This window comes from Pungitius pungitius, chromosome 2, assembly GCF_949316345.1.
Source record: "Pungitius pungitius chromosome 2, fPunPun2.1, whole genome shotgun sequence".
Taxonomy (NCBI): Eukaryota; Metazoa; Chordata; class Actinopteri; order Perciformes; family Gasterosteidae; genus Pungitius; species Pungitius pungitius.
Window position 1 is genome coordinate 31,823,773 of NC_084901.1, and position 57,704 is coordinate 31,881,476.

The following is a 57,704-nucleotide window of genomic DNA, read 5'->3' on the forward strand; positions in this document are numbered from 1 at the left end:
AGGAAAGAATTCAATCCAAGCATTAACTAGTGCTTCCCTCCCATCAAATCCCCAAATATGTGAGTTAAGGAGAAGCGAAAAGGGGGAGGAAATAAGAGAGACATCCATGCGCTGGTTGTCAACATGCTGACATTGAGTGCGTTGTTATTGTGGCCTTCAGGCCGCTGTGTGTCAGGGTGCATCATCTTGTCCCCAGAACAGATATCAATGGAATCTATTAATGTGGTTGATTCCCATGGGTCTGCTGAACCGGTTGATCCCTTTGTCCACTGAGAACAAATTGGGCTTCAAAGAATGTAGGTTTTGTGTTATCTGGTCAACGGGCCGTCTTCATAATACTCCCATGTCTCAGCTCCAAGCCCAAGCTGCTTTTCAGTTACAATGTTATGCCCCTCTGCTGGTTGTCTGCCAGATGGGCAAAACTCAGCTTAGCTAAATCCATAACAGTTGCCCCATGGGGGTCTTGTACTTATCTCTAGGTTTAGCACTCAGATTATCCCAGCAGGTAGAAATCCCATTCACTGCACATGACTTCACTGGTTTCGTTTCACTGGGTCTTGGGAAAGTTATGGCGTCATTTAGAGATAGCTGTCCATTTTCAGAAGACTTCTACGGCGTGAAAATACAATCTTCCGTAACGATCTCTGACAGTTTGTCCACTCCATCAGTTCTGATAAGCAGAGAGGCATAGAGCAGTCAAGGCCACAGCTCTGTCTGTAGTCCATTAAGGTTCTGTTTGGGTCACGTTGAAGTCGTGAGTAGCATATGGTTCAAAGCTGCTTATCGCAGATGTGTTTTGAAAAATAGGACAAAGTCAAAAGGATAACAGCTAAGCAAAGAACAAGTGAGATGCAGGAAGTGAGGGGATTTTCTATTATAATCCTTTATGTTAAAACGGTAACATTTAACAAGCCAAACATAATCAAATTTCTATTGTGTGCAGGGAGCAAATAGAAGTCAGTGTGTGATGAACGAGCAGAGAGCATCCTGGTTTCCACTGTGCAGCAGGACAGACTTTAACGTGCCCAGCAGAGGGGGGGGACATATTGAAATCACTGCGATTAGCCCGGCTTGTCTACGTTGGCTCGTGGTCTATTGTTGCATCTCAGGATCTCTCTCTGGTTAATCAGATGTATTAGTTGGCTAATCAGCTTTGTATGCCTTAGTGTGTTGGGAGGGGATATTACTGTCGGCTCACGCTGGGAGGACCAATGTTCAGTGTCCTCTCAGAACTCTGCTCAATGCCAGTCGCAGCTCAGTGGTCATGTAAACACTGACAGCATTGTAACTGTCAAAGATAGAGTTCATTATCTACGTCTCTCCGCTAGCACATTCTTGAAAAGCTTTGGACTTTTGGAGGCTTTGGTTCTGTTTCAGTTGGGTGTTCACGATTGCTTTACATTTGAAACAATCCATTGCCCGTGTCTATTCAACATTCAATCTCTAATAACCCAGACAAAACCAAGCATGGATCAAGTGCTGCACCAGTAACATTGTCCTCAGCCTCTGTATCAAAAGATATAAGACATGTTATCATAACTGATATGTGAACTGCAAAAGAAAACAGAACTCATAATCTGTAGTTTTCCATTGATTTAGCACAACTTTAGAACTGTACTGTTCATCTAAACACCTGAACAACTGCATACCTTCTTCTCCAGGACTGGTACATGTGTAGGAACAGCCAAGCCTTTATATTTCATCCTTCCCAAAAAGTGTAACGAAGCCACTGAAGCTTTTCCTCAGTTCTTTTCCATCAGCTATTACTGTAAATGACACATAACTGCTCAAATTGCTCTTTTATAAAACTGAGAAACCAGACTGGACTGAAAACATTCCTTAACACCACAGATCAGTGAATGAGACGATGAGAATATGGGAGTGGAGGAACAATTACTCTTTGAACTCACTACACTTTTCACTATGCCCTTGTGAGCTAAGGCTCTTTTCCAGGTGTGTGTGTGTGTGTGTGTGTGTGTGTGTGTGTGTGTGTGTGTGTGTGTGTGAGTGTACATGAGCCTGCACACACACACACACACACCTTTCCCAGACCTGTTAAAGCCCTACCGGCAGCAGACATCGCCTCAACCGGATGTCTGGAGAAGACGCAGCAGCCCAGAAATCACCGTCTCCTCTCATGAATTCCAAACCCTCCATCATGTCTGCTCCTGCACCTGACCCCCGATAGGTACTCAGCAAGGCAGGACAATCTGGAATCATTATCCAAATTATTCACACAGCGTGCAGCGGAAGTGTCCCTTTCAATTTAGAGTGAACAAATTTGTTTTTGTAAAGAGGAAGTTACACCTCAGGCCATCCAAGTTGTTTATATATAACTCCCCATTAATGCCAGGGAGGTTTAATCCCATCTGCTCAGCATATGGTTTAGTGGAGAAAGGGTCTCTGTGCTCTTTACAATGACCAATTAGGTAAACATGTTTTTTTTATCAGATTCAATTTTAACGGAAAAAAAACTACCTACGCCTCAAGCAGATCCCTCAGCCACCCATCTGGATGAAGACACTGCTGTGGCCCCTCCGCGCAGCGCTAAAGAAAAATAGACATCAGACGCTCTTTTTTTTTAGGCAACCCACATAAGCACGTTTTCAAGCTTTTGTCTCACTGGCACGACAGAGGCAGATATATAGTTAATGCAGACCGCTAGATACCCAATAAGCTCCCTTGTGCGGTTACCGCAGCCTGCAGCCCTCTTGATTACTGCCCCTCCAGGCAAATGCAGGCATTCCAGACTGCAGCAATGACTGTGTTGTAAATAGACAAAACATGCTCCGACAAGCTTCCGGCATCGTCTGTCTATTTTTTGCGACGGCCTCTGTCTTTTACATCTTTTTATATTTTGGTCTTCCCTACTCCCGCTTTAGCAGCACTCTTGAAACCACAGATCTCCGCGAAGCAAGCCCCGCTTGCTTCAGAAAATGGAATGCAGTGAAACGTCCTTTTATAATCAAGCCAATGCCGGAGCGCTAAGAGGGGGGCTAAAGACCCAGTGCTGCTTTCCCATGAGCTCTTTGTGCATGACCTAAGGTTATTTTATGTGAGTCAGAGGCCCAGCCGTCACAGCTCTGCGGTCCGTCTGTCTGTGAGAGTCAGATGGATGCAAATGAAGCTTCAGAAACAGTTAAAGTTACCACACAAGAGAGGAACCCCAGATCACTGACAAATTACACATTCACTACATGCAAGTGGAAGTTTGGCACGTTAATGAGATTTTGTCAGTTTCATGTTGCATAAGTCTTATAATGTGTTTTTTTTTTTTTTTTTTATGTCTGTGTATGTGCCGGATCTTGATTGTGTGTGAGCGAGCATGGCCACAGTGCGTGTGTGTGTTTAGTCTACAGGCAGAGGAAAGGACCTTGTGGTCTGACAAAGACGAATCGCCGTGTTTGCTAATCTGCCACTAAGGTGTATCAGCACATGACATCATCTGACTGGTGGTCAGTTCGCCCTGGGCATGCTCAGGCACTAAATGATATAATGGGCGCGGTGCATGGTTGGAAAACAGAGGGGGGGAGGGGGGATGGGGGGGCGGAGGAAGGCAGAGCGAGGGTTGGGAGCAGTGGGTGATTAGATAGGCGGTATGCCATTGTCGCAGGATAGAGCAGTATTACCAGAGTGTTAACCATATGTGCAGCATCAGCGCAAAAAAAAAATTGCTGAGCAATGGTTACTGTTTCTTTTGCGGAAGAAAAGACATTATATTTAATATACTATAAAGTCTCATGGTGAAGAAGAAGGCTGAAGAGAAGCGGCTATGGATGAAGTTGATCAGTGTCCATCTAAACTCGACTCAAACGACGTTTGGCTACAACTCCGACGTGTCACCGTTTAATGAATTGAAGTCGCAAATTTTGTTAGCAAGCACTTCATCCAGCAGACGTGGAGAGAGACATTTGCACTCATTTGGGAAATGTGTATCTGGCCATCTAACGGATTTAGGTGTAATGTTCACACTATGTTTAGCTCTGTTTTCTGTCTCCACCAACTCTTGAGAGAGGTATATCTTGCTCTGAGGCTGCCAAATGCTCTGCTATATATTCATCAGCCAGTTGCCAGCATGGTCCGTCTGCAGTTTGGTGCTGGACAGGTAACGTGCAAGTGGTTCTTTGGAGCTTTTCTGATGAAAACAGATGTCTGCTGAAGCCAAGAAATACATCGAAGGGGGCAATGAGAGTGACCAAAAAATGATAAAACAGAAACAATCAGCAGAAAGAAAATATGAAAATATTCTGCAGAGTATGTGGGAGGAGTCAGGTGACGATTCTCTGTCGCTTCTTCTCTACAAGTGACCACATTAAATGACACATGGTCTTTTGCTCCACTGCGGATGTGAAAATATGTGCTATAGTTACATTAAATACCAAGTGATATTAGCATTAATACAATCTTCTCTAATAGTAGCCACTAACAAAGATTATCACTGTTTTACAAGCTGATTTTCCCCTATGATATACAGAACCTCATGATATGCCATTTAACACCATCATACAAGCACGTTCCCAAAAACAGCTCCAGAACAACAGAGAATTTGTTTGCTGGCTCTGAAGTCAATGAGTACAATTTTTCACTGTTGTTCGAGTCTTAGCACAGTTCCTGTCCCATTTCTCCCTGCCTGGGTTCACTAACCTACAATATTCTTTTAATTAGAAGAACATCTGACTCCCATTAAAACCTCCACATACAGATCCAAGGACAGGATGGAAACTCTTTCTTTCTTTCTTTTTCATCCAACCAGTGGCCAACCCAGGCCTTGAGGAAAGAAAGCACTATCTGCCTCACAGAAAGTGTTTAAGTTTAGGGAGTAAAGTGTTGAATTGACTGTTTTGCTCATTAACACTTCCTTTTTTAACCCAAACACCCTTGACTGTTAGCAATCAAAGTTTAACTTAAAGCATTATATGAGCAACTAAATTCATCTCTAATGGAATGGAACTGCTGCCTGCCTTTGGCCACACAATAAAGTCCACTGCCAAATGCTATTCAAAGCCTGGGAATTATATTGAACAGGATGAAAGTTGCACTCGTGAATTTTTCCAACAGTTAAACGGGAAAGGAAAAAGAAACGACATAATGTTTTTGACACCATGAGGACGTGAGCTGACAGTGGCACGACCATGAGTCCAAAAACGCTGCCGTGAACAAAGAGCAGCTGCAGCCAAGTGGGCCACTGCCTGGCAAGGACAACGTTGGGATGTGATATTGCCACACCACAGATTCCAGAGAGGAAATGACACACTGTGGAAAGCCTCAGAGGCCTCATCCCACAGAATATAATGTGCGATGTGGAGTCCGCCCCTGAAGGAGAGGATGTCATTTCAACAAACTGGGCACATATTGTGATTTGTGTGTCACTGTCCCTCTAGTCGGTGTGTCACTGTGACAGCATCGCAATGTGTGTCACAGGAGAGGCTCACTGTGTGGAACATGAAGGCTGTATAGTGTTGGTCTCTTGTCAGTTGTCCCTTTTGGCCTCAAATGGACATTTTCCAATATTGGATGTATTGGCTTTCAATTTTACCCGACAATCATGGTTCACTGATGATGTGGTACAAACGTTAATGTTCCCCTGTAGAAGGAGATGGTAACATCTTTAGTGAGTAATTTAGTGCTATCACACAATACTATTTTATAAACCCAAACAGGAGACTTGAAACATTTTAAACTCTCACTGCATTGATCAAAGCATGAAACCCCATCTGGGATATATTACCATTCATGCTCTGTTTCACATTGACTACCAACCCCTCTATATCATAGGAGATTCACTGCACTGACACACCAGCTATTTCAGGTCAGACAGCCCTGCCACAACATACCAGGCATGTTGTAATTTGAGTCCATTGCCAAGGAATTAATTGTCAACTTTTTCGCCAGAAAAGATAAATCAGTTGTCTCGCATCCTTTCAGTGTCAGCACTTCTTTCCACGGCGGGAGAAAGCCAGGCCTTTGCGCTTCCGACGATTGTAACACTGGGGGGGGGGCCACGACCAACTGTGAAATCAGACATTCAGGATGCCCAAACTCACAAAATAAAAAGATCGGAAAACGCCGGCAATTCAACATTATTCGACATTATTTTCCCAGTCATAAATCCTTGTGATTACATGTCATACACAAGGTGTCTGATTACATCTGGACACATAATCAACAGTAACATACCTCTAATGAATGACTTTGACATAATAATAATGGCGGACGTGTTGCTTGTTTTCATTCGTCCCTACTTCCTGCATGTCTGGCTCTTTCTAGGGTTAGCTAAGTGTTTGCGAGGTCCAACTAAAACAAAGATGACGTTGGTAGCTCGAGCACTGCCCTGAACCAGCGTTCAGTCTATCTGCTGATCTCAGCCTAGATCCTGTCCAGACAATAACCGGCTTCCCCGTGCTGCACCAATCAAAACACATACCATTATGTGGCAGCTGGGTGAGAGGTCTGGAGATGAATAAACAAGGAGCGAAGGTGGGAGAGGGAAGGTGACAGAAAGAGAAAAAAGAGGAGCAGGAGGCTTTTAGCCAAGGTGGTCAAATGAAGAGGGGCATGTCTATGGTCCATTTAGACCACCCTCTATGCCTTTGTTTACTCTTTGTTAGTGTTCTCATACCCATGACTTTGCAGGCTGCAGTATTTCTACTCTCTGGTGCTCTCAAAGAAAACCCCTCGGGCGATGCAGAGCAGTCCCCAAGTCCTGGAACTGTGCAGACCAGAGCTCTGATGAACTAAAGGGGCTGGGGCTGCTGGTCCAGGGCAGTAAACTATATCCTCCCGTGGTGCTCTCTGACAGAGACTGGTCCATTCAGATTGAGTCCTTGCAGAGAATTTAGGGTGTAACAAAGCCAGACTCTGTCTCTGTGATTCAGCCCACTGACTTCTAAGCTTTTACAGATGTGAAGAAAGTGGGCATGGACCAGGCCCTTGATGGGTTGGCTAACTGGGCACGGGTGCTAAATCTGCCTGTCAACAGCAGCCTGATGAAAATTTTGCATGTGCTCTCCCGTCTTCTTGCATTTCTCATTGTTTGGTTTCTGCCCCAATGCTCTCCAGAAAAAGAGGAGCTCTGATGGGGAGAATGTAACTTTTAACTCCCATTTCCCTTAAGATCACTCATGAGCTATTGTCAGATTGTTGGCATCCAGAAAACCACTGAACACCACATGTGAAAGAAATGCAACACGAGACAGCATTACTGAAGGCCAGAAGTGATATGGAGGACATCAAAGCAGACGGGCAAAGTTGACTTTGATGAAGAGTAGCACATCTAGATTACGTCATTGCAGATGAATACAAAAAACGATTTATTCAACATGTTGCTGAAACAGATGTCAGCAGTGTGCCCTGACATGTGAAGGCATTTCTCTTTTTTTACCCCAAAGTTTTTGATATGTGACATCCTATGAGAATGAATTTGGACAGGATAGACAAAGGGTGTGCATGTCAAACCAGGATGATAGCTAGTGTGTGTGTGTGCGTGTGTGTGTGTGTGTGTGTGTGTGTGTGTTAAGAGAAAATGAGTGCATGAGGATGTGGTGGCTGGCCAAAATAAATGTTGGGTGAGCAAGCAGCACTTGGCATGTGTCATTTCCCAACCACCTGCAAGCATGACTACAAAGGTACTGTGCTTCTTTAAGTTACCATGCCCGGCAACACCCTTTCCTCCTCCTCATCTTCGTCCTCCTCCTCCTCCTCCTCTCAGACTCTGCTTTCGTGAGCCACATTTATTTATTCCAGACTTTTAGCCGTGTTTGTGTGCTTACTGTTTATTGTTGTGGTATTGTTAGCCTTTGTTTTTTATTTAACAGGATTAAACAGTGCATAAAGTGTACTACATAAAGTGTTAATTAGTGATATCACAAGGTGCTTTTAGGAACACTTTGTTTGAACGGAGCCAAACTAGCTGTTTACCCCAATTTACAATGTTGATGCTACGCTAATTGGCAGCTGTCTTGCAATACGCCTAATGATGAGGAAAGTGGTATTGATCTTCTCATTTAACTCTGAACAGGAAAACAAAACAGAACAGAAGCTTAAACGAAAACCAACCGTTCTAAATGAAGGGCAATGTGCGCAATCAAGGCAACACCAACCCACACTGTCGCATTAGAGTTTTATCCTCAGAATAAAAGAAGTAACCCTTTCTTCTTGGATTCACTCCAAACCATCATGTGTGCCCGCTAAATCCCAGTCAATTGTCAAACCATTGTGTGCGCTTGAAGCCTAACTTCTGGGTTAACTGACAGTTTGGGTTTTCCCAAACCTTTCGTAATGTAAGACATCACCACACAGCCCGTTAAAACAAGTATGTATTTGTGCAGAAACTGCACACTCACAGAAAAGATGAATCAGTTGTCTGCATCCTTTCCTTTTGTGGGCCACAACCAACCAGTTAATCAGCCATTCAAGATCCAACATCAAATGGGAAACTGTAGTAGCCAGAGGTTGAAGAACACATGCCAAAACAAATGGGATCAACTCAAGTTATTTGACTTCAAATCTGAAACCATACTGTCACAACACAAGCCATCGCAGCTGAACACGATACTGTTTGCATTCTCACTAGTGACGGAGTGATGCCAGGGTACAATGTTTATCAGAGCAACCAGGAAGGAAACAAATATCTTCTAAACAGAAAACCCAAGAGCTGAAAAACAGAATGACCTCAATTAACCACATTTCGCAATGCTGTTTTATTTGCAATCTCATAAGGTATTGATATAACCACCATCTGAGTTATGAGAATATCCCTGGAGACGCATCCAAATATAAACAGCCTGAAATACACGCCTGACAACCCAGCCGCCATCTGGGCCGATCCAGTTGCAGTGCTGACTAAGAGAATCAGAAGATAAATAGCTTGCAGTACAAAGTTCCTGTTCATGCTGACTCAAGAAAAGCACCTTCTCCTGTTCCAGCCCACAGGTGTTGGAGCCTGTGCAAAAGCTCACTAATAGATTCAGCACCACGGACCCCGAGGTGTCGACGATTTGGGGAGTCGCGATTGAGGGGATGTTTGACCTTGGGTTGGACCTCTCTGCCTCCAGAGGGCTGTTGTAAGCACTAAAAAGCCCTTTTCCCGGGGTTTCAGTTTTGTGACCTTTCTTAACGGCAGTGCGCCCGCGAGGTCCCTCGTCTGGCAGCAGACCTCGTCTGCTTGACTACAGTCCGCCAAAGCTTAGCAACGCCACTGTTATTTTTACTCCCCTCTAATTAGAGGCTGGGTGGACCGAGAGGGGAGGAGGAAGGAGGCATGGCCAAATGGAAAGATGGCCTGGGAAATAAAGAAAGGAACGGAAAGTAAAGACGTCAATGGGAGCCGTGAATAAGAGCGAGAAAATGAAAAATTCATTGGGAGTGATTTTTATTCTGGAAGAAAAGAGGAATGCTTTGTTTAGTTTTTTTTTTTTTATGAGGTCATGTTATTATAACCCTTCACATGAAAATATGTATGAACTCAGTGAAGTGAAGGGAAAGGAAGGCCCTTAATAATAGATCATGTTGGACAACAGTTCCTGCTAACGGAGTTGTGCAAGATACAATAGAAACACAAAGTCATTGGACTGCTCATGCTAACACCCACATGCTGCTTTACTCAAAAATGATTCATGTGTCTCTAATACGTGTGAAGGTACACCTCAGAGGTGGTCCCTCGTTCAACATGCAGCCGCCGAAAGTTTTTAACAAAGCGATGTTGATACAGTGTAGAATATGTTGCTTTACCCCCGGGGGTGAAAAAGGCCAAGTACTTTGAGGTCAAGCTCATCCATCCTCTAGCAAAAGGAAAGACGTGTACGACTACAGCGCGGCTAGGTCAGTCCCATACCTGCACATGTGACGGGTCTGCTGTGTAAACTGACTTTTCATTGGGTAGCCCTACCAATGCTCAAAGTATTGCAGAAGGGACGTAGCCCAACAACTGCCATTGGCATCTTGCTCTCAACGCAAATGATACAGTTTACAGCTGAAGACATAGAAGTAGCCAACTTGTGTCAATTTAAAACTAGCTGCTGAAGAAAGTGAGATCCTGCTAAGTCCCAGCAATTATTTGAGGATGTAACACCGGAAAGGAGTGGCAGATGCTTCAGATTTGGCCCAGACTGAAACATTGATGATATATTACTCATATATTACTTAGCCTTTTTTTTTTTTACCTCTCCTTCCCCTAATCATCGATCGTTATTATTATTCCTCCTCTATTTCTATGAACTTCTTCCAACTTGCTACCTGGTCATGCTAGTACTTCATTAGAATTTCAATACACTAGTTGAAGTCAGATATGTTTCATGAATCCAGGTTAGTTTCTAGTTTTTGCTACCGAAGGTAGCTTGATCATCTTATTATCTCAATTATAATATATATACTGCCTGTCTATCTCATTTTCTTTGTCTCCTTTAGTCACTCGCCAAAAGTAAATAATGAAAATCCACACCACAGGGAAGGTGGTGCAGGGAGTTTTTGAGGATCTCTGAGAAAGTCGTCCCGGTTCAGTGAGGTGAAATTCTCCCCCTGATGAAGTAGATTGACAGCAAGATTTTAGTTTTCTGCGTAGGCAGGAAATCAGATCTGTGAGCGTGATAAACAGGAAATGAAAGAAAACAACATGCTTTTAGACAGGAGCCAACAAAGCCCAGTCCTCCCAGCTTTTACCGGTGACTAAGCCTGGCAACGATTCAGGACTTCCCGACAGTGAAACACTCCTCAATCCAAGCTGTAGATAAACAGCAGCCAGAGTGCTCAGACAACGAATAAATGTTTGGAAATGTCTACCAAACGCCAGCGATTGTGTTCTCCATCCTATTGTCGGGCTCCTCTGAGCTCATTTCATTTACATCTTTCTGTTTGTTTTAATAAGCTCGGTTAATGTGGCCTCTTAGATCACTCTTTTCTACTTCACAAACACCCTCACTGACTAAAATGACATTTCCTTGATCACACAAACTGTGTCCTGATGATCTCATTGTGCGTTCCTTGTTTTAATTGTTTCAGCGGCATGGCAAAGTATAATCTCTTTTAAATTCCTGAGGCATGACTAAAATTTGTAACTCGGCCCTCTGTTCTTTGCCGACAGTCCCTGTGGGATCTTTATATTCTCAATTGATCGTTTCAATTATTCTTCGTAACATCATGATGTGTGTTTAATAAATGAAGAAAGAAACAACAAAGCACCATCAGATGTAGCTTCTATGTGATTGACAGGTCTCTAATGCCTATTGATGTCTTATTCGGTGTTGGTTGTACATAGCTACACCTTCTCATATTACTTTTGGTTGCAGAAAGAAAATATGGTAACTGCCAAAAATAAAGATTGTGACTTCCAAAATACCAGACTTACAGTCCACGTACAAATGGATTATGTCACAGTGAGTGTATCCACTTGTAATATACAGTCTGTGCACTGGTAGGTGTACTAATGGGATGTGAGTAACCTTTTTTATCATTTTATGGTTGAAACGCCTGAAAAGATGAAAGGCTTAAATCTTCCACAAAAAGGAGTCCTTTCGGGGTGCCTTGGAGGGGTCAGAGCCCCGGGTGGGATCTCATATATAATAAATATCTCCCATGGGTAAAATGTGAGTATAATCATAAAGGAAGCCATGCGCATAATAGTAAACTTGCTGGATGGAAAAGTCGTGTTGCCGTCTGCTCATCAGGTCCATCTACAATGGAGGACCTCGTAAGTCCTCGAAATGAGCCACTGATGGAGTCCACAAAAAATATAGTTTGACAATTCATACTCCTGCATGTTAAATCCAACGAAGCTCTCATAGATTTAACTTAGCCTCTCCGGACAGTGTGTACTGTTTCCGTATTTTTGTGTCTTGGTGGGTTATGTTATGCACAGTGAGAACCAGGCGCCTCTGTCTTCAGCACCCTGAAGCTCTCATGTGGCACCACAGTTTCAGCAAGACCTAATGGGGCTCAGCAGGCCGAAGATGCCCCCGCCTGCGGCTGTACACCGTCCCCAGTGAGACAACAATAGCGCTTCCATTACAAGTGTTGCCCTGATTGCAATCCTCTATTTATTGAACTTGCATTGTTGCCGGCTTGTGGCTGAATTTCTTTGGGGCCATGCAATTCATTGGAACGGTTAATGAACTTAGTCTGTGTGTACACTTGTAAACACCAGAGGATGATCTTCTGCTCAGCGTCAATGAATTAAGATCTTTGTGTGGCCGGTTCAGAGATTCATGACTCTTTTCGCCGCAGGACATCAAGCTCGTCTGTTGGCTGAGAATAAAGTGTGTTCCAGGGGGGGAAATATCTTGTGGCTGGAATGACACGTCTCTGCGAAAAAAGAGACCCAAAGCCCCCGTTTGGAAAATTCGGGCCTTGGTGTGATTCTGACAGCAGGCTCAAGTTGATCTTCAAGGTGTCCACACACCTCGGAAGAAATGAACCATGCCATTTGAAAATGTACTTATTCAATTTTATATATGCATATATATATATACACTCACCGGCCACTTTATTAGGTACCCCCTGCTAGTAACGGGTTGGACCCCCTTTTGCCTTCAGAACTGCCTCAATTCTTCGTGGCATAGATTCAACAAGGTGCTGGAAGCATTCCTCAGGGAGTTTGGTCCATATTGACATGATGGCATCACACAGTTGCCGCAGATTTGTCGGCTGCACATCCATGATGCGAATCTCCCGTTCCACCACATCCCAAAGATGCTCTATTGGATTGAGATCTGGTGATTGTGGAGGCCATTTGAGTACAGCGAACTCATTGTCATGTTCAAGAAACCAGTCTGAGATGATTCCAGCTTTATGACATGGCGCTTTATCCTGCTGAAAGTAGCCATCAGAAGTTGGGTACATTGTGGTCATAAAGGGATGGACATGGTCAGCAACAATACTCAGGTAGGCTGTGGCGTTGCAACGATGCTCAATTGGTACCAAGGGGCCCAAAGAGTGCCAAGAAAATATTCCCCACACCATGACACCACCACCACCAGCCTGAACCGTTGATACAAGGCAGGATGGATCCATGCTTTCATGTTGTAGACGCCAAATTCTGACCCTACCATCCGAATGTCGCAGCAGAAATCGAGACTCATCAGACCAGGCAACGTTTTTCCAATCTTCTATTGTCCAATTTCGATGAGCTTGTGCAAATTGTAGCCTCAGTTTCCTGTTCTTAGCTGAAAGGAGTGGCACCCGGTGTGGTCTTCTGCTGCTGTAGCCCATCTGCCTCAAAGTTCGACGTACTGTGCGTTCAGAGATGCTCTTATGCCCACCTTGGTTGTAACGGGTGGTTATTTGAGTCACTGTTGCCCTTCTATCAGCTCGAACCAGTCTGGCCATTCTCCTCTGACCTCTGGCATCAACAAGGCATTTCCGCCCACAGAACTGCCGCTCACTGGATGTTTTTTCTTTTTCGGACCATTCTCTGTAAACCCTAGAGATGGTTGTGCGTGAAAATCCCAGTAGATTAGCAGTTTCTGAAATACTCAGACCAGCCCTTCTGGCACCAACAATCATGCCACGTTCAAAGTCACTCAAATCACCTTTCTTCCCCATACTGATGCTCGGTTTGAACTGCAGGAGATTGTCTTGACAATGTCTACATGCCTAAATGCACTGAGTTGCCGCCATGTGATTGGCTGCTTAGAAATTAAATGTTAACGAGCAGTTGGACAGGTGTACCTAATAAAGTGGCCGGTGAGTGTATATATATATATATATATATGCTTTCATATCAACCTATGTTTAGCAGCTAACAGCTAGCATAATGACAGGAAACAAGGCCCTAATGTAAAAAGAGGAAATTTAACTACCAGCACACTAAAACATTATGTCTCATTTAAGTGAAGGCGTTTTGATTTTTTGGGGTCTTAGTGTTGAGCCCGCTGCGCCTCCACACTCTTCACTGGAACAGACCTCCTCCAAAAATCATGTTTTCCTAGAAACAGGTGAAATATTTTATCTCTTTGGGCAGACAGAATATTTTACATGACAAGGTTTGAACAAAGAACCCTCTGTTGTAAATAGTTTGATTATTTGTTTGATTCCATAAGAAATGCGGCTCTGTAACACAGTTTATTTTGAAAAGCTTACTTAACAGGAACTGCTTTTACTTTTGTTAAAGACAGGAAGTAGCATGATATGTTTTTTTAGACTTCATGTAAAAATTTTGAACCTGTATTCGAGAGCGCGTTGTGTTGCGTTAAGACAGTAAATGGTTACCGGGTCTAGACAGGCATGTATGAGGGGGCAGCCACAAATCTTGAGGGGGCATTGTGCTCCAGCACCTTTTACCATATCCAATTGATTGATTTAGTTTGAGGGGGAACAACATTTATTTGAGGGGGCCAGGCCCCCTCTTGCCCCTGCCTAGACCCGGCCCTGGTTCTGGTCCTTAATTACACAGTACCACTATCCAATGTCCTTCCCTAAACTAACCCAATCCTGATTAAGTCTGATTTCATATCTACTCTGGTCTCACCAACGAGCGGAGAAATGGCAGAACTCCAGCCCTCCCGTGGCTCCAGTGTTTGCCCCCCCCCCCCCAGGAAACCAATCTGTGGCCCTGGCCTCGGCCTCGGGGTGCTGACACACTGGAGCCCTGACACACGTAATGCACCCGGGGAGCAATTGAGCAAATAATAAAAGAAAGCAATGAGCGGGGGCCCGCAGCCTTGCGCGTCTGACGGGGGGGGGGGGGCTCAGAGGGGGTGTCGAGGGTCAGCTGTTTTCTCGGAACGATCTTTTTCAACCAAGGCGTCCAAAGCCAACATTCCAGCCAACCTACAGCCGTCTGAAAGTGGACCGAATGAAAGCGAGAGGAAATGGAGAAAATTGCAAAAGGAGCATCGCAGAGAGGTTTTCTTTCTTCCCCAGAAGCTCATGTTTCTCAGGTTTGGCTTTCCCAGCTTGTGGAAGCCCCCACTCCCACAGTTTTTCATCAGGGTGGACATCAAGCATTACCTGCGATTAAGCACATGATGGTCTGCTGAGCATAAAATGAAGCAATTAATCAGCACCTCCAAGCCTATTGCTCAACCTAAAAAAAGGGAAGTGAGAAAAAAAAGAGCTCCCAAAGACAGGAGATGTCAAAACTATGATCCCTCTTAAGGATTGCAGGTCCAGCACAAAAAGTATGTATTTTTTTTAAATTAGACTGGAGAGGAGTTTGCATTTAATTAAATATTTGTGCCCTGGACACATCTCATGCAGCACTATTATGCTCATATGTAATGTAGCATTGCACAGCTGATCCGAGAGAGGAGAACTACCACATTAAGGAATGATAGTGGTCCATGCTTCTAGATGCCATGTTGTTATGAGATGAAGGGAATCGACTGCCTACGTTGAGGTGCAAAGTTTTTCTCCTCTTTTATTCGTTTTTGTGTCACGTCTCTTCTTCGGCGGAGGTATATGCGGTTTTTGGGCGATGATGTAATTGTGGAAACGACCTGGGCGCAGTCAAACTTGTAATTCGGTGAGGAATTTGTCTTCTGGTCAAGGCTGGCTGGGCCTGTCTTTATAAATAAAGATGTTGGTCTTCAAAAGAGGGAAAACCGAGGAGGGGGAAGGACCGAAAATCGCTCTCTTAACCCACTTAGTTACTTACTAAACTGCTGGACACCCATGATATTAATTTCTAATCCTCGTAATACGGTCGCAGGTCGGACGCATGCTCTGTTTACGGGATCAGCTTCTACAAATTAGAACACGATGTTGCTGAGCATGAAATAATTGGAGCCTTGATCCATGAAAATATTATCCTGACCAGAGGATTGCAGAATTTGTCCTCCAGGCGGTGATTTCTGGGGAACATTTCAAGGCCATATGCAACCCAGGCATTTTCAATGAGCCTTACATGTTTGTCTGAACCAAATGACGGCAAAGGCTATACGTACAAGTATTGATTTCATCTATTTTTTAACTACGAATTCTTATATCTGAGGCTCGGAGCAACCAACGAGTAACTGCTGTTCACTCTCAGTCTGCTGCTGCTGCCATCCTCGGCTGTGCTTGAAGTGGGAGTCTGGGAGGCTTCAGTGGTACGGACTCGCCCCATGTGTGCTTTATTACCTCATATACCGCGGTGATGTATTGCTCTTACACCAGCCACTCTTCTGAGCTGTTTATATCTGCCAAAGATAAAAGAAAATCACGGCTTTATTACCAGACGGAGTGGGTCTGTTTACACAGCAGACAGGACTGGATGGCGGATCTGGTCGGGCCTTTTCCAGAGGCAATAAACTGTCCCACGTGTGCAGAGCATCGCCGAGCGGGGCCCGAACGTGTGGCGTACAAAGCGGTATCTGTTGGAACACACATTCGGGTAGTAGCTACTCCCAATGTCGACAGGTAAGACATTTTACCCTCACGACTCACGCCCTGATAAAAACGAGCTTTGCTTGGATTGTTATTTGAATGGTTCTGTCTGGATCAAAGTGTCTTGTGCCTAACTCTGTCAAATCCTTACCATAATCAGACATAGTATTTCAGCTTCGTAGATCATACTGAAAAATACATTAAGTTCATTTCTAAACAATTTCCTAAACACTGTTTGCCTGCAGCGCCCTCCTGGGGTGAGAGTGAAAAGTGCACAAGGCCGAGGGACAGTTTTGACAGACATTGCGGGTTCCTTTTTATGATTAGTGCTCCCAAAACCCTTTAACGTTATGTTAGTCGTCCAGATTAAAGAGTCACGAGTGCTGTTACAGTATCACATGATTTTATTAGCCTGTACTGAAGTTTAAATGTGCTGTAAGGCTGTTTTACAAACACAATATATACTGGTGGCGAGGTCAGTGAGCTCCATCAACCAGGAAGATACATTTCTAAATCTGAAAAAAAAAAAAAAAATGATAGTGTTGCCAAACATTGAAATAGTGAACACTTTGTACTGTGATGCCATCTAAAGAGCTGGTTACGGTTTAACTTGAGACTAAAGTAAAATGAACCGAGGATCACGTGTGCCATATCTGCTGTAGCTGAAGCATGCGAGTTAATAAGAGATTACTGTCTGCAGGAAAGGATGCGGACGAGGAAACAGAAGCTGAAAACACAGAAGCGTTTTCTGCCTGGTGGGGGGGACTTATTGGGACTAAATCTCATATGATTTCTGATTCTGACCATCGCTCATTTATTCTCTGCCGATTTATACCCGTTAACACGCTCAACTTCAACTTCAAATGATATTTTCAACATATAAGAACAATATTGTACACAAAAAATAATCCACAGCTGACAAAAAAAAAACATAGCAGGGTGAGAAAACATTTTTAAATCAAATCTCATAATTCTTTTAATCAGTAATTGTATGCCGTTTGGGTAATTCTCAACACAACAGTACCCTCTCCTGGCATGTAACACCGTGTCAAGTATTCTAACACCTAGCACATCTTTAAAAGGTCAAACATATTTCCAAAGTACATAATATAATAGTTGATGACAACATTACACTATAATAAAGATGGAAAGAGGAAACACATCAACACAAGAGCTGAATCCAAACGTTGGAATGGCAAAGTGAATGCATAAGGTTCCACATGAGGTTCTGTTACATGTTAGAACTGCTTTTTAATGTCAGAAGGTGTAGTGCTTGGGCCAAGGAGAATACAGTGTAGTCCCTCCGATGAACAACAAAAAAAAGAAATTCAAACTTCATGGTTTCATGTAGTTTTACAAATCGTGCAATGGCTGCAGTCTCCCCGACAGCTCGAAGGGGGGGAAGAGCTGTGTGCCGAGCAGACCCCACGCATCGATGAGCAGAATCAGAAATCACCTTTAAATTAAATTCACCCCACAGAAATCGGCTCAAAGGAACCCAACACTAGGACTGTTTGATGGCCCACGGAGCTGGTGTTCAGGGAGCGAGCGGGCCCAGCCTCAGCTCCACGTGGTGCGTCAGCCAAATGGCCTCGGCGGCGGGGTCGGATCCCTCCTCGCTCGGCCTGACGGGGGCCGCCAGGTTGCGGAAGTCGTGTCGGATCTTAAACGAAACGGTGACGTCCGCGTCCCCTTCTTTCTGAGGGATCACTTTGATGAAGAACCCGATCTTGTTGGATTTCCTGAAGGCAACAACACTGTGGAAAGAACAGCGGGATCAGAGAGGAGTTCACGCCTCACACCATCCATCCACTCTGTGTGGGCGTGTGCTTGCTTACTCGGGGTCATCCTGAAAGTCCTGGGGTTCAGCCAGTTCGTCGTACTCCGCAGCGGCGTCCTTTCCTGCCAAGACCAGTTCTTTGCTGGGAACCACCACCTAAAAAAAAAGAAGGAAAGGAAAACAGTTCGAAAAGGGCAACATTACAAAGTTTTGGGTGGGTCAAGTTGGCTTTGAAATGTCACAGCTTCACTGTTTGTTAAGTTTGTGTGCAAACATTTGTATTGGTTAATGTAGCTTCACTTGTGATGTTCCACCCTCACTGTGCAGAAGGATCAACGTGCAGTTTGTCACCAGGGGGCGGTTTTAAAAATGACTTTGATAAACCAGTGCCGTATGAGTTTTTTAGTGAACAATATTTGCATATTCACATATGCTTATCTAAGATGGAAAAGAGACTAATTTAACAGGGTAGTACATGTTTTGTATTATAGTATTCTCTAATGTCATCACACATATCTGGACTAAGGTTTTCACATTTTTCTATCCATGTGGCTTTAGTTTTACAGAACACACTGCAAAGAGAAATGTATTATTATCAATGTATTGATTTAATAATCCGATTGCTACAATCAGTCCAATATCGCAGAGAGTGAGATATATTTTATGGTTATATTTGACGTTAAACAGCGCAAAAATAAAATTAAAATAAATCCCATTGGTAAGGACCAATTTGCTGCAAGTTTCCCCTTTTTCCCCCCATTGTTCCAAAATCCAAATTGTACACATCTAATTTATAGTTTGCAACGATACACGGAAGGAGCTGCTACGGTTCACGGCACCCTACAGGTGATGGAGCATCAGCTGGAGAAGGACGACCGGGTCACGAAGACGCTGCGCGGAGACCGGGAGCTCTTTCCTTACCAAGTCCGGCCCATGACGTCATCGCAAGAGGGGCTCAAGACAAACAGCCCCGTGGTCGCCGAAAGCAGCGTTCACCGCGGGCAACGAGGCGCTCTGAGCGTCTAACAACCGACAGATGGAAGTAGAGACGGGGCCAAACTGCTGCTCTGCATTCCAGACGACGCTACGGCTCCACGCCACATAAAGCAACAGACGGCGTGGATGATACCGCCTGATCTAATATGCAATATTTATGAGCAGGCAGGTGGCGACGAGTGACACAATCTGTGACTTTGCACATTTCATACACTTTGTTTTTGGGCCACGATGCTCTCTTCAAAGCTTCTCTGACAGGTGGAGAAACACATACATTTCGTACATATCATTGCCTTCATATTAAACTGACTGCAGCCGGCAAAATGATGTTCCCACCGAAACGTATCTGACCAGCTGACACATTTAGGTTCAATGGGGTTTCAGCTCAGCCTAAAAATATCTGGGCTGCAGAGTTGTGGGATAATTCTCAGCAAAGTTTGTCCAGAGAGATTCGATGCAGCTACAATCCACACCGTCACGTTTTAAATCATAGAGTCGATGTCGGAAAGTATCGAGGATGCAACCCAACTGCAACTCAACGCTTTTTATTTTGCTGTTAAATACCTTAGCTGTGCTGTTGATGTCATCGGGATCTTCGTCCTCACAAGGAGCCAATGTGACGTGGGTGATGTTCTCCACGGGGTTGGTCAGAGTCAGCAGCACCTGGCTCTCCTAGAAAGACAGGATAGAGATAATTAAGTTCACTTATAAAAGCACTGGTCTTGTTAATATCTCTAAAACAGCACAATGAAATGCATCATTTAACTCAAAGAACGTATGAGAAGCAAGTGTTGTCCTGTTTAGGGTTACTTCTTATGGAAGGCAAATGGATTTCAGCTTTTTAGATAAACGGTCCCAACTCCGCCTTGAAACAATATTCCTAACTAGTTTCAGTTTAATAGCCGGGACAGCAGAGCAATTCATTCTAGGACAATGAAAATAAGGGAATTGATCTCCTTAACATTAGTTAGTGGGGAGTTAGCTGGGTTTCAGGGCAGACCCAGTGCTACAGACCCAACAGGATAAATAAAACACGCCAAAGACAATACGCAACATATTCAAACCAGTGCACACACTGACCTTCATGTTCCGGAGATTTGGAATGGACATAATTCTCACTTCAGGGATATAACTCCTGTGGGAGGAAGAATCAGTACAGTTACACTCAGACCTACCAAGTACATTTAACCACCACCACCACCACCACTTAAAACACAAGAGACCATGATGAGCCCATGAGAAGCACATGCTATTTGTGCCATTTTAGATGTGTGTATTTTGCGGTTACAGTCATTTAGATGTGTTTACCATTAAGCTACTTTTGCATGGATAATTTCGTTTGTTGCATCAACTAAAAAGGATCAGCGTCACCATGAAGGCACACGTTTAGACGGAATGACCAATACTCACACAGCCACTAGCTGTATTTTAAACTTGATCGAAGTAGGATTAAACTCCGGCTTGCTCAAGTTGTGCTCGCATTTCTGCAGGAGGAAACAAAACAAGGAAATTGATGATGTAAAATACGACCGGCCGTTCATAAAAAAGGAGGATACGGGAGCATGAAAGCGTGGAGCGGGGCTGACCCTGCAGCGCAGTGAGCGCTTCATCAGGAGGTGCTTGTGTCTGGGGTGGAGCTGAGACGCGCCCGCGGGCTGGAAGTCAGGCTGCAGCAGCCGCTGGCGCAGCGTGGTCACTGAAAGGACACGAGGAGGCTTACATCCAACGGCACATCGTTGCTACCGTTTAGCGAGCTCCGAACCAAAGTCTTACCCTCTGGTAGGCTGATGGGCCGGGTATAACAATCCTCGGGCAGGGGTTCCACTTCATCGAGGGCCAGGGCAGGCTCAATGGTGATCTCCTTCTGCTCCTCGCCCTCTTTCAGGCTGGGGAAGTGACACAAACACTGGCGTCAGCCACCTGCTGCGTCTCTCATGACGACGCAGTTTAATGAACCCCCGAAAGCAGTAAAGCACAGGGAGAGTTTCCATCAGATACACCTACCAACAGATTTGTTAACATTAAAAGGGAGACTTTGGACGTTGACACATTAACTAGAAATAACGTATATTGCCACAGAACGTAAAGTAAGGCTTTAGACTTGCTTAGTGCTTCCAGTAGTTTATTCAACTTGCTAGGACTTGACACTTAAATTAAATTAAATTAAATTGGAACAGTAATCTCTATATCATCCGAGCAGCTATATCCCATTTTTTGCATCCTTACTCAGGTGAGAAGAGATATTTTGTCAGAGGAACTTCTGGGCTACTGAAGGGCAACCTTCTGAGCAGGAGACCAGATCTGCATAATCAGGTCCATCGCGTCCTGGCTTGTTCTACGTGCGTCTCTTAGATCAGACAGCATACTTTGTCAATACAGTGCCTTTTGTCAGCTAATTTGTTTTCAGACATAAAAGCAGGGTCCTTGAATGCATCCGGGTGGTTTAATATAATAAATAGAGATCGCTCATATCTGCATTACTACAAAGTGAGAATAAAGAAGGTTGACGAGCCGTTCAATGTGACGGATTGCCATGTATCTCAGGTTGGGTTTTAAGGCTCTTTCACACAGCACACTAAAATGAACAAAGCATTTGCTGATGGATGGTGAGAAGTCCATTTTCAGTCACCAATAATATTTTAGAAACAAAGAAAAAGCAATAATTCTCTGTTTATGATAGAAAGTCCACTCACGAAAGCCCAGACAGGCTTGATATGGGAGCTCCAGACCTCTGCCTCTGCAGTCTGGTTCCAAGGCCATATTTTTCCTGAGGGAATATAGGAGAGCAATTGGGGGGGGGGGGGGCACGAGATCAGATATTTCACTTGGTGAAAAAAATACTGGACAATTTAGGAAATTACACACTCTCCAGTAATTTTCTACAGAACTACTTTTAACACAAGCTATTAATCCAAAAACAGTGTAATGTCAATTTGAAAGAACAAATATGGAAAGAAATTGTTGTTATTTTAAATAAACAACAAACAAGCCAACAACAATTCTATAGTTCTTGTGGTAAGAGACAATAACAGGAGCCTTTTTTGCCCAAAATAGTGTGAGAGAATCCACACGGACAGATTTGAGGGTTCACAACTTAATTAAAATGACAATATTTTGATCTTGTTCCACAGACTCAAACTAAACCTTCCGTTCCTTCTCTCACTCTTGTCAACACAAAGGCTCCCGTTGTCTGGCTCTCCGCCTCAGTTACCCAAGGAGACATTCATGTGATCAGTTACAGATCAGACACGAAAGGAGATGAAGACAGTGCTACTGTAAAGATGAGACTATCCAAGTTGTGAAAAGTACAACTCACCACCACATGAATAGTGTGTTGCTGGGGGGGGGGGCAAAAACCAAAATATCAGAGTGCATAAGCAAAGAAAAAGGAGAGAATAAAGAACCAGGTGAAACAAAAGCAATTCAGCAAACATTAGTGGCATTTGGTGACATGCAACAGCAACGGAAATGCATCAGTGATGGAAAACAACAGCGAGACAGATGTTTCTGCTACACAACAAGAAAGACTGGTTTGCACTGTTGGATGTTAACATTATAAAAGCAGAACGCAGAAGATGTAAAACCATGTGCCAACAAGCTAAGAAGCACAAGAACCATGTCCACATGGGGGAAACTAACGTACACATCTGCTATTTTTGACCTTTCACACAGACTAGGCAGGGTTTTCTTCTCTGGTTTTGCAATTTCAACAGGCTTGGTAAACGTTTTGAAAAGGAATCAAAAAAAACGTTTGTGGTGTGAAAAGGAACAGCAACGCTATGGAAATGTGTTCGAAAGGCGCAAATTGGCTCATAGGAAGTAAGGTACCGAGAACGCCAGAGGCATGCACTGTCTCCTCCTGGCCATCTTCTTCCTATCCCTATCCTGCTTCTCTCTGTGGGCCAGCTGCTGGTAATACTCGATCAGCTTGTTGATCTGTGGGGAAAAACCAAACATTGCCTTCAGATACTGTTCATCAATGCGTCCTGTATATATATATATTTTTTAAACAAACAAGAGTGATGAAGAAGTGAGCAGAGATAAATATACAGCTTTTTTTCGAGAATGTGTCGTACTAAATAACAAAATAAAATTTGAATTTTGAAGAAGACAACCATAAAAAAAAGCTTTTCTTCAATAATTGAAGGTTATATAATGGAAGCTGCACAAAAAAAGTTCCTTTTTCTTTTCCCCTCTAACCATCACAATGGAAAAAAAAAAAATAGGGGACTGTCAGTTGTTTGTAAAGCAAACTTTTGCCTCTGGCCAGCAAGACTTTGGTGACATTCACATCTATTCAAAAAGAAGTAGTTCATAGTCAGGAAGCATGTGAGAAACTTGTGAGATTAAATGACCAGAGGGGGAAACTCACCCGCTGAGTATGAGGGTTCTCTGGCTCCTGCCATCCGCCACTGGCTGCAGGGAGCAAAATTCACCAAAATCATAAGCTATGAGAATCAAATAACAGCCTTGTACATGTGCTGAAATAACGAGCAATGCTAGACTTAAGCAGGACTAAGTATGGTCAATGTTTCTTACTTTGTTCTTAAGTTTCGTAATTATTTCAAATCTGGCCACATTGATGCGTCTAAATTGTTAATGTGTGCACCCACCAACGGATTTGTCAGCCATTCCCACATCCCTGGAGGTCCAGCGACAGAAGCCACAGGCCAAGTAGTAAGCCTTCTTCATGGCCGTCTTAGTGGGATCATCAGGCAGAGGGGCTGGGATGTTGGTGGCTCGTGTAGACAGTGTGTGCATGCAACATGGGCAGTCAAAGCAATTTGCACACCTGCAAAACAGTAGAGCACAGGTAATCAGGAATGAACTAATGTATATTAATGACTTTCATTAACGTCATTTGATGACGTGGGGGGACCAGAAAGGTACAACGTCAGCAGTGACCTGCCATATTGAGTATGAGAGCACTTCGGTCTCACCTGTTCTTTTTAAGCTTAGCCTCCGCTGATGGCATGTTCTCCAGACAGCTTGGGCAATAGTGAGAGTCCACCTGATTACCACAAACAGGGGGTCAAGACAGGAGTCCGTCACACGGCGCGTTCTCATCTTAAACGGAATAGCTTCATTTCAGGAGACAATCTTCGTGTCTCACTGTACGAGCAGCAGTGAAAAGCGATCACGTCAACAATAACAAATCACGGACTAGTGATCTTACATCGCAGAATGTGAAAGAGCTAACAGCGCTCTGGGTGTGGTGTCCATAACTGTGAGCCACGTTAACAGGATGGATTTTGAAACTGAGGGACGTACATCGGGTAAACAGATGTTGTGATAAATAGGTTTGTACATGTTGGCCATATTCTTTATTTGTGAGCAATGTAAATACGTAAAACGTAGCACTCAAAGAATAGCAGGCGCCAGCTAGCTAGCTAGCTAGTCCAATCATTTATGCTGCGCTGGAAAAAACGCTAACTCCGGCGGAAGTTAAACTGACGCTCGTGGCCAATGAGAAGAGGATGATTTTGGGAAATCACTTGATTGACAAGCGGCTCAGCCATTCAAAGCGTGACGTCGTCTGTCAAAGCTACTAGCGAACCGGCTAACAACACAGTAGCTGCTGTCTAAATGAAGCTAACAGTTAGCTTGATGACAGTAAGGGAAAACGTTCACGTACCTCGTGAGACACACATTCCAGAGACCTTAGCTCACTACAATAGCGACAGAAATAAAGTTGAGATAAAGGGGCTCTGATCTTTTTCTCCCCACGAACCAGATAGACAACTCTATCCGGCTGCAGAAGAGACGCCATCTCCGCACAGCTCTGCTGAGACGATGGGCTCACTTGCTGCACCTCTGCTGTGTGGATGTCACCGGTAGTTGTCTGGAACACAATGAGCTCAATGTCGACCCCGTGTGGTCAATACTGGACTTGCCAGCCTACACCCAGAGATGTAATACTAACGTTATTCGGGAGAACAATGTTTGGTGTTTCTGTATGCGTTCTGTGTCGTTCTGAATTGGCACACGGATGGACAGCTTCTCTCCCTATCCAGGGTTAGGGTTACAGCTTTCTATAAATATGTCACCAAGTATGACACCAAGGAGAAGATACATTATTTAACCTGCTACAGGGGATGAATTGTTTGATTTAGGTCAAATATCTCAAAATCCATGTCCTACCAACTATTTTTGCATGAAAGACATTCAACATTGTGTCATTTTCATGTGTTTTCAAAACATATTAAACAATGAAAATTATGTTTTAAAATGTACCTATTTATCTGAGAAGTCCATATCCCTGCTGTGATTTCGTCCTGGAAGTTTACAGCTTCAGGGTGGGTCGCTGAACTTGGGATCATGACATATGTTGAACTAATAAGAAAATGACATATGGATGTGGCCTTGTGAAATATTACAGATCCTAACTGAACACTGCATGGACTATGACGTGCTCTAGCAGAAGTGGAATTGGGCCACTCAGAGGGCATTTGGCCAAGTACTTCCTCACCATGGCAACAGCTGAACCGTGAGAAGAGAAATGGTCCATGAAAATAATTCAGACAGTATTTCTCCTCCTGTCAGGGACGTGGCGCTTATGGTCACGTGTTTATTAGTCCAACTGCCGTCGTCTTGTCAATTCATCTAAATCTCCGGCTGTCCTATACTTTAGTCTCAATGAGATTTTTTTTTCAAAGTAGGTTAAGTTCTTGATCGGGGAAAGTGACTTTTAAAGAGAAGAAAACCAACGCCAACTCATCAGTAAATATATAGACGCATTAATCAACGCTCAAATGCTTCCCGTCGTGTATTATGTCGTCACGCCAGCAGAGGGCGTCATCTCAGCCAGCTGTGCACCCCCCCCCCCCCCCCCCCCCCACCTCCCCCCTCCTCCCTCAGGAGTCAAAGCATCCATCGGGAGAGGCGAACGCTCAGACCGAGTCGCCACCGTGTCGGGGAAGGACGGCGGGATGCGGCCCTTCTTTCCACTGCTGCTGCTCGGTCTGCTGCGACCCTGCGCAGGCGAAACTCCACTCAAACAGGTAGGCCACCTGTTGATACACACACAACACACAGCCACACACACACACAAACAGACACACACGCACGGCGTGTATCCAGTATGCGCAGACAGACGTGACGCATACAACAGAAGCGGTCACTAAATGACTAAATGTTCTTATAAGGCAGCGTTCACACCTGCGCTGTATCAACCTGCAATGAGCTGATAACTCATTTAGATCTATGACGCAACCCAAAATGTAAACTAGTTGTGCTCTGCATGCACCTAAGTTGACTTTTATTTTGGAAACATGTGGTATGAAATAGTGTAATAGACTTGTATTTAGCAGCAGCTGTCATATCTCTGATCATGGCAAGTATTCTTCCAACAATACAAGACGGGATTTGAGTTCTATATAGACTTTCTATATTTTGATGCATTGACTTCTAATCTAATGCTTTGAATAATGGCAAATGATGGTCATCAATGCAAAGTGACTTGCGTGCAAGAGCAAACATTACAATCAGTAGGACGTCCCAGACAGCCTTCAACCGCTCATTCACACATAGTGAAGTATCCTCACACACACGGGTTGAATAATAGCAGAAGGATAAGGAGAACTAATAATAACCACATGCAGTAGAACAGCAATGTTCAACTTTATCAGTAGCAGCAAGTCCGGTTCCAGACATAACCACCATCAAAAAGACAACTGTGAGGCGAGTAAGCACAAAGAAACAAAGTTAGTAATGTTCATTAATGGGACATCGACTACTGAAGGAGAGAGAAATAGCGGAGGAGAGAGGAACGACCGGTCTAAGGCAAACCTGACCTAACTAAGCATTATTCAAGAAGGACGTCTTAAGCCTACACGTAAGCCGCCCACGGGCCGTGGTGGGCAGGAGGGGCAGATGTGCTGCTCTGTTGACCCAAAGTCTAAGTGGGCCAGATGTCAGTGGCCCTGCTCATGTCACAAAACACGTGTAATCTATGGGGTGGGAGAAAGGTAGCAGCTGCCCTATTTGGTTACATTGCCTTGTAAACAGCAGCGGCAGACCGACAGTAAAACGCTTGGTTAGTAATCGGGCCTTTTCAACGTTTCTCAGTGCATTCAAAATAGCATTCGGGTATACAGAAATATATTTGGGACTCATGAAGGGCAACTAACACCTTGTCACGTACTCATACCGTATTTTTGAAAATGACTCATGAAGCTATGAAAATAGTGTCTGACTGACTTGTTAGAAAAAAAAAAACACCACCGATAATCAAACAAGTGCAGAAACTGAGACAAGGCCCGACCTTTGGCTATGGGGTGTGTAAGTGGGGCGCAGTGTGGTTGTCGCCGATGTTGTTGTTCCAGTTACAACTTACATAACCTGTTGCAACCGGTGCCTCTCCTCCCCAGCGCTGTGAATTCACAGATGGCACCATTTACAACTACCGTGCAAAGACCCTAAACCAGAGTCACACTGTGAACTTCAGTGACCTCAAGGGCAAGAGTGTCCTCTTCATCAACGTGGCCACGTACTGAGGTTACACCTTCCAGTACCTGGGTAAGAATCCCATCCACCGGCTGCACTTTTTGTTGTGTGGAAGTCAAACGTCTTTATTACAATACATTTTCCCTTTTCTCTTTTCCTTTATCAGAACTGAATGCACTACACGAGCAGATGAATCCTCTCGGGCTAACTATTCTGGGCTTTCCCTGCGACCAGTTTGGGAAACAGGAACCAGGGGCAAACCATGAAATTCTTCCCGGTCTAAAGTGAGCAACGTTTTTTTTCTTAAATGCAAATCCAATATGCCGGATGTGCCCGAAAACAGTACGAACCCAACCAATGGAGCAACAGGGCTTCATTTCACTGCAGTGTAAAGCTTCTACATCTTGTAGAGAAGATGTTGAAATTTGAGAAACCCCTACGCTTGAGTGACAAGCTGCCCACAACAGTTTACATTGTAACGCGGCGTAACATTAGAGCCTTTCGAAGCGGGACGTGGAGAGGAATTTGCCATGTGCTTAAATCCTCTCAGTCAACGAAGCTTCATTAAAACAGGAAAACCTCATTTTCCAATACAGCTGGTTTAAGTTCGAGGCCTCCCTACCACTCATTGAATCAATGTCTTATATACAACATACTCTTGTCCACTGATAAGCTGCCCTCTTTTGGATTCCAGGCATGTCCGACCGGGCAACGGATTTGTTCCAAACTTCCTGCTGTTTGAGAAAGGAGATGTGAACGGAAAAGACGAGCAGGAGGTTTTCACTTTCCTTAAGGTACGCCGTCGTCTTTGTGTGCGACACGGATGACGCCGGAGGTGGCCTCTGTCTCCCTAAATCTGTATTCCAGCTGTGCACACACAGATGAATCATTTACTGTAAAATGCTGTTAATGGAATTTGGGACCCACTGCATAACATTCTCACTGAGTTTACTGTAATAGAGGAAATGCGAGGGATTACTTTTACAATTTTTACAGCATCCCTCTTTAATAACAATGCTCTCTGCCACGCAGAGTTCCTGCCCTCCAGTCGGAGACCTCTTCGGCGACACCGCCAGTATGTTCTGGGGGCCCATTAAACTCAGCGACATCAAGTGGAACTTTGAAAAGTTCCTAGTGGGTCCGGACGGGAAGCCGGTGATGAGATGGCACCCGAGCGTCAGCGTCGCCGAGGTCAAAGCGGACATCCACAGTCATCTGCTCCGGCTGTACACGCAGCAGATTTTCAGCTAGCTCGGATTCATCGCACCGTATTTTTCAGTAACGAGTCAGTAACGAGATTCTAATGTAAAACCGTTGGGAGTAATGTTAACGGGCCGTGACACGCGAAGATGGCATGTTGAATGAAGAAGAGGCTTGAAAACAGGAAGTCTGTGGTGCCTCTTCGGAGTCTGGGGGTTCGGGACAGCTCTTCAGTGCATTCGAGCCGTCCCGAGAGCCCACAGCTTCATGTCATCTTCTCACCACAGGACATGTTAGCCATTGCATCCTAAATGTTAACTGCCTATAATAAATCTTAGAGAACATACAAAATGTGAGTGGACATGATTTAGTTCATTTGTGGCACTGACATTTCTATAAATGTTTCGGCAATGAAAATGGACACCAATAAGCAAGGTAAGATGCTAGAAGACATTTAGAATAGATTTATTAAGCCAGTCAAATACAAAAAGTCTCACATGTGCTTTTGCCTATAGCAAAAAAGAAAACGGGCTTTAAACCAAGAAAATACAACTGCCAGTAATTACAGCATACCTTTCAAAGTGCAATTTGGCTAATTTCTCACTTCTGCTCTCAACCGTCAGGACTCTGTTCCCTGAAAGTCAACTTGTTAGATACAATGGTTTCTAATTCTTTAGCACACATTTTAAAGCCCTTTACTATCTTAGTGGGTGAACACCGATTGGATCTTCCCTTTTGAAATGGTGACACGCGTCCAGCTGAGGGATGGATCCTGTGTCATCGGGGGCACTTGACTTTGTGTCACAACACAGCTCACCGGTCGTTGGAGTGAACCGAGAGCCGAGTCAGACATCCGGGCAGAGGGTTTCTCCCGAGGAGCACCTGTATTGCTTTAACATAGGATCCAGTCCCCCCCCCCCCTCACCCCTCCCCCAGAGTACTGGTGAAACTCTTCCTCAAGCAACAGAGTAGACTATCGTTGCTTGAGGAACATTTCAATGTTTTCAGTACCAGATGCACGGATTGCAACCCAAGGAACGACCTCACCATCGCTATTGCCCAAAGGTCTTGTAGATATCCAAGTATTGGATGTTGGGGCCAAACTGTGGTACAGGATGCAGTAAGATGAGAATGAGACTCGGAATTAGTGGTCAAATCAATTGTGGTCAAGTCGTAGTAAGTGTTGTGTTTAATGAGATTAGGTCCATCATCATGGGGGAAAAAAGGCTGTGTATGTACTCTGCATTGTGTATTGTGTCTGATACAAACATACAATGTCAATAGCTACAATATATTTGGATTACACGAACATAGAAAGAACAGCATTACTCAAAGACAATGATTTACACTTAGTCAATGCAACTATCAAGGTTATAAATAAATTATCAATCACAATTATGTTTTGGTATGATGGCATCGAAATGCATTTCCCCCAAATTTTTGTATTTCAAAAACCACTTTTGAACAGTTACACATGGGATCTCTCTAATATCAATGGTACTGAAGAAATCCTCATAAATCAATCAAACATTCACATTGTAAATTCTATGACTCAATGTACCTAAATAATCATTCATTGTTGGAATGAGTATATGTTGCCTAATTCATATTGGGAAATGGCTTCCTGTAACCCTACAAGTAACAAGCCAGGTGTCGGGTTGTTATCGATTTGCAGAGATGCAAGCACATAGGTATATTTTCTGGAAAAAATGAACAATGGAAATTATTCCAACCTATTTAATAAATGACTTCAGTTCCTAATAAGAAGAAAGTAAACCCAACTAAATATTTAAATGTATATATTTAGAATAACGAAGTGTTTCACAAATAGCCTTATAAAACGCAAGTATAAACAACATTACAATAGGATATCTACAGTTCAGTAGGAAAATTATAGATCAAATCACACCTTGTCAACTCAAAAACATACTGATTTCATGCTACTACCCAGACTCCATTTGGTGGGTGCGGTGATGCTTTAGTGCTTTCCAGGGTCAATGTTCTGTCGCTCCCTTTTCCCAAATCCCGCTGCTGCGGCCGCGGCAGCTGCTGCGGCTGCGGCAGCGGTTGCTGCGGCTGTTGTTGCGGTCTGATCTACACACGCATTTAAGAAAAAAGAATGCGTTATCTTCACAGTCAGACTTTCCTGCTATAGACTTTCCGTTTGTAATGAAATTGTGAACATTCAACGTTGATTTGTCGAAAAGGTTAAAAAAAAAAAAAAAAAAGGTAGGCAATGCTCTTTTTTTGTCAATTCAATGGCATTTGGTTGACAATAAAGAGACAGAGTACCACCGGATAAATCCTTTCTGCAACGGTATTGTACATACCTGCATTCTCTGGGGGTGGTCTCGAGCTCTCTCCTACTGCTCTGGTGCCTCTCGGCTGCGGGAATGACGACTGCCAAGGAAAACCCTGAGCAAAGAGGAAGCAACACCGTAGTTACCTTCAGAGACCCATTGATCACATCCAGCAGCCCTCACGTCTTTGCCGTAGCCTAACAAAAGGTTGTTGAGTGCAAGCGTGGCTTGGTGGAGCTACAGTCAAGACCTAATTACAACTGCTTGTTTCCCCTCCATGAAAGATAAGGGAAGCGGAAGCGAGAGAGAGAGAAGAGGGCCCCCGTTTGCTCACAGAACCAGAGTCACCCCAGAGACAGGAGGGGCCTTAGAGGACCCTTACCGCGGCAACGGGCTGGAAGTCTCGTACTGGGGGCGGCGCTGCGGCGGCTGCGGCTGTGGCGCCTGCTGCATTGGGCATCCGGGGAGGGAAGTGTATGGGCCAGCCCTCGGGGCCCTGCGGTCCCACCTGCACAAAGGGACCACAGTAGGGGGGGCTCAGCGGGCCGTTCACTGAGCCTGACGTGGGGTCTGAGGTACGTCTTTTCTGCTGCTGCCCCTACGAGGGATCACAAGTACACACGTGATCCCCAATCAGTGCCCGGCCACTACCCTCCGGCGAGCGCAGTGGGCCCGTCATGGCACGGGCCGGCGCTGACCTTTAACCCTACGGCCCCTGCCTCCCACTGAGCCGGGTGAATGGTCCCCCTGCTGATCCTCCCCCATTGCACCAAAAAAAGACAACCCGGCTTGAGTGAGGCTCTTGTCCTGGCGTCATTTGGGCCGTGTGAACCTACTACACTCAGCATCTACATGACAGTATTCTGTCACAAGAGGGCGCTCGTCAGCAAGGTCTGCTCCAAGTCACATCCGACTGCGTGATGCGTCCCGCAGCTTTGTAGAGCCACTTTCAATGAAGGTCTGGCCCAGTGAACTTGAGAGCACACCCAAAAAACCTCTCCAGGCTGACGGCAAGGCTTCATTTAAAAAATGTCAGCTAGTCTGCGACACTACCAGGCTCAGACCTGAGCAGCAGCCAGTACCTGTTTGTGATGCTGCATCTGCAGTCTCTCCAGCTTACATCGCTCCGTACGTTCTCTCTGACACTCATTCTGTGCCTGGTGAAGCTGAACCACAAACCAAATTGCACGTTAGAGAGTAGTTACCATTTTACCATTTTGCTTAAGCATTCCTCATCATACCACATATGGGAGGAGAAAAGGCACAGCTTACCTGATTGGTCAAATTAGTAATCTGACCCTGAAGTCTCTCAACCTGCCGCCTCAAGTCCTCCTTTTCCTCATTCATTCGCTCTCTGTCACTCCTCTCTTTTCTGAAGTCTTCTTCAAAGATCTTCACCTGTAGTAGAAAACAACCACTCAATTCAGCTGAGGAAATGCATGGGCAATTGCAAACAAACTGAACGTCTTTTTTTTTACTCCCAGATACAGATTCATCGCACCGTTTAAAAATATTCCTCAGTTTCTCGCCAAAAAGGTATAACAAGATTGCATTTGAAAACATTATAATAAATTACCCCCCCCCCCACAAGCACCAATTGCCATAGCCTGGGGGAAATCATAATCTATTTCAGTGTTGTTTCCCGTTAGCGGCTAGTCAGCTCTGTTATTTAGCCGAGCAGGACTGTGGTGCCTCCCCTCTGCTTGCAACTTATGCTAACTAGCTTTCCTCCGGATGAATTCAACATTGACTTGTTGTTCACAGCGCATCATTATCAAGAGAAAACTAGGGTAGTATCCTTTGCAAATGGGTTGTTGTTATTGGTCCGGTGTAGCAAAAATCAGCTCAATTGAACTCAGAACTAAATGCAAGATGAATCCATAGACTTTGAGGTTGCATCACAGCCCTTGTGTGCCTGTATGTACGTTTGGTTGCATGTCTGACCTGTTCCTTTAGTACAGCAATTTGAGTGAGCAGTTCCTGTTTCTTCAGGTGATTGGCTGCATCGGCAAAATTACTCTGACCAGGTGGTTGTTGCGATGATGAAGGGGTGTGCAGGTTTAAGGCCTCCTCTAAAGCCTGAAATCAGACAAACAAGTTTGACTCAGAAGCAGCGCTTTGTGTGGAAGAGTCGCTCGCAGAAGCAGAAGAGAGGCCGAGTACACTCACCCTGTTGAGGCGTTGGATCTCCTTCTCCTGGTACTCCCTCTGTTTGCTGAGGGGCAGCAGCTGATCCTGCAGGTAGCGAATCTTCTGCTTCAACTCTGTGGTTTCAGAGTTCAGGCACTCCTTCTCTCCCTGAAATACACACACACCGAAAAAAGAACCAATGTTGTCATTCATCCTAACTTCTCCTGTGGCCTGGTTTGGACAGTCTCACGTGAGCTTTGTGACGTTGTGCCCTCACCTGTACATTTTCAATCTTGGACTTAGCCAGCAGCAGCTTCTTGTCATAGTCGCGCTGCCTCTGCTCTCGCTCTGCCTCCAGCTCAAGCACAGTTTTCTGGGACTCAGCCAGCCGTTGTCTGAGGTCTGTGATCTGAGTGACAACGTCAACCAATTTTTTTTATCCACCAATCAAAAGCTATCAAATGTCATTCAGTTGTTACAGCTCTGTGGTAAAGCTAAACATCTGTTGTTGCACAAGTTGGGGTGCGTCGTCAGAAATGTATGTTTTGAAATAATGAGCTAAACCACAGTGACGAGGACACATCTGCAAGCACATGCTGTTCTGTTTTTTTAATTAAAATAAACAGATCTTGTGACGCAAATGAATATATATCTAGGGTTGTGCGGTCTAAACCCAAGGCTGCATGGTGTCGCAGTGTGAACAAAGTTTCAACGTAGGTTTGTTCCTGATTGTGGGTGAGCATATGCGTAGGTGTGTGAGTACGAGTGTGAGAGTGTGTACATTTGTGTGTCTCTGCTGCCCTCTGACTGCACCACGAGAGGAAGTCAGCGGGTACCAGAGAGGTGAGGGGAATTCTGACTGAAGTGTGACAGGCCGTGCGGTAAGCATGCTCAGATAGCGAGCTGCTGCAAGATTGCACCTTTCCACTGGACAAGCATAAAAACACACACTGCTGCTTCACTACCAACTGATGCGCGCAAAACGTCAGAGTCCTCTTGTTCCTTTAAGATATTTCCGGATTACAAGATCCCTGCCATCTGTCATTTCAAAAGCGTATCAACTTTAATGGTCATGGAAAAACTGTTATTATTATTCCAGTGGCGTAATGCAAAACGTGCTGAGAAGGGTTCATTTTGAATCTTAAGGAACATACATATGGCTCCAAACGCCATTCAAAGGACCAACATTTATTTTCAATGACGAGTTTTATGAGAAAATGCTGGAAATATACGTAAGTTACGAAATAAACATCTCTGTGCATTCTTAACCCATTTTTAAATGTTTCGCATTGAATCGAAAAAACAGCTGAGGTGGTCTTTAGAATACCCTTAAATTATGACAAAAAACAGTCTAGAATAATTTTGGACTGTATTGAAGAGGTATTGTTATTTTTAAATGTACAAAATGTGTCTAAAGTAGATTTGAAATAACAAAAATTGAAATGTTTGTAATTGGAATTCAGAGAGAATGAGATATTTAGTCTCCTTCCTCAGCTCTATATCAGTCGAGGACACAGCGATGTCTTCCCACACCAATTTACAACAGCTGTTAAGTCATTACCGTACTTTCTGTTCAAACTGTGACTTCATGGAGTTCCACTGAATGTCCCACTGCTTGTTCACCTCCAGTACCTGCAAGCAGCACAAGAAAGTGAAACAAATGACACTGAACACATAGGAAACAAATTACACTTAGACTTTCCCCAATGGCAAAAGTGGACAAGCAGTTCAAGCAAAAAAAAAAAAAAAAAAAAAAGACTCACATCCTTTCTTTGCTTCTCCAAAAGCTTGATCTTCTTTTCATACACCTCAACATCACATGGTTTAGTTGGGGTTTTCTCTGCGGCTTTTCCACTCTGGGGTGCACACAAAAGTTTTCTTAATCCACAACATTCCTCCATAACTCGAGGCCAAACGCATTGGGTATATAAGTGGAGGATAATAAGGGGAGAATTTTGATGTCACAAGTAAATTGAAAAAACCTTTAATGGCACACAATTCATGGATTTTTGTTATATGAGGATACTTTAATCTGATCTACCTTCTGCGGTGTGGTGGCCTCCATCTTGGGTCTGACAGCAGCAGATTCCTCCTTCGTCGGCTCCTCTTTGGCCTCTGGAGCTTCGGTGTCAGATGACGCGGTTGCTGCTGCTGCTGCTGCTGCTGCTGCTCCCGTAACAAGCTCCTTGAGTTTTTGATTCTCATGCCTGGAACGGCAAGAAAATGAAAATGATAGTCCGTGTGAGCAAGGTCCTTTCCCAGAGTTTAGTTTTTGCACAGCTTGACGATGTCCTTTGGGAAGAACCTACGATACTATCTGAGAGCGATGTTGCCAACAAAAAGCAGTGAAATGATCCCAAAGTGAAAGTATGGAAAAAAATTCAACATCCAAAACATAGTGAAAACTCTTGGTTGTGGTCATTCAAACTTTATCAGGGGACTTAGTCACACTACATTCAAAAAAACATGTCTCACAGTAAAAAAAGAAGAAAGACCAAAAGGGAAGCAAATTGTGCAAATAATTTGACGGGAATATACTGCAGATCTCACAATTTGTTCTTTCACCTAACTAACAATACAGTTTGTGGTCCAGCAGAAGCATCACAAAGACCAGTGAAATCTAAAAGAGGAAGAAAAAAAATTACCTCAGGAGTTCCAAGTCCTGATTCCTGATATGATGATCCTCTTCCATTTTCTTTCTAAGCTCATTGTTCTCCTGTCGGAGCTGCTCACAGAGAGTCTAGAAAACCAAGAATGACAGCATCTGGCACTGGTCTGAATGATGAAATCAACATTTGCCTTTAAGATCTTCAGGAAGACACTGAGCAGGAAGCAGCCTCCTTTGATACAAAAGGTACAAAGGGCACTGCAAATTCTGCATTAATTTTGTACTTTTTGTAAAAAGAAAAATGAATTGTGTATTGTGGTTCATAAGTAGTGATGCACTTCTACTGCCTACTCTTTGTGTTATAATTTATGTTGTATAGGCCACATTGAACATTCCCTTCATTGCAAAGCCCTTTTGTCACATTGTTTAGAAATGTGTAACACCAATCAAGTTAGAACAGTTAGAACAACAATGTGTTCATGTAAGAAAAGTGTTTTGCTATGTAGTAGTAGCAGCATTTGAAGTTGTTCAAGTAAATGTAATGCACAGCAATTTCAAACCCACGCGATACGACTCCAAAACCACCGTTGAGTGGGGAAATAAATGATGTATAGCACTACATAAAAATATATATATATATATATATATATTTGTCCTACGTTCTGCAAATACAATTTTAATAAATTCTTCAAATAAAAGAAAAAAAAGAACAGCTCTTAGATCTCAGGTCATTTTGCAAAATGCAGAGAAAAGCACATTATTTAAATCTTCGTATAATCAGATCCATAAATCTGGCATGTCATTACAGTGATTGTGTAGCATTTATGTGAATCAGGCAGTCAACATGTTACATACCTGTAGGAGGGAAGTCCGCTGTTCATTTTTTTGGACCTTAGAGGAAAGGTGGTGAAACTCTACAGCCATTCGACCAAGGTGAGCCAACAGCTGGTTCGGGTTGGACTCCTCTGCAAAAATGCTGAAGGAGCTCTCTAGTCTCTTCAGCTGGCTGGCTAGCTCGAGGTTCTCCTGAGGCAGGACGGTGATTGCCACCGACCGGGCCTGGAGATGTCAAGAAAGGTGAACAGTCAGTCAGGCCTCCCTCTCGGGCTGACTCATCGCACAATGTATTCCAACCAGCACAAGGCTGTGCTACTATCTATGAAAAGTATAAGCTAAGCTAATTCATCTGAGAAGACAAACCAGTTTTTCCTGTTTGATTTAAGCATAATTCTCCCAGAATAGAGTTGCCTGCGGTAATACTTTTGTAATAGGCTAGCCATAACACTAAATATAGATATATTTTATGGCATAGGGTAGAGGATGCAGTGTGGGAATGAATCAGGGGTGTAATTCTATTCAGTAATAATCCTGGACTTTCCCCCGACTGACTCAGGCTGGAGCTACCAGTATTGAGTTGGCTGGTGAGTCACCTCAACAAGGATATGTTCCCAATATGAGGCAATGGCTATAAAAAAAGGAAAGATTAGCTCAATTAAATTCCACAAAATGATTACTTTGGCACCAGGAGCATTGGGATATTCTAAACACAAAGTTTGATCAAATAATGCATTTTTTTCTTTTGAATTGCTGTGGTTGAATTTTGTGTCACAAAAGGTCTAGTACGTACAGTGAAGGCGTCTGAACTCTTCCCATCTACATTCACAACCTCAAACTCCGAGGCCTCCTGTAAAAACAGAAAAGAAAGTAGCACATTTGTACAAGGCGCAGTGACTTTAACTGCATCAATAAACTTGTAAGAATGAAATAAACACCCCCAGTGCTGCGAGATATGCACGTCTCTAAGGTCATTTTCAGTTTTACAATCATCAGTTGTTTCTGTTGGGATCAACCGCTCTCCCTCACAGAACAAATGACTTACATTGGGCTTCTCAGGCTGAAGAGTCTTCCCTAAACAGCTTGTTTGCTCCTCCTTCTGCTCTGCAGCAGGGTGTAAACAGTGTTTACCTGAAGCAACAACAAAACCAAGGTTGGGTTTCAGTTAAGTGGCGCAGCGTTCCCTTTGATTAAAACACTGTTCAGAGGGATTATGCACAAATATATCTAGTTAATAAAGTAAATGAATAATTACCATCAATAATGTGAGGCCTACTTTGTTTCTCAATATGAATGGGTCCTCCCATACACAGACTGGCTGCGAAGCTGGAGGACTTGAGTGCCTCGTTGTCTCTCACGAGTTCCTCCACTCGCTGCCGCAGCCTCAATGCCTCGGATTGAGACTCTTCCAGTAAATCACCTGTAAGTTTCAAAAAGATCTTATCTATGTCCATCAGCAGTGTACAACAACATCTAACATCTTTTTTTTTTCTCTTTTTAAACAAACACGGCCAAGACCAGATACATCGAGTAGAATACGATACGAGTTGTGACAAACTATGCGCAGGGAGCACACCTTTGGTGAGTCACAAACGCACCTGTCACCCCGTTCGCATCGCGTGCAAGGATTCCAACAAACTAGGCATGAAGATTGTCCAGCTTTACTACATTCCACCTCATTTGCAAAACTAGAGTTTCCCTTCTGCATTTATATATTTTGAGAGATTAGTAAGTAACATACTCGAAAATGATTTACACCAATGAATTGGTGGGCTAGTAGAAAAACATAAGTCATTTATTGACCATGATCTTTTTACACATGCGTGTGATGTACACACGCATGTGTAAAAGAGCAACAAAAAAAAACAGTTGGCATTAGCCCTCGATCGTCAGCTTTAAGGCAACCACGCTGTGTTTGGGAACCTACCTAAGCTCTTAAGTCCCTTCATTCGCTCCCTCAGTATGCTGTTCTCCGCCAGTAGCTGTCTATAGCTGCTTCCCCCTCCGGCCTCGTCCCTGGCCTTGACCTCACTCCCACCTGGATCATAGATGCGGTACGGTCCTTTCCCTTCCATCGCCGTTGCTCACTTCCTAAACATGGTTCTCTGAACTGTAAAAAGAAGAGAAGAACACCTATTTTCAGTTAAGAGTATATAGAGTACCAGATACTACTCGGTTGAAGACTTTATGATGATTTATAATAATGATAATGATTGTGGGAGTCGTGGTTTACAGCAAACGAAGCTGCTGGACTGAGTAGTAACCAGGTGTAGTAACCATATGCAATGGGAAGTATTTTAGGTACGGCACGAGAGCAACCAACATCCAATGTTAACACCCAACTGTTTGAGGAGGAAGGAAACGGTTGACCAGAAACATTAACTAAGTAGTACGAGGAAAAATAACGAAATGTACTTCTTGGTTCCCACTGTCCTACACTAAAAATAACTGAGCCACAACGTGTACTGTTTCAATATGACAAACCCAACAAATGGGTGCTTGTGTTACTTCGCAGATCGCAGATTAAATCCATGCCATCTACTCGGTCACGGTATACTGTACTTTAAGCTGCTAAAAACACTCATTTTCTGACTTTATCATTCATAGCAAGTGCTATCCATCGGTGAGGCACAGCGAAGGAAATGACGTTCAGCGGACAGCTTTGAGGAGACAGCAGGACCACCATCACCATAGTTATACCAGAGGGAAACATATGGCAAGAACATGCTAACGTTTGACATGGCTAAATATGACAACTAGCGTTACATCGTTCACGTCCAAAGGAAAAGGGGACAAAAGCAGAGAAAAAACGTAACGCGTGTTCGGTGAATCCTGCACACAAACATCTAACCAATAACCAAGTGTCAAATTCAGCACAATCCAGCAAACGATTACTACATTGATTGGCTGAAGAAGGCTAATATTAGTTTTCGCTGTTGTCATGCAAATTGTTAGCAACATCCTCGTTAGCTCACGGCTAGCTAACACTAAATGACAGTGCGGGACAGGAAGCCACGAGCTCTTCTTTCTTACCCATTAAAATACTACTCATTGATGCAGTAAGTCAGATTAAAAGCGTTCCTAAGCGACAAACAAAAGAACAAAGAGGTGTCTTTTGTCCGGATACCTTTCAGTTCGCAGTGGCCTCTCGTCTCCCTAGCCCAGACATCTATTGCGGAAGTGGTCTACTGGTCTATGCTGTAACCCGGGAATTTCCACCTCGTTTGATGTAAACAACGACTGATTGACAGCCCGGCGGACCAATCATTGTACAGCATTCTGTCAGCGGGACACCAACAGTCACTGGCCTCGATGTAAACAGTGAAGGAAAATGCTTTACACTTACCGTATATATACATTTTACAACAATGAATCATAGTGGACTTTAAAATATGTTCATGAATGATAATACATCGAAAAAATGGCTTATATGACACAACTAGCCAGTTTACTTAATGTCTTAATGATTTGAATTAAACTGCTTATTATTCTTTTTTTTTCTTTTTCACCTACTGTAACGCACATTTTGTAGTCCAGGGACAAACCCACATTTTTCACAGAATTACTTTTTCCTCCATTGATAAATTTAGAGAAGGGGCTGGTGGGAGTTTCTGTTATTGCATCAGACACTTCCTCTGAATTTGGAAGCCAATAAGAACAGAACGATTATGGAAGTAATGCATAACAAACAGCAATACATTTAGTATTTATATAAGATAAATAGTCAGTCAATCAATAATTCTATTATAAAAATAGTTGTTGTTCATTTGTCAGTCAAGCAACTGATCAATTGATGAAGGAATCCTTTAGGCTCTGGCTGTGTTTTGTTACATTTTTTCACACAAAATAAAACGTGTGTCCAAACGTTTGACTCGTACTGCATATTTTATATGGTTAGTCCTATGTTAAGAGAGGTTTGTTGAGGATCACTGTGCAACAGCTCTTGGCTTATCAAACAACGCTTGACTGATCAAAAATGAACTATTTAGAGCAATAGTGACATCTTGTGGGATTAAGTAAAAAAGTAATCACGTCATGTGTTTCCTTGAAAGTTATCATTCTTAGTAAAAAAGATAATTCTTTGGTTAACTGGGAGCACAAACTCCTTCTGATGCATTCCATTTTATGACTATTTACAATGAGACTGTTTCATGCAACGGTACTTTAATCACAACCAGATATTGATAGTTTCGAAGACTCTGTAGTATGTGAAAATGTTTGAATTAATCATCAAAAAGCATAAGACTCACAAGTAAAACATACTGCTGCATGACCACACAGATAGTTTAGACAACATCCTTTATATAATTTTTTATTTTAAAAGATCAGCTTCGGTGGTCCTGTGCTGTGCTAACACGGAAACATCTAATTTCCAAATTGTGTTGGACTATATATGAAATGTTTCATGAGAAATGTATCTAAATTCATCAAAATCAAACCCTAGTTTGTCTATTTATTTTCCAAGACAAAAAATGTTATATGGCGTTATGCTGTAATAGAGAAAGCAGTTTAGCGATAGTTAGCCTATATAAAATAGTGCCTTATAATGCAGTCTAAACGTTCGTTTCAATTCAATTGCAGAGTTGCTTCAAAACAACACCAATTATTAAACCACAGATAATATTATTTTTAACCATATGGTATGTGGGCCGGCCTTGACCAGAAAACCCAGTTCAAAAGTGTCACTGGGTTCCAAGAAAAATCTGTCAGCTGGCTAAAGAAAACAAAAAGAAAGAGGCAGAACAAACACCTCAAACTGTGTGCCGCATAACACTGTCCTTGCTACTTAATAAAGGGTGGTGCATTAAAACAAAAGCCAGAGGACAAAGGAAATGCCCCCAGTCATCCTGGTACATTTTGTTTTATACTCCCACCTACTTTGTAAATACAGTATGTTAAAGCATTTTTCCTAATTGCACACATAAAAGAAGAGTGAGCGGATTACATGTAGAAAAGGGTAAACATCACATTGAAGCCTATAGTACACAGCATGCACCCCACCCTGCTGAGACGCAAGTACAGTCCAGTTCCCCTCCTCAGCTGATGTCATTTTTTCTGTGGTGCTTAATACAAAATGTCCTTCTGTAAGCTGACAAGTCATCTCAAAGCCTCAGTACAAGGGCATCTTAGCTGAAGTCTCTATCAATATGCAAAAAATGTGGAGCACGTAGCACTGGGACCAAATAGGCTTCAATGTTAACTCCAACAGGCTCTTCATGTCTAGTTTCATTAAAAATTGTAGCTATGACCAAGAAACCGGTTGATCAGTGCATACGCAAAGGTATTGTTGTTTAAAAATGGGTTTGACCTCAATATTTGTCTTAAAATAAAATACAAAATCATATCTACCAACGAAGTATTTGCCTTTAAGCAAGTACCCCATATGGCAATGAATGAAAGAGTTCTCATCATTTCTCTCTGGTTCATAGTTCAGATATTAATCTTACATTTAGTTACATTTGCCTCTGATGTAATGTCAAAACACAGAACAACGCCTTTTGCAGTGACAACAAAGAAGTTATTCAACTGAATCAAATCTTAAAACTAGACAAGATGATGGCACAAAATACTGCTCGTGTATCTAATATGCTATATTCTATACACCTCAAATGGGAAAAACAAATAAACAACTCACCCACACATTCAGCTTGTGTCGGAGTGAGGCACTTTTTAAGGAAACTGGTGAACGAGGGGGGTGGGGGGGAGCAATCAATGTGAGAGTTGGGGAATTCCCATAAAATGGCCTGATACTGTACGCTGAGCCTGAATACAACCTGGTGTTTGTCCCACTTGGCCTGCCTAAACTGAGTAACACCACAACATGAAGAAAAAAAAATGAATATGTTAATCCTCCACAGCAGATTGCAGCATGCACAAAGCGCTGTGCACATTGATGCATCTCAACACAAACATATAGAGAGCGGCATTCTCGATGACCTCAAAAGTGCACTAACTTGTCTATACAGTACAATGAATGCAGCTCAGTAAGTGGCTTGTTTCTTGATGGCCACATTGTGATGTTGTTCTAAGCACAAAGACTGCAGATAATAAAATTCAAAGGCTGACGCAACACCCAGAGTTCTCTCTGAGGAGGCCACCGCTTTGAAATACGTGAACTTTAATCTATTTCATGCAAGCTGCTCGGAAGCACCACAGCCCAAACCTCCCCAGAGTGTCAAAAGAGTACTTCAAAATGGTACATTTTGACATTGGATGCATGTTAATAATGTTTCTGAAGTTATTTCTTAACCTCTTACAAATACCATCAAATGGAGAAATTTCATGTTGGTTGTGCCATTCAAACCAGAGAGCGACTGACTGCTGCACAGTCTATTTGTTGCCTTGGATTTGGCGAACTGCAGGGGATTTCCTCGCTACACAGGTCTTTTTTCTTCTTTCCTCTTTTAACTCAAAGATGGCCTGACAACAGCTGCGCTCACATATATGAACTGAGCCATCGACAAGAACAGAAAACGCTTTCTTGTACTTGACTTCTGCATTTACAAATGTACAGGACCAAATGAAGCTAGGTGACATGTTAATACAGTATTGTGTAAACAATATATATTCTCCTTGCTCATTTAAAATGTGTAGGAGTAGTGGAATGTGTACTTTTAGATCTACAATATAAGCTGCCATACAATAATCTAAACATAATTTATTTACACATGGGTTTTTATGATCAACAAGTGTTTTTGCTTTTATTAAGAAGAAGAGACATTGAATGGCAGTTTCCTGATGATTTAATATTCCCTGTTCTCATTCTGCTCAGCCTATTGCCAGTAACAACACAGTTAATCATTGAACTGCCCTGACAAATACAAACCAGGACACCACACCCATACCAAACAAAAATAAAAGCACAGGGCGGGAGAATGTGATCTAGCAGGATTCTTAAGATGTTTTAAAAGTTTTTCTTGGAAGAAAAAAAATAGAAAATAGATTTGTTTTTGCTTTTAATCATTTTATTTTATATGACACCTTAAAATTACAGTAATCATTGGACGGCCGGCAATCTGAAGGCACTATTTCACTAATTTCAAATAAGGTGAAGCACCTTTCTAAAGCGACATGAACATATTCATGTTACATATGAGCTGTAGAAAAAGAAAGAAAGATATCATTCCAACAGACAGGACCACAGGTCATAGGTCACCCTCGTTTGGCTTAGGAGAGGCAGCAGTTGAGGGGCACTGACAACCGATTTTGACGTTAACCACCACAGTGTCGCTCAGTGAATTGGCTTGTCTCTTGGGTTTTCATTAAACGCTGTGGATGGAGCTGCAGAGACGAGTCCAGTTTAATCTTCCCCTCCACAGAGCAGCAGCAGAGTTTTACGGTAGTCTCCTGAGGTATCACCCTGAAGAAAGATGGAGAACACACACAGATGGAACTGGAATTAATGGGGAACACTGTCTGCGTCTGCTGACCTTTTGTCATCACAGAGCTGAAACTGGTAAGTGTGGTTCATTCTTTGTACTCATACAATAGCAAAACAGTTTTGATCTCTAACTAATGTTGCATGAATTTGAGCCACGAGGACAAGCAGAACTCACAAGTCACAAGTCAAAAAATCAGCTCATGATGAATTACCCACTTATTATAATTTACAATCTTCGTAAATTAATGAATTGTAAAGTCTGGGTACTTTTTTAAGGACTAGATTCCATTAGATTTCTTGCCAGGAGTTAGATGAGGAGATTGAAACCACTCTTGTGTTTGTACAATGAATGTAGAGACACATTTAGCAGCCGGTTAGCTTAGCTTAGCAGAAAGACAACATTTCCCAACTACCAGAACTTCTAAAGCTGTGGCTGGTAGTTTTAGTTCAAATAGGTGCTTTTACCGTACAGATTTTGTGGGACGATTGTAATTACAATTACAATTTTCGCTGTTAATTTGATAATATTTCTGTTTATCCGGGGCATCCATACTCGTATGTATGTCGTATCGGTGATTTAATCTGTAAATTATTATAGAACGGTTTCTGGGTAGTTCCTGTCTCTGCGGCTTCCAGCCAATCAAACAGCGGATATGGAGAGGAAGTTAATAAGCATGCGAGGGAAATTCCTTAACCCCACCCCCAAACAGACGCACACACACCAACACACACACACTCCCATCCCCCACCCCTCCACAGTAGCAGAAGAACGACATGCAACACATACACTGACTAAGTGGGGGACAAGGAGAAAAGGCAAAGCGTCCAGAGAGACACACATGAAATCAGAAGACAAAGACAAAGACATAGACTCAGACTTACGATCATAGTTTCTACCTTGATGAATTCATGGAGGGAGACGTCATGTGTTTCCTTGAACTCTTTACGAATGTTGAAAAGGTCAGCCTCGCTTCGGGACACCATGATGCGGATCAGCGCTCTGTCGTCAGTACCAAGGCCCTGCATCCAAGATCAATAGATGCTTTGTTTACTCTTATTAAGTTACAGTCACTCAGCAGCATTGATACCGAGAAAGAAGACACAACCCCAAATACACTGCAGCAATACTGGCATCCAAGACCGCGATGATGTGCCGCAAACATGCATCCAAAACTATAAGACAGTACAAACTTGCCAAATGTAAAGCATGGTGACGCTGTACCTTCATGGCTTTGTAAAGACGATCAGCAAAATAAGAGGGCTGGTTCTTCACACTGCGGACTAAAGAAAAGAGAGAGAAAGAAAGTACTGAGGAGGACTGTATATTGTGTCAGCAGTATACACTTCAACACTCTCAAAAGTAAAAAAAGGTCCAACAGAGTTATTACCTATTGCATAAAATGCATTCTTGACATCACCAGACATCTCTTTCTTGATGATCTGCTCAATGTCCTTGTTGGAGAATCTGACAAACTCCTGGAATACTGTGAATAGAGAAGATTAATTACATTAGTTCTAACATAAGGGTCATATTATCTAGATTTTGCAATGAAGTGATCACTGAGAGGTTGTGACCTTTCCTAAGATGAGGGAAGCTTCTGGTGCACAGAATACTCATGAACTTCATCACCATGTCATCAGACTCGGCATTGCATGCATCAGCAAGTTCCTGATAAGTTCAAGAGAAACAAATGTTTACACTCATTCTTTTGTTACGTATACAAGTGTTACAGTAAGCACCGTGTCCTGGGGCACCTGAGAATCAGAAACAGCTCTTTCCTCATCTGCAGGCCCGTCTTCTCTTGCACCCTGAAGAGAGTAAAGACGGTTAAACGTTATTTTCATTTTCTGCTACAAACTGACAACCGACTGCAACCACTGAGTGGGTGTGGGCAGTAAAACATAGTCCTCAAGATGAGGACGGTGATTACCTGCACGAGAGAAACGAGGATGCGGCAGAAGTGGCCTGATGTGTCTGAATGAATGGCTTCCTCCAAAGACGTCTTATAGGCTGTGATGTAAAAGGTTTTTATTTAAAGGGTCTGCAGAGCGAGTAAGTGCTTTGAAGAAGTATTTTAGGGTATCCAACTCACCACTGTGATAAGCAGCATTCATGGCAAGTATTTCCTCATTGGTCCTGGTGACCAGAATCTCAATGAGAGCGTGTTCATCTGTCCCAGCTCCCTGTTAAAGAAACTTAGAGATTAAAGCACAAATCCAACAACAACAAAAAACATATGAACACAGCACACAGCAAGGAAGCGTGCACTGAAAAGTTTTGTAATCCTTGGTTGCTTTTTATACATTATTTTCATATACTGTATATTTTTTCAGGGACCTTCCTGATAATGATCTGTACCGATCATCACGTGGCTGTGAATAAGCCAGGAAGTGTGTCATGAAACATCAGAGCTGCAATTGGCTCAACTCTTTTACGCCTAAATAGCACATCGGACAAATGCTAGCGATATGTATGCCTTTAAATAAGCTAAATATGACAATGCACTGCATATAGATGTAAACAATACATACATTTAAATTCCTGTATGTTCAGAGTGAAAGATTAGTCAGGCTTCGTGCAGTGTTTGAGGAGTCATAAATACCTAGATATTTGACTTTCAAATAAGTTCTGTGTAACTTTCATGACGTTTAAACATCAGCTGAAGCTCTCGGGGCCCGAATCAACCAACACACACTGAACATTTATGAAGAGCTTCTGCCTTTAGCGCTCATGTACTGTAAACTAACCATGTCGTCAATGAAAAAATCTTTAGGTGATTTGGATCTACTGTACCTCTATCGCCTTCCTCATCATTTTGGCATCAAACTCTGCAGGGGTCAACATGAGCCCAATGATCAGCCTCTCTAAGTTCTTTGAAAGCTCAGACTTCAGGTCCTTCATCAGATCCTGAGGGAAAGATCAAACACACTGAGTTACAGGAAAACATCTTACAGCGAATGCTAGATGTTGGGTCTGGCATGTTGAACACATCTAATGGTAGATGTGCATTTGAACTGAAAGAGGTGAGACATCATTTCTTTTGGTCGAGGTTTTGGATTGGCAATGATTTATTTCACTTACCCGTCCCAGAAGAGATTTGAAGGTCCGTCTGATCTCTTGCCTCTGAGCATTGCTTCTCTGTGCAACAATTTCAATGATCGCATCTTCGTCCGTTCCTGTCGGCAGCCAGAGGGCCGTTAGTATCATAAGTGTTTTGGAAAATTCTAAAGGTGTGAATGTGCTTTTCTGGGCTGCATACCGAATCCCTTCATGGCCTTCCTAAGCGCTTGAGCATCGGCAGCTGGGTCGAAAGTGGATGCAGGGAGGACTGTTGGCCTAAGCTGAGGTAGTGGGAGGACATGACTGAGTGTGAGAGATTCAATAAGTACATACACAAACAACATGGACTGGTGAAGCCGTTCTTCTAATTTACTTTAAATTAAATGCATCAAATGTGTAAAATGAAAGTGCTCAACATGCAGAACGGAAAAGAGTTTGTTTGAGGGGGAGTTTGCCCTCTTAGGGTTAGAAGCCATGACACCACCAACCACAGTAAAGGTGGGTAGGCTGAAGTACAACTGAGCTTTACAAAGCGTCAGAGAGACAGGTTTTTGTTAACATTCAGGACCCAGCGAGGCAAACGGCGGCTTTGAGAACGCATTATAACAAAAAGCAATTGTTTTAGAGAGCACAGCGTTTTGATCCTATCAGCGGTCACACAAAGCCCTCGTTGTGGAGACGTGGCAGCGTTATCTGTACCAAGTCGGTAGCGCCGCAAAGACCATTGGGTCATTGCAATGGAACCAGGTAATTGGGACGCATGCCACCGCCAAGCCAAATATGCAACGACACATCTAATGGTGGAGCAAATGGGGGGTCCAAACCTGCACTTTGGTCATGGCGCTCATTTCCCACATCTTGTAGGCTATCTGAGCAGCTTCGGGGAAGAACTCTCCTGCTAAGCTGTAACGATCAGTTACAGACACAAGACAGAGCACAAGGTCAGCGAAGCACAAACTTCAGGTGGTACAGAGCGAGAACTGCTTTTCTCGTCACTGAGGCATCGATCATTCTTCTCACTGTCAACAGACAGTTTTTAAACTCCCCTCAGAAAACAAGAACTCCTGAAAAGTGGTGCTCCATCACCCCCCTGTGGTTGTTGCACAGTTTAACTTACTCATCATCTCCTCCACATAGATTAAGAAGGGTCCTCTTATATTCCCCCGATGTGTCATCCTGGCAGGTTGGAACATCCAAAAAATCAAGTTACAGGTGTATGATCTTCTGATAATCTTAAAGGTAGATTTATTTAATTTGGCACTTTTAAAGGTACTTCACATAATTTAAACAGAAACTATAAAAGCAAAAAAACAAAATCCTACATAACTAGCATCCCAGTTATGCTATATCATTCTATTCTATTTTTAAAAACATGACCAACCGTAATCATGTTATGAAGGGACTTCTCATATAATAGGCGGAAACACTCTCGGATGTCCAAAATGTCTATTTCGGAACGAGAAATCATGATCCTGATCAGGGTGTTGTCGGCTGTACCGAGACCCTGAAAATGAAGGAGAGGATGAGTCAACCAGGCAATGGTTTCTAAATTATAGTATTTTATCAATTTATTTGAAAAATCCTGTCGATCACTACTGCTATGAATGTGTTTTCTAGTACTTTTACCTTCATTGCTTTGTAAAGCCGCTTGGCAAAGAACATGGGAACACTCCTAATGCACTGGACTGTGAAAAAAAAGCCGAGAAGAGAGCCTGGTGTTAAACTGACCTCCTTGACAGCCCACATGTTGCTTTTGACGCGCTACCCTCAGTCTGTTCCTTACCAACAGCCAGCATCAGCCTCTCAAAGTCCCCAGACAGCTCGCGCTTGATGCTGTCCTCTACGGACATCTCGGCGATAATCTCGAACGCATCAAAAACTGAACAAACACAAGACGACACAGTGAAACGCATGCTATCTTGTGCTCACAGGTGTTTACAAGGAGCACTAGGCCTCAGATAGTTTTCCTGGCATTAGACAGAGACGGCACAGTCGTAGAGTGTTGACTGTGACAATCGCCGCTGAGACTCAGGTCACGGTGGGGAATGTCCGGAGGCCTCATTGCTGTGCTCACCCATGCAGAGGTGGGTCACGCTGCGGTTTCCCAGGATCATGATGAATTTGGCCTCGTCCGTCCCCCACTGCTCTTCTCCAGCTGCATATAGATCCTACAAAGAGGTGAGCATGCACAGGATGAGCGGATATAATATGAAACAAAGAAATTAATTAACATTTCAGAGTCTATCATCTGCACCTTAGAAAAAAGAGTGATTGCAAATGAATATCTTACATGGGTTATGTCGACATAGGACATTGCCGCAGCACAAGACAGTGGGCTCGTTTTAATGTCAATATCTGCTTTAAAAATCTTTTAGTAAATAGTGACACCACCTTATAATCAGGCATTTAAAATTGTTCCTATATGTTACTTTAAAAACCAAATGGAAGTACCTCTCAAGTTTAAAAAAAAATCAAAACAACAAAACAAATCTAATCTTATAGTGAGACACTAATCCCAAAGCATTTTGAATTCACTTCTACTCGTTAAGTGTTTCTCACTTGTGCATCCTGCTGCACCAGATCTGCGTCCACCACTCCTGACTCATCTCTGGCCCCCTGGAACAAACCAAGACAAGCGGTGACAGTCACTGTGTGGTTGACTGTGGATACTTCTCTGCTCATTACCTACGCTCCTCAGTGAACTGACCTGAAGTAAAACAACCAGCATCTTTTTAAAGTGTCCCGATGTGTCCGCGATTATGTCGTCCTCCATGTCTCTGCCATAGGCTGGGGACATGGACACGGACATCCACGTCAAACGTCGGGAAACGTTGATTTCAAATTACATCTCATTTAAGATGCCTTACCGTCCTTGTAAGCTGCAACCATCTCATTCATCTGTCTGTTGTTTCTGGATGCCGTGATTTCAATGAGGCATCTCTCGCTTGTTCCAACTCCCTAAGAAAAGAGCCTGAAGTTAATAATGCTTTGTTCAATGTAACTGGAGTACTATAAAGACTCTAAATGTCTTACATTGACTGCATCATGGATTTCTTTGGCGTCATGGTAGGCCGGGGTTCTCATCAGACTGACGATGAGACGCTCAAACTTGCCCGTCAGCTCATACTTCAGATCCTCAATAAGGTCCTGTTATAAAGACAAAACATGATGGAGTGCTCACTACTGTGTCAATGTGTTAAACATCGGGTTTCTATTTCAGCCAACAAAAATTAAGATGGGGATATGTGTTGCTGTACCTTTCCAAAGCTGCATTTGTAGGCTCCAATGACTTCCTGCCTCTGTCTATTGCTCCTTGACGTGACCAGATCCAATATGGCATCTTTATCGCTACCTGAGGAACACAAAGCCACATCTTCAACAAATGTATCTCACTCGTAGAAACCAATGCAACTGCAATGATTGCTCTGTTCAATTCTTTGTGAGGTTGTTCAGCCTAGAAGTTGATAAGATTAAAGAGGACCTTATACCCTCCGGAGTGAGGAACTCACCGAAGCCTTTCATCGCATTAAAAAGGGTCTCGGCATCAGCGGTGGGATCAAAGTCCGAAGCGTCTGTTATTGTGCCTCTGAACCCCTATAAGAAAAAGAGTTTGAAATGTCATGTTATGCCATCTAGAATGTGTGGAGATGCAAATGTTTTCCTACGAAAGATACACATAAATAATCGGTCACATATATACTACATCATCTGGAATTTTCTTTCTAGGAATTATAATTGTTCCACGTTCTATGGACTGCCAGGAAATGGTGTTTACATTCATGGTCGCCAGAGGATGAAGTCATGAGACTTTTGTGTTCCCCTTTTTGTTCACAGGGCTGCTGTCATCAAGTCAAATGTCTAACTGTCAAATACCCTGTGAGCATGCTGACATCAACATTTATCTCAAGCCCTCGTTGTGTGTGCAGGCTCACAAAGAAACTAGCCAGATCATGTATCTATCACCTTCTGGCTGGGTGCATTGTTTGCTCCTTCAACACTCGCTATGCTGCTCAGCTCAACCCAGACAGCTTATAGAGTTGAGAAAGTGGTTTGATGCCAACCAGCCCAACCAACCAGAGGACAGTAGGTCGACACTCGATGTTCCAATTTCTAACCCAAACCTTCTTGCAAGGGAGTGGAGGGAGTGGACTGTGTTTAAGGGGCAGTGACGGGACACTGGGACGGGAGTTGAAGCCAAGTCTGCTGCACCTGTCTCACCACCCAGCAGAGATAGAGCTGTGTCTGTCTGAGTGTTTATGTGTGTGTGTATGTGTGTGTTGTCTGTGTGTGTCGCCGGTGTGTGTGTGAGTGGGACAGTGGGTGTGTACGAGCAGCAGAGTGTCAGGTTGCACACAAAGTAGCTCCCTTTGCAGGCGTCGGTCATAGTTTGACTCAAAATGCTCACAATGTTGATTGCAAAGTTGTAAGGCCATTTGCTCATTGGCCGGGGGGGAATCACAACGCTTGCCCTACGTATGGAAGGCTCAAACTTGCAGCTGCTGCCCTATAGAGATTACTGCTGCATTCGAGGCACTCGGCCAAAGTATTTCCCCCACCCTTCGTAAGGGGCCACTGCACATGCTCTGTTCGTCTGCTTCGCTACGGCGACCATCACTCCACACGACAGCTGGAGAGCTTCACCCCCACATAGCAACCGGGCCACAAATACAAGCCTTCGGCCACGGGTCTTTAACTAACCTTGTCTCATTTGTGGCTCTTTTTCTCATATGGAAAAAAGCGTCAAGTGGATTTCATTTCAAGGAGCTAAATTTCTACTTTTCCTGTCTCCCTTGGCGCTGGTTGATTCCTCTGTTGCTTCGGCCAAGAGCTAAGAGCTATTGGGGAGATGCTGTCATGCGTGTCTTTCAAATGTGGTGGTGCTGTAGGTGTCTATGACACCCTACACTACTTCCTTTATGATGGAGAAGATCCCATGGAGGCAGCAAAATGACCTCAGTCGGTCCACACCTCATTTAGTGGCACACAAAAGCATCTGGGCTCCATAGATACAAGGTGTACTCAGAAACAACCCGAATCATGTCCTTCTCACTTACCATTTCTATATTTGGTCTTCTGTGTCAACACTGCGCTGGAATCAATGGTTTCAGGCCTACGGAGAGAGAGAAAAACGCTGATGTAGGTTAGGAACAGCATTGCAAAGCATCCTTGCCCTAATAAGGTCATTTCACTCCAATGTGCGGGGCAATCAGCTCGCAAAGAGTTCATTTGCATGATGATGATCTCTTCTTTTTCCTGAGTCATTGTAATGCAGCTGTCTGTTCAGTAAACTGAGTAAAACGTATATGACATCTACAGCACAAGAAATAAGTTTCTTTCAGACATGACCTCACATTCATCTAAAATGACACGCTGGGCGATGGAACATACATTACAGGAAACTGTTAGATTTTCCATACCCTAACATATAATGCAGCCATTCACTGAAGCATATGGAGGCAGCTGCTAGATAGAAAGTCTTTGTGCTAACTTTCTCCGAGTGACTACATTTCTTCATTTATAATCACAATTGCAATGCATTTCTACACATAAAAGAGAAATGAACCCTAACCCTAAAGTGAAGCTTTCCTTAAATAGCATGCACCGTTTAATGTCAGAATGGAGGTTTGAGGGGGGAGTGGGACATAACCACACCCTTCTCCCCATATAGAATAAACTTCGGTGGATTTACAACTAAATGATATGTTTTTTTCTAACTTTTGACTTTTGTCATTCATAAACAAACATCATAGGTGTAAACCCTACTTGTACACCCAATAATCGGCAGAATGAATTAATCCAACATTTAGTTCATTGGCACATTTGAAAACGACTACATGGGCGAACGAAAAGATTTACAAATGACCGTGAACACGTCTCACCTTCTGTGTCCGGGAAGTGAAGTGGGGGGGGGTTCTATTGTATTCGATGTGTCCCCGGGCTCTCTGTGTCCTCCGGTCAGACCGAGCAGTCCCGTTACGTGTCCTCCTTGACGCAGCGACTGCGGCGCTCCGACGCGCAGCTTCTTGCGAAGCGTGTGTGTGTGTGTGTGTGCGCGCGCACGTGGCATTTTGTGTGCGAGCCTGTGTTTTCAGCAGTGCCATACTATATAAAGCGCATTGGACCAGTAACATCGAGCCCTAACTCAAACACATGGTTAGAGACAGTGTTTCATCTGCCTTTTACCATTTGTTTTTTTCTTCTTCTATTAAAACAATTAAAGCTATTAAAATGGGCCAGTAGCGCGCACAGCCTCACGTTGAGTTTGCACCGAGGCCGTTTTCACTGCGTGTTATTTGAACTTTGTCACGTGACCTAGAGTTCAGGGATTTTGAGAGGGAGTGTTACGTCAATATCTGTTACTGAGACAAACAGCGTTTCCCTCTCGTTACAAATGATACACGTGGAAGCTTGCCTGCTCTATTTGTGTCCTGGCAGGCATCTATTCCAGTAAGAGGAGGGAGAGAGATGCCAACATAGTTGGGTGAGGGCGAGGGTAGGGTGGAGTGTGGGGGTGGGGGCAACATAACGGCATCAAGAATGATTTCCAACGAGATTTATATTTATATTTATTTATATGTCATTTGAAAGTTACAGCAACATGCGCATTCTTACTTGGTGATATTGAATGGAGTTGTGGGACATAAGGGATGATGAGACTCCACCGGGGGGGGGGGGGGGGGGGGGGCCCAGAGGTTTACAGCCCATCCACCTATAAGACACATCAGAATCAGGACTCAATGTGTTTATAAGTGACTGGAAGCAAAACTCTGGCATCAGACAATCCATACAGGAAAGTAGAAATGAGGAACCAGTTTATTGAGGAGTAGCGATGGGCACCGTAGTGGATGGTAAACAATGAAGGAGGCGCAACCGTGGATACCGACCGTCCCTGCCCCGATGGTGGAAGACGCCGTGGGGGATGAAGCACACACCGGTGTTGGGAGAGAGAGAAGATATACCTCGGCCCACGATGATCAAGACGAACGGAGGAGACGTACTCGGAGACACAGAAGACACAGAAGACTCAAACTTGAGGAGATGTGCTTGAGAGGTAAGCGATGAAGCTTTGTGAGTCCTACTCATTTACGAGAGCAGACAAAGTGGCAGCGTGAGGTGTGTGCTTATAAGTGTTTGTGGTTATTCAGGTGATAGCGATCTCAGTGATTGGGTGGTGGTGGAGCCTGGCTGATCCCTCACAGTATCATTAAATGCGTGGTTACTAATGTTTCACAGCTGTCACTCGATGTCAACTTACTGTACTTACAAAGGACTTTTTCCAAATTTATGTGAACTTTTTTGAGAAATTTCTTAACTGGACAGATCAGCACACGTTTTCCTGGTACTCCTTTCATTTGCAGAGAGGGGACCATACAAAGTCAGCAAAGATGGAGTTGGGAGTGACATGCAATTGTTAGATACTGACATCTTCTGCTTTCGAAATGCATTGCATCTCACAGTCAGGAAAACAGCAAAGTGACCAATGAAGTGTTCTAGTACATACAAACAAACAATTAGGCTTAGTAACATACCCAAGGGTAAAAAATTAATTTATCTATTGAGAATTTAAACCATATATTTGTGTCCCCAAACTGAAGGTTTTGAATTTTCACAATAACAGAGACACGTGTGAAAAATCGAATCATCCACCACCACAAATTCATGGATTGAAACAAAATATGAAATGAACAAATGTGAACGCAGAACAACAAACAAAGTGAGCACAAAAGCATTTTTCACATTCTGTATGGGATTTGCTGGTCTCACCCCGTGCCTTCCGTGCAATAATGACCACATTATGATCCAAACGGGTCGCAAGTGAGAAAGGCTACTTTGTAAGTAATTCCATTGAGTGGGAGGGTCAAACAGGGCAGTATATATCACAGTAAAAATCATGTTTTCTTCATCCAGCCCAGATGGTCCTTGCTGTTTTCACCACACAGCCACCAGTCACTCCTCGTGGGACTGAAGGCAAGGTAAACAATTTATGTATCTACTGAATAAAATTGCCGGAAGCCAGTCAAATTTAACATGCCGTGTCCTCTCTTTTAATTACTGTCAATCTGAACGCTGCACTGCACTATTTCTCTGTAACAACAATGTGTCTTTACTTGCATAGTAAACAGCAATAAACAACACAACTGAGCTTCACGGCATTTGCACAAAAGTAGAATAAAGAAATCCGGGATATGTGAAAAAAGCGCAGCTTGACTTAGCGTGTCCAGGACCTGTTCCTCGTGCGTGGTTCAACTAAGTCGATCAAATGTCGCATTGCCCAGCTCAAGTTAACGTGATGATTGATGTCAGGCCGTCTCGGTTCCCCGAAGGTGGATCCACGCTCAAACAACACTCATACGTCAGAAGGCAGAAATAAGGATTTTGTGAGGCAAATTTGCAATATTGTGCTATATCAAAATAAAAATAAATGAATCATATAATCATGGCAAAAACTGACACCGCCGCCCTGAGAGGTCTACAAGCACGACAAAGTATCGCAGACAAGTTAATGTTAAATGCGTAACTGTTGATAGAATTTATAGGCTTATTTTAAGTCCCTTATCAACCCTGACCCATTTAGATTAGATTATATTTCTTTAATTGAACCTACTGGCAAGAGGCTTCATGGATGTATCTTCATCCGATGAGATTAATGATCTCAACTCCTTCAGAATAAGTAGATAAAAACAGCCCAAAGAGTCTAATTAATAGTTATTAGGATATGTACTGCTATCAGATTATGTATCATGTGTATCCGTATATATGTGTGTGTAGATGACCATGTGTGTGTGAATCTGTGTATGGGCCAATCAGTATATCTATTATTCATAATCACACACTTGATCAATTGAAGCAGTGAAATGTGGAACATCCAGAAGTTTATTAAGCAACAAATAAACCAACAGAACTACAAAGAGCATGACATGCAGCTGCTTTCCAGATGTTCTCTGCATCTCACTGTACAAACATGTACAGCACATGTGTGAGACATAAATATGTGAGACCGTACAGAGACAGTCCGTGGGACAGTCTGTGGGATGGTGGATATTGTTCCTGTCTTTGTCATCCATGGCGCTCGTACAGGACGCCATTGCCATGTAAAAACGGATCTTTGTGATCTCGGAGAACTCTCTCTCCTGTTAAACGTTAATCTAACTGACATCGCTCCTTCATCAACGAGGGGGTTGAAGGGTGGGAAGTGGGCTGCCTTTTTGTCCGGGGGAGGGGCGAACTAATCCAGCGGGGTCAAATGAACCTGCTTCGGAGACGGTTTACATTTTTCAATGTGTTGCTGTGGTGATTTAGCCAAACCTGCTTTTGGGGAACCAAAAAGCCTGATCTGCGTCATCTCATCCTGAAAATGATCCGGTTAACTCAGTTAGCCACGTACGAGGAACAGGGCCCCGCTCGTTGCGGCTTAATCGGTTTCCCTTTGGAAGGGCGAGCCAAGTCAATCCAGGTGTGCGTAGCTAGGATCTGTGTTCAAAGTGTCTTTGAGTTGCCTACCATGAAACGCACTATATAAATAAAATATGTTATTATTTAGCCTATACTTTGCCCTTCATACTGAGCAGAGGGAATTAATGTTCCTCTGTAAAATTACCCTAAAGACTAGGCCTAATTTCAACCAAAAGGCTCATTTCACTGGCACTGTGGGGGACCAGCACCAGGCTTTACTCCAGCTAGGAAATGGGCCCTTGTTTAAAACCAAGGAAGGCCTGTGATGGAAGGGATTCAGGGAGGGACAGCTACTGACTCTGTTCCACCTGCACAAACTGGCCTCTTCCTTTTCCAGTACTTCACATCAAATCCAATCACCCAATTGTACGGGCATATGTGGCCATGGTGGCCCATGGAGGTTGTGTGATGCGCTGGGAGCCGTAAGGTTGGTGGTTTGAATCCCGGCTGCCCCATGTGCCACGTCGAAGTGTCCCTGAGCAGGACACCTAACCCCTAACTGCTCCCCCAGGGAAAACGTAACGCGTGGGTTATAACGCTTTGGATAAATGTGTCAGCTAAATGACGTGTAATATGTGGAAATCCTCTTTGATGTAAAACATTCTTCTTCCAAAATGATCAACGATGCCAAAACACACACTTCTGACAGTACGGCAAATAGTGCCTTTATTTAGAGTTTCCGCATCACCGACGGCATACAAAAACATGCCATTTGCAAAAAAGCGCAGTGCCATACACCATCTGTGGGATGATGAGAGCATGGCTGTGCGGTGCAGAATTTTGGGACCCAGCAGTCCGCATGAATAACTGATCCATCTCCAGTAAATCTACACTTTTCATACAGGTACTCATCGGGAAAAGCTAAAGGGTGTGATCTGTCTCCAAACACCCTCTCACAGCGGAAAGCAAGTGTCAATATCAATGCTTCTTCATCCAAAACATAGTTCAGAAAATGGGCATTGTGCAGGAAGGATCACCGGGGACTTTATATATCTCCCTCATCACGTTAACAATCGTTAACTGCGCAGTTTTTAACCCACCAGCGGACAGCGACTACTTGCCCTGGAGCAGTCTAGCTGCAAAGAATAAATCACCATGGTTACTTGGCTGGGTTTTGTGCAAACAAGTCAAAGCTAAATTCATCCAGGATAACGTGGATATCCCGGCCTAATCCCTTATCCTGCTTTCGTGCAATAGCCCTCAGGTTATAAAGCTTCACA

At 43.5% G+C, this 57,704-nt stretch overlaps 4 protein-coding genes across 12 annotated transcripts; 1 reads left to right on the forward strand and 3 right to left on the reverse strand.

Moving 5' to 3' along the window:
- Positions 1–16,682: 16,682 nt before the first annotated feature.
- Positions 16,683–24,911, reverse strand: dctn4 (dynactin 4). 2 transcript variants are annotated; one of them, XM_037461774.2, is made up of 14 exons: positions 24,708–24,911; positions 24,013–24,083; positions 23,686–23,864; positions 23,445–23,488; positions 22,901–23,008; positions 22,389–22,409; positions 21,766–21,839; positions 20,846–20,958; positions 20,659–20,768; positions 20,483–20,556; positions 20,153–20,207; positions 19,637–19,744; positions 18,135–18,232; positions 16,683–18,053 (listed from the first exon to the last, which is right to left on the reverse strand). In XM_037461774.2, the coding sequence occupies exons 1-14, from the start codon at positions 24,840–24,842 to the stop codon at positions 17,834–17,836; spliced, it is 1,410 nt and encodes a 469-aa protein (XP_037317671.2). In that variant the 5' UTR covers positions 24,843–24,911; the 3' UTR covers positions 16,683–17,833. The 2 variants fall into 2 exon arrangements, with proteins under 2 accessions (XP_037317671.2, XP_037317672.2); XM_037461775.2 differs by lacking the exon at positions 22,389–22,409.
- Positions 24,912–25,112: 201 nt separating this feature from the next.
- gpx3 (glutathione peroxidase 3) lies at positions 25,113–28,913 on the forward strand. Its single transcript, XM_037460361.2, has 6 exons — positions 25,113–25,122; positions 25,931–26,073; positions 27,442–27,589; positions 27,684–27,801; positions 28,212–28,311; positions 28,550–28,913. The coding sequence occupies exons 1-6, from the start codon at positions 25,113–25,115 to the stop codon at positions 28,766–28,768; spliced, it is 738 nt and encodes a 245-aa protein (XP_037316258.2). The 3' UTR covers positions 28,769–28,913.
- Positions 28,914–29,166: 253 nt separating this feature from the next.
- Positions 29,167–42,250, reverse strand: tnip1 (TNFAIP3 interacting protein 1). Of its 7 annotated transcripts, none has more exons than XM_037460453.2 (18): positions 42,225–42,250; positions 38,517–38,699; positions 37,845–38,009; positions 37,635–37,720; positions 37,383–37,439; positions 36,611–36,814; positions 35,793–35,887; positions 35,189–35,354; positions 34,911–35,003; positions 34,714–34,779; positions 33,425–33,556; positions 33,187–33,315; positions 32,962–33,096; positions 32,290–32,415; positions 32,100–32,183; positions 31,400–31,615; positions 31,048–31,132; positions 29,167–30,811 (listed from the first exon to the last, which is right to left on the reverse strand). In XM_037460453.2, the coding sequence occupies exons 2-18, from the start codon at positions 38,662–38,664 to the stop codon at positions 30,696–30,698; spliced, it is 2,103 nt and encodes a 700-aa protein (XP_037316350.2). In that variant the 5' UTR covers positions 38,665–38,699; positions 42,225–42,250; the 3' UTR covers positions 29,167–30,695. The 7 variants fall into 7 exon arrangements, with proteins under 7 accessions (XP_037316350.2, XP_037316351.2, XP_037316352.2 ...); XM_037460454.2 differs by lacking the exon at positions 42,225–42,250 and adding an exon at positions 39,717–39,831 and having other exon boundaries at positions 37,866–38,009; XM_037460455.2 differs by lacking the exon at positions 42,225–42,250 and adding an exon at positions 39,717–39,831 and having other exon boundaries at positions 31,400–31,525.
- A 1,282-nt stretch (positions 42,251–43,532) lies between these two features.
- On the reverse strand, positions 43,533–53,242 carry anxa6 (annexin A6). Of its 2 annotated transcripts, none has more exons than XM_037462090.2 (25): positions 52,911–53,242; positions 52,086–52,141; positions 50,541–50,625; positions 50,289–50,383; positions 50,065–50,178; positions 49,899–49,989; positions 49,739–49,818; positions 49,591–49,647; positions 49,106–49,199; positions 48,815–48,910; positions 48,658–48,716; positions 48,413–48,535; positions 48,149–48,207; positions 47,856–47,934; positions 47,231–47,312; positions 47,053–47,147; positions 46,765–46,878; positions 46,064–46,154; positions 45,902–45,981; positions 45,726–45,779; positions 45,546–45,639; positions 45,359–45,454; positions 45,193–45,251; positions 44,868–44,990; positions 43,533–43,949 (listed from the first exon to the last, which is right to left on the reverse strand). In XM_037462090.2, the coding sequence occupies exons 2-25, from the start codon at positions 52,086–52,088 to the stop codon at positions 43,890–43,892; spliced, it is 1,983 nt and encodes a 660-aa protein (XP_037317987.2). In that variant the 5' UTR covers positions 52,089–52,141; positions 52,911–53,242; the 3' UTR covers positions 43,533–43,889. The 2 variants fall into 2 exon arrangements, with proteins under 2 accessions (XP_037317987.2, XP_037317986.2); XM_037462089.2 differs by having other exon boundaries at positions 44,853–44,990; positions 52,911–53,240.
- Between the last annotated feature and the right edge of the window lie 4,462 nt (positions 53,243–57,704).

Bases quoted from the DNA above. Each gene is read 5' to 3' on its own strand.
- dctn4 (XM_037461774.2), bottom strand. From the start codon at position 24,842: ATGGCGTCTCTTCTGCAGCCGGATAGAGTTGTCTATCTGGTTCGTGGG. The intron at 23,865-24,012 runs GTGAGACCGAAG...ACTGTTTTGCAG, and splicing joins GCTAAGCTTAAAAAGAACAG to GTGTGCAAATTGCTTTGACT. The intron at 19,745-20,152 runs GTCAGTGTGTGC...CTGTCTTTCTAG, and splicing joins CAAATCTCCGGAACATGAAG to GAGAGCCAGGTGCTGCTGAC.
- tnip1 (XM_037460453.2), bottom strand. From the start codon at position 38,664: ATGGAAGGGAAAGGACCGTACCGCATCTATGATCCAGGTGGGAGTGAG. The intron at 34,780-34,910 runs GTGAGTCTTTTT...TGCTGCTTGCAG, and splicing joins TGGAGAAGCAAAGAAAGGAT to GTACTGGAGGTGAACAAGCA. The intron at 30,812-31,047 runs GTATGTACAATA...ATGCGTGTGTAG, and splicing joins ACCACCCCCAGAGAATGCAG to ATCAGACCGCAACAACAGCC.
- anxa6 (XM_037462089.2), bottom strand. The intron at 47,313-47,855 runs GTTTGGACCCCC...CCACTACCTCAG, and splicing joins GCGCCATGACCAAAGTGCAG to CTTAGGCCAACAGTCCTCCC. The intron at 45,982-46,063 runs GTGAGTTGGATA...TTTACATCACAG, and splicing joins GAATGCTGCTTATCACAGTG to CCTATAAGACGTCTTTGGAG.